The sequence below is a fragment of the Balaenoptera ricei genome, chromosome 21 (assembly GCF_028023285.1).
Source record: "Balaenoptera ricei isolate mBalRic1 chromosome 21, mBalRic1.hap2, whole genome shotgun sequence".
Lineage (NCBI taxonomy): Eukaryota > Metazoa > Chordata > Mammalia > Artiodactyla > Balaenopteridae > Balaenoptera > Balaenoptera ricei.
The window spans coordinates 36,097,528-36,167,923 of NC_082659.1; the positions used below are offsets into that span (position 1 = coordinate 36,097,528).

Sequence of the window (70,396 nt, forward strand, 5' to 3'; positions counted from 1 at the left end):
GATTATAATGATTGTTACTTCTAGGGGAGAGGGGAGTGTAATGGTTATGTTGTCATTTTGTATTATGTCCTTTGGTCATGAACTTGTTTTGAATTTCATATGAAAATGGGCCCACCATTCCCACTTTGTGAGGTCATTCAGCACCCTCATTTTGCACCTTTAACATCTCTCTCAGTATCACTTGGAAGTGTTTGAAATGGCATCAGCTTGTCCTCACATTCCTATCAGCTGTAAATCCGGCGCCCCAACATGAACCTAACCATTGAGCAGAACACCTCTCCACTACCTGTGTAACACTGGGTAGGCCCCTTCACCTCTTGCTTTTCTTCAGTCCTCAGTTGTGAAAATGTGAGGGTTCTATGAATTTATACTTGGGGCAGGACAAGGGCGAGGAGAGTGTGTCTTTGCTTTTATTCTTCCAAACTGGAATGTCTTCCCTCTCTTCCCCATGGGTCCAAATCTCACTTGTCCTTCAGGCCCACTGCCAAGGAGCCTTCCCTGATTCCCCAGTCCACACAAATCTCTGCCTCTTAGGGTCAGTGCCATACAACCTAGCTGTCTCTTACGTTAATCTTGCCTCTCAAGCCAATCTCAGAATGTGGGTCTCTCTTGCCCTCCTGGGGCCCCTGGGGCTGTGCCAGCCCACCGGCACGCCCCACGTGGGATGTCTGCTAGACTAGGGCATGGGTGGGGAGGCCCAGGTGTGAGGGGCCAGGCAGAGTACCTCTGCCCTCCCCCTGCTCTCCTCCACAAAACTGCCCCTCCTCCTGAAGCCTGACCCCCAAGTCACAGGTTCCTTATTATGACCTCACTGGGTAGTGATGACCTCACCGGCCTTCTCCCAGTTGCCATGGCAGCGTAACTGCCAACGTGCTGCCCTCAGAGAAACTTCCCTGACAGTTCTCCACCAGAAGTTCTCCAACCTCTTTGGCTGTCTGAGGGAGAATGTGTGACCGGATCCTCTATCTTTACTCGAACCTGTGCTCTGTTCCGTGGGTGGGCAGTGCGGCAGGTACACCGAGACCGGGCATCTCTACAGGAGCCATGGTGTACACACCACCTCACCTGGCTGCCTCATGTTCCTGTGGGGCTTGCCCACTACGTATACCTGAGCGCGTTCCCAGCTGTAAGTAATACCAGTGACCTGGGACACCTTCAGGGACCCACAGTGCTCACTGCTGAGGACAAGTGAAAGGTCCTCCCTGGACAAGTGTGCAGGATGGTCCTGATCTTTATAAATGTAGCTTCCCCTTTGGGCTACAGGATGCTTCCATTCAGACCCTTTCCTGACTGGCCTCTTAGCAAAAGACAAGTGCATTTTTCTTGGCAAATGGTAAATGGAGCAGTTTGAGGAAGAGGGCCACTCTTGAAACACACCTTCAAACCCAGGCACCTCTGTGCTGTCATGTAGACATCTACATCGGTGCCCTCAGACACATCCCATCCTGAGCTGCTGAGTACTAGGGGAGAGGGTGGTGCCATATTGATGGGAAGACCGGAAGAACCAAGAGGGGTGTTGAAGTGCTAATGAGACTGGAGGGCTGAGGAGATGGTGTCCCAGGAGGCTGGGTTGATGTGAGCCTAGACTTGGTACCCAGAACGCGGTTCTCAGTCTCCTGATCACTCTGCCTCAGTATTTGGCCTTGTTCTAATCTACATAAAAGTATCAGAGGGCTAGAGTTCAGTGTGGTTGAAACAGGCAGTATAAATGGGGCCCAAGAGGGGTTGCCAAGGTGGGAGGGGTCCTTAACCAATTTATATTAGATTAGTTTTTTCCAAAACTTGAAAGACATTTCCATTAAAGCCTCAGAAGTGACAGACTGCAAGAAATGTTCTCTCTGTTGTGGAAGGGAGAGATGGAGAGGCTCATGATTGCAATGACTTTCGGGTTCTCCTGTTTTCCCTGGGAACGGTGAAGAGACTTCCTCATGTGCTGCAGCCGTAGGCTCTAGGAATTGCTTTTGCAGCCAGTGTCCCTTCTCTAGGGACTCATAGAGGTGATGGGCCAAGTCTGTGTTCTGGATGTCAAGTAGATGAAAGGTCTTCAGCCAGAAACTGGGAGAGACATGAGAGAGGGAAATTCTGGCAGGAGGCTGTGTACAGCAGAAGTGACTGATCAGTTCTGATTTTCTTTGCAGCAGCAGTGGCTCCCGTTTCTCCCCCTACCCCTGGTCACTACCATGTCCTCTACCGAGGGTGTGGAGAAACGCAGTTGGGCTGGCATGGGGAGACATACTGCCTGGTTGGTGGCTACCGGGCCTACGGGGATATTCCTCTGGCCACGCCAGCAAAGGTGGAAGCAGAGAAGCCAGTCCCCAGACGTGCTCCCAAGAGAAAGCACTCTCCGGAAAAGTCGCACGAAGACCTGGGTTGCCCCAGACCCAAAATCCGGCGATTGGAGCACGGTGCCAGGAGGTAGACCCCACAGAATCCTGCTGGCTGAGCCTTTCTGAAGAGAGAGCAATGGTTTAAGTGCCTAAGGCAGCGAATGCCTCTTCCTGCTGTGACCCACCCCGTCCCCCTACTGCCCACTGCCACAGATTAGAACTTTGAAAAGATGGGCACATCTATTAAAATGGCATCATATAAAAATAGAAAATTGTATGTACATGTGCATGATTATGCCATCATATGATGATCCTGCTTGACTTCCCTAACCTAATACGTTCACAAGAATTCTTTACAATCTTTAAAATACTTGATTTGTACACATTGTATATTTATGTCTATATGGGTTTCCAACCTGCTCTCGCTGAAAGGGTTCAGACCCAAGTGTGTACATGGAGGGTCTGATTGGTGTAGTTCTGGCAGGGGTCTCATCATAAGCATCTAGGGAAACACCAGGGAAATAGCTCCCCTTGAAGGAAGGGCAAACAGATCTGGCTTATACACAAAGGGTCGCAATAAGAGGACCTGAAACAGGAAGGTCAAAGCCAGTAGGAGGTACTGGGGCAGGGGACATACAGCAAGCAAAAGACATACAGTTGGCATTGAATAGAGCCGGGAACACAGAGTGAGGGTCCTGGGGCTGCGGCCCTCAGAAGTCCAAGCAGAAAGGAGGCACTGGGCATTAGGACAGTCAGCCAGCAGGGCGCAGGGCCCAAGCCATTGAGCTGGATTCATGTCTAGGACTCATGCCAAGAGTGCCCTAGATGGCAACTAAGTCACCACGATGGGACTCGGGCAAAGGACAAGAGAGTTTAACACCTAGCCAAAGTATCCAGTGGTCCATGATGCCAGGATAAGTCTTGAAGCAAGCATGACTGAGGCTGGTTTTAAAACTATCGGGGTGGGGGGGCTTCCCTGGTGGTGCAGTGGTTGAGAATCCGCCTGCCAATGCAGGGGACACGGGTTTGAGCCCTGGTCTGGGGAGATCCCACATGCCGCGGAGCAACTGGGCCCGTGAGCCACAACTACTGAGCCTGAGCGTCTGGAGCCTCTGCTCCGCAACAAGAGAGGCCGCGATAGTGAGAGGCCCGCGCGCCGCGATGAAGAGTGGCCCCCACTTGCCGCAACTGGAGAAAGCCCTCGCGCAGAAACGAAGACCCAACACAGCCAAAAAGAAAAGTAGTAAATAAATAATAAATAAAAAATTTAAAAACAAAACCAAAAACGTAAAATCTGGAAAACAGTTGAACACCTATATACCCACTGCAGACTTTACAATTAGTATTTTTCTTTTTAATAAATTTATTTATTTATTTATTTATGTTTAGCTGTGTTGGGTCTTCATTTCTGTGTGAGGGCTTTCTCTAGTTGTGGGGAGCGGGGGCCACTCTTCATTGCGGTGCGCGGGCCGCTCACTATCGCGGCCTCTCTTGTTGCGGAGCACAGGCTCCAGACGCGCAGGCTCAGTAGTCGTGGCTCACGGGCCCAGTTGCTCCACGGCATGTGGGATCTTCCCAGAGCAGGGCTCGAACCCGTGTTCCGTGCATTAGCAGGCAGATTCTCAACCACTGCGCCACCAGGGAAGCCCTACAATTCGTATTTTGAAAAAAAAGTAAAACAAAGAACCTCAGTAAAAATGACTTAAGAGTCTTCAATTAATCCTTTTTCTGTCTTAGTAAAACTGGAGGGAGATAAACAACCTTAGTAATCGTTACGGATAATATCCGGACTATGGGTGTGTCATTGGCAATGATCGTATAACCATTCCTGGAGTATTACAATGGGCTGGTCATTGTCAAGGGCACTTTCAAATATTGTGCTGCTCTGCCCGAGCGCACTGCAGTGTAGATGTGATGAGTCCCACTTCACAGAACATAAACTGAGACTCAGAGAGGATATATGATGCTTTATAACACCAAATACAGAAAAATTTAAAGAAAAAAATGTCCCGTAGTCAAATCAGTACTGTTACTTTAATCACTTTTTCTGCACTTGTATTATTAAAATTTTAACAAAATCAAATACTCCATCTAGTATTTTGTGCCCTGCTTTTACACTACATCTTCCCACCATTAAATATTCTTGGAGAAAATCATTTTTAATGAACTGTTTTCCATCCTTTTTTTAAAAAAACGTCTTTATTGGAGTATAATTGCTTTACAATGGTGTGTTAGTTTCTGCTTTATAACAAAGTGAATCAGCTACACACACACATATATCCCCATATCTCCTCCCTCTTGCGTCTTCCTCCCACCCTCCCTATCCCAACCTTCTAGGTGGTCACAAAGCACCGAGCTGATCTCCCTGTGCTACGCGGCTGCTTCCCACTAGCTAGCTATTTTACATTTGGTAGTATATATAAGTCCATGCCACTCTCTCACTTCGTCCCAGCTTCCCCTTCCCCTTCCCCGTGTCCTCAAGTCCATTTTCTACGTCTGCGTCTTTATTTTCCATTCTTAAGTTGGGCCATCCGTTACTTAACCAACCCCCTATTGTGGGATTTTTAGGTAGCTTCTAATATTTTTTCTATTACACTACTGGCTGAGATGAATATTCTTGAACATAAGTCTTGTACATAAATTTGACTTTCACCTTAGGATAAGATGCTAAAAGCAAAACTACTGGCTCAAAGTGTATGAACATTTTAAGGCTGTTGATACACAAATTGCCAAATTACCCTCCAGAAGGTTCGCACCAATTTCCATCCCCATCAGCAGCAACAGACGAAAACGGCCTTTTCCTTACATCCTTAGCAGCAAATTTTGTGCATTCTTAAAACTTTCTACCAATTAGATGAGCAAAAAAGAAATAGATTTATAACTTGCGTTTCTTTGTTAGGTAGTGAAGTTGAACATCTTTCCATATTTATTGGGGATAAGCTTCTGTTCTATTGTGAATGCCCTGTCGCATCTTCTACCCGCTTATCTATCACTGTTTTGGGAGATGTTAGGATGCAGAACCTTCTTCGGTGCCTGGTGTGGTTCTGCTCCTGCTGACACAGAGTCCTCTCTCAGTGGAAGATGGCTGCTCCTTAGCACTGAGAAAAGTCAGCACCCCTACATCCCGCCATGGGCCTGGAAGTGATGTCTCAGTGGCTCTGGAGGAATTACATTCAGGTCCCTGGATTAAGCAACTCACCAGCAACCAGAACTGGTACTTCAGGACTAAATGACTCTGCAGTGTATCAGTTCCCATGAACTTGACCTTCTTCCCACCTTTGCACCCAGTGACTGAATCAGGCCAAGCTGCGGTGGAGACACAGCTTCGTCTCTCTTCTCCCGGGAGTGGGACTGAAAAGCCAGTACAGAGCAGATCATCCCTGCAGACACTCGCTGGGTGACCCCGGGGCACAGCAGGAGGAAAGAAGGGTGATCATCCTCACCCTTCTTGGACGGTGGAGCCACGTTCCAAAAACAGATGCAGTAAGCACGAACCACACAACCACCCAGATGAACTTGAACTCAGCAGTTGGAATGAATAACCCCTCCTTTCTGCAAGTCACTGCTCACCCTGTGCCTCTCTCCATTGCTGAGTGGTTCCTTCTGGCTTGAAATCACTACTGGTGACTGACCACTGCTGGTGCTTTACATTGTTGTTCCCCCCACGAGAATGCCAAGTTCAGGGCATCCAGTTCCTCCGCGTGAAACCCTTCGTAGTTGCTATGGGTGAACGGAAGAGTGAGAGATAAATGAACAAAACAATTTTTCCCTAGCACTTCCATGCTGTTTCTAAATGACAGATTTCCACAGCTCCCTCCCCCATACAACCACAGACTCTTTGAAGACATTTCTCTCTCTCCCCGCATGCCTGGCACAAAGGGGGATAAATGCTAATCGAGGGAATGAATGAACCAAACCTTATCTGGACCACAATAACACCTACTTGAGCTCATCTTTCCTTTTTTTTTTTTTTTTTTTTTGATGTTTTAGTTTAAATTTTATTTCCTGCCCCCAAACATCCATTAAGCGCCCAGGAGAAGGAAAAGGGGATGTGACTAGCAATAGAGAGAAATGTTCTTCACAACAATGGCCATGGCAAGCTTAGGCACTTTTGGTGAAATCTCTCTGGGAAGTACTGGCAGAGGAATAAAAGGCAAACTGACACAGAAGTATTGCTCGGTGTGCATTTCCAGGCTCTGCCTTCTTTCTCATCTCTTGGTGGCAGGCGGAGGAAGAGGAGAAAAGGTTCAACTTTTTGATAAACCGGCAGAATAAGCTTATCACATCCTCTCACTATCTCTGCATAGGTTCTAGTCTCTGCAGCATTATATAAGCTTTGCCCAAAGTAATGAACAGTTGAAAGTCAAATGGAATACTTCACCAAACAACTTAAAAATGCTTGCACACCGGAAAGGATTAAGTTGCAGAGAACACAAATGGACCCAGAGCAACCTCTGCCAAAAGAGAATATTGTGCTAAATGTACAGCCACAGCTCTTTTCCATATGAAGAAACAGTCAGAAGGATAAAAGAACTTGGTCAAAATCACACAAGTAAGTAGGACAGAATCTGCTCTGTCTGTCTCTCCCAAGGGTTGTGTTCTTTAACCACCAGGCTAGCTTTTCTCAAATCTGATTCATGCATAGAATAACTCTACCCCTCTGTTTGCCTTGAATATTCCCTGTTTATACGTATGCCTGCTGCAGGTTTTCACATTGCCCACTTTGACTCCCAAAAGCAACCGAGAATACACAATACTTTGGCCACTCTATCCATGGACCACTGTGGTGGGACTGCCCAGGAAGCTTATTGAAAGTGCAGCTTCCAGAGCCCTACTCCAGATCTAGATAAGTTTTCTGAGGGTTGGCTCAAGAATCCAGGTACAAGTCTTTTGAAGTGGTTTTGTGGAAACCCCCAGGTGAGTCTCTCGCTCTCTTAAGTTAATAAACCATTTATTCTGCCTCCCGCAGATGCCCAGCCAGGTCCTGTTAAGGTAGGAGTCCCCGCACCACATCAGAGGGATGCTCCCAGCCAAGTCATCTCTGGAGCCTTGGAGAATCTGGATGGTCTCGTGCTGGCCCACCTGCCATGACAAACCTCCTCCAGAGCATTCCCCTTCCCATTTTACCTTCTACCACTCCCAAAGGCAGTCTGCTCCAATGAGGCCTGACTTCGTCTGTCCTAACGTGCACCCGCTCATTCAAGCAGTTTAGGAATACAAGGTGCTGTGGTTCTCAACCAGGGTGGCCCAACCTCTAAAACAGTAGTCCAAGCAGTCTCTACCTCCTGGGCACATCCCCTCTGCAACAGCCCCAGTAAACGAATGTCCCATCCTTGCTTTTTCAAGGTCGGCAACAGGGAGTCCCCTCCTAAAGAAGGTTCTCTCGCATTGCCACACTCTCAAAGGCTGCCCCCAGTGTGCTTCCTTCCTGTGGGCCTGATCAGGCTAAGGGCAGAGTTGTCTTCTTTCCTTCTCTGAGTCGGACCAGATCGCCTTAGTAACACCTCTTCACGGTGGTGACCGTGTGTTTCACGGGGGCTGCTGCTGAGCCTTTATCTCATCCTTTCATGGTGGAGAGAGGGAGGATTATAATGATTGTTACTTCTAGGGGAGAGGGGAGTGTAATGGTTATGTTGTCATTTTGTATTATGTCCTTTGGTCATGAACTTGTTTTGAATTTCATATGAAAATGGGCCCACCATTCCCACTTTGTGAGGTCATTCAGCACCCTCATTTTGCACCTTTAACATCTCTCTCAGTATCACTTGGAAGTGTTTGAAATGGCATCAGCTTGTCCTCACATTCCTATCAGCTGTAAATCCGGCGCCCCAACATGAACCTAACCATTGAGCAGAACACCTCTCCACTACCTGTGTAACACTGGGTAGGCCCCTTCACCTCTTGCTTTTCTTCAGTCCTCAGTTGTGAAAATGTGAGGGTTCTATGAATTTATACTTGGGGCAGGACAAGGGCGAGGAGAGTGTGTCTTTGCTTTTATTCTTCCAAACTGGAATGTCTTCCCTCTCTTCCCCATGGGTCCAAATCTCACTTGTCCTTCAGGCCCACTGCCAAGGAGCCTTCCCTGATTCCCCAGTCCACACAAATCTCTGCCTCTTAGGGTCAGTGCCATACAACCTAGCTGTCTCTTACGTTAATCTTGCCTCTCAAGCCAATCTCAGAATGTGGGTCTCTCTTGCCCTCCTGGGGCCCCTGGGGCTGTGCCAGCCCACCGGCACGCCCCACGTGGGATGTCTGCTAGACTAGGGCATGGGTGGGGAGGCCCAGGTGTGAGGGGCCAGGCAGAGTACCTCTGCCCTCCCCCTGCTCTCCTCCACAAAACTGCCCCTCCTCCTGAAGCCTGACCCCCAAGTCACAGGTTCCTTATTATGACCTCACTGGGTAGTGATGACCTCACCGGCCTTCTCCCAGTTGCCATGGCAGCGTAACTGCCAACGTGCTGCCCTCAGAGAAACTTCCCTGACAGTTCTCCACCAGAAGTTCTCCAACCTCTTTGGCTGTCTGAGGGAGAATGTGTGACCGGATCCTCTATCTTTACTCGAACCTGTGCTCTGTTCCGTGGGTGGGCAGTGCGGCAGGTACACCGAGACCGGGCATCTCTACAGGAGCCATGGTGTACACACCACCTCACCTGGCTGCCTCATGTTCCTGTGGGGCTTGCCCACTACGTATACCTGAGCGCGTTCCCAGCTGTAGGTAATACCAGTGACCTGGGACACTTTCAGGGACCCACAGTGCTCACTGCTGAGGACAAGTGAAAGGTCCTCCCTGGACAAGTGTGCAGGATGGTCCTGATCTTTATAAATGTAGCTTCCCCTTTGGGCTACAGGATGCTTCCATTCAGACCCTTTCCTGACTGGCCTCTTAGCAAAAGACAAGTGCATTTTTCTTGGCAAATGGTAAATGGAGCAGTTTGAGGAAGAGGGCCACTCTTGAAACACACCTTCAAACCCAGGCACCTCTGTGCTGTCATGTAGACATCTACATCGGTGCCCACAGACACATCCCATCCTGAGCTGCTGAGTACTAGGGGAGAGGGTGGTGCCATATTGATGGGAAGACCGGAAGAACCAAGACGGGTGTTGAAGTGCTAATGAGACTGGAGGGCTGAGGAGATGGTGTCCCAGGAGGCTGGGTTGATGTGAGCCTAGACTTGGTACCCAGAACGCGCTTCTCAGTCTCCTGATCACTCTGCCTCAGTATTTGGCCTTGTTCTAATCTACATAAAAGTATCAGAGGGCTAGAGTTCAGTGTGGTTGAAACAGGCAGTAGAAATGGGGCCCAAGAGGGGTTGCCAAGGTGGGAGGGGTCCTTAACCAATTTATATTAGATTAGTTTTTTCCAAAACTTGAAAGACATTTCCATTAAAGCCTCAGAAGTGACAGACTGCAAGAAATGTTCTCTCTGTTGTGGAAGGGAGAGATGGAGAGGCTCATGATTGCAATGACTTTCGGGTTCTACTGTTTTTCCTGGGAACGGTGAAGAGACTTCCTCATGTGCTGCAGCCGTAGGCTCTAGGAATTGCTTTTGCAGCCAGTGTCCCGTCTCTAGGGACTCATAGAGGTGATGGGCCAAGGCTGTGTTCTGGATGTCAAGTAGATGAAAGGTCTTCAGCCAGAAACTGGGAGAGACATGAGAGAGGGAAATTCTGGCAGGAGGCTGTGTACAGCAGAAGTGACTGATCAGTTCTGATTTTCCTTGCAGCAGCAGTTCCTTTGGCCACGCCAGCAAAGGTGGAAGCAGAGAAGCCAGTCCCCAGACGTGCTCCCAAGAGAAAGCACTCTCCGGAAAAGTCGCACGAAGACCTGGGTTGCCCCAGACCCAAAATCCGGCGATTGGAGCACGGTGCCAGGAGGTAGACCCCACAGAATCCTGCTGGCTGAGCCATTCTGAAGAGAGAGCAATGGTTTAAGTGCCTAAGGCAGCGAATGCCTCTTCCTGCTGTGACCCACCCCGTCCCCCTACTGCCCACTGCCACAGATTAGAACTTTGAAAAGATGGGCACATCTATTAAAATGGCATCATATAAAAATAGAAAATTGTATGTACATGTGCATGATTATGCCATCATATGATGATCCTGCTTGACTTCCCTAACCTAATACGTTCACAAGAATTCTTTACAATCTTTAAAATACTTGATTTGTACACATTGTATATTTATGTCTATATGGGTTTCCAACCTGCTCTCGCTGAAAGGGTTCAGACCCAAGTGTGTACATGGAGGGTCTGATTGGTGTAGTTCTGGCAGGGGTCTCATCATAAGCATCTAGGGAAACACCAGGGAAATAGCTCCCCTTGAAGGAAGGGCAAACAGATCTGGCTTATACACAAAGGGTCGCAATAAGAGGACCTGAAACAGGAAGGTCAAAGCCAGTAGGAGGTACTGGGGCAGGGGACATACAGCAAGCAAAAGACATACAGTTGGCATTGAATAGAGCCGGGAACACAGAGTGAGGGTCCTGGGGCTGCGGCCCTCAGAAGTCCAAGCAGAAAGGAGGCACTGGGCATTAGGACAGTCAGCCAGCAGGGAGCAGGGCCCAAGCCATTGAGCTGGATTCATGTCTAGGACTCATGCCAAGAGTGCCCTAGATGGCAACTAAGTCACCACGATGGGACTCGGGCAAAGGACAAGAGAGTTTAACACCTAGCCAAAGTATCCAGTGGTCCATGATGCCAGGATAAGTCTTGAAGCAAGCATGACTGAGGCTGGTTTTAAAACTATCGGGGTGGGGGGGCTTCCCTGGTGGTGCAGTGGTTGAGAATCCGCCTGCCAATGCAGGGGACACGGGTTTGAGCCCTGGTCTGGGGAGATCCCACATGCCGCGGAGCAACTGGGCCCGTGAGCCACAACTACTGAGCCTGAGCGTCTGGAGCCTCTGCTCCGCAACAAGAGAGGCCGCGATAGTGAGAGGCCCGCGCGCCGCGATGAAGAGTGGCCCCCACTTGCCGCAACTGGAGAAAGCCCTCGCGCAGAAACGAAGACCCAACACAGCCAAAAAGAAAAGTAGTAAATAAATAATAAATAAAAAATTTAAAAACAAAACCAAAAACGTAAAATCTGGAAAACAGTTGAACACCTATATACCCACTGCAGACTTTACAATTAGTATTTTTCTTTTTAATAAATTTATTTATTTATTTATTTATGTTTAGCTGTGTTGGGTCTTCATTTCTGTGTGAGGGCTTTCTCTAGTTGTGGGGAGCGGGGGCCACTCTTCATTGCGGTGCGCGGGCCGCTCACTATCGCGGCCTCTCTTGTTGCGGAGCACAGGCTCCAGACGCGCAGGCTCAGTAGTCGTGGCTCACGGGCCCAGTTGCTCCACGGCATGTGGGATCTTCCCAGAGCAGGGCTCGAACCCGTGTTCCGTGCATTAGCAGGCAGATTCTCAACCACTGCGCCACCAGGGAAGCCCTACAATTCGTATTTTGAAAAAAAAGTAAAACAAAGAACCTCAGTAAAAATGACTTAAGAGTCTTCAATTAATCCTTTTTCTGTCTTAGTAAAACTGGAGGGAGATAAACAACCTTAGTAATCGTTACGGATAATATCCGGACTATGGGTGTGTCATTGGCAATGATCGTATAACCATTCCTGGAGTATTACAATGGGCTGGTCATTGTCAAGGGCACTTTCAAATATTGTGCTGCTCTGCCCGAGCGCACTGCAGTGTAGATGTGATGAGTCCCACTTCACAGAACATAAACTGAGACTCAGAGAGGATATATGATGCTTTATAACACCAAATACAGAAAAATTTAAAGAAAAAAATGTCCCGTAGTCAAATCAGTACTGTTACTTTAATCACTTTTTCCGCACTTGTATTATTAAAATTTTAACAAAATCAAATACTCCATCTAGTATTTTGTGCCCTGCTTTTACACTACATCTTCCCACCATTAAATATTCTTGGAGAAAATCATTTTTAATGAACTGTTTTCCATCCTTTTTTTAAAAAAACGTCTTTATTGGAGTATAATTGCTTTACAATGGTGTGTTAGTTTCTGCTTTATAACAAAGTGAATCAGCTACACACACACATATATCCCCATATCTCCTCCCTCTTGCGTCTTCCTCCCACCCTCCCTATCCCAACCCTCTAGGTGGTCACAAAGCACCGAGCTGATCTCCCTGTGCTACGCGGCTGCTTCCCACTAGCTAGCTATTTTACATTTGGTAGTATATATAAGTCCATGCCACTCTCTCACTTCGTCCCAGCTTCCCCTTCCCCTTCCCCGTGTCCTCAAGTCCATTTTCTACGTCTGCGTCTTTATTTTCCATTCTTAAGTTGGGCCATCCGTTACTTAACCAACCCCCTATTGTGGGATTTTTAGGTAGCTTCTAATATTTTTTCTATTACACTACTGGCTGAGATGAATATTCTTGAACATAAGTCTTGTACATAAATTTGACTTTCACCTTAGGATAAGATGCTAAAAGCAAAACTACTGGCTCAAAGTGTATGAACATTTTAAGGCTGTTGATACACAAATTGCCAAATTACCCTCCAGAAGGTTCGCACCAATTTCCATCCCCATCAGCAGCAACAGACGAAAACGGCCTTTTCCTTACATCCTTAGCAGCAAATTTTGTGCATTCTTAAAACTTTCTACCAATTAGATGAGCAAAAAAGAAATAGATTTATAACTTGCGTTTCTTTGTTAGGTAGTGAAGTTGAACATCTTTCCATATTTATTGGGGATAAGCTTCTGTTCTATTGTGAATGCCCTGTCGCATCTTCTACCCGCTTATCTATCACTGTTTTGGGAGATGTTAGGATGCAGAACCTTCTTCGGTGCCTGGTGTGGTTCTGCTCCTGCTGACACAGAGTCCTCTCTCAGTGGAAGATGGCTGCTCCTTAGCACTGAGAAAAGTCAGCACCCCTACATCCCGCCATGGGCCTGGAAGTGATGTCTCAGTGGCTCTGGAGGAATTACATTCAGGTCCCTGGATTAAGCAACTCACCAGCAACCAGAACTGGTACTTCAGGACTAAATGACTCTGCAGTGTATCAGTTCCCATGAACTTGACCTTCTTCCCACCTTTGCACCCAGTGACTGAATCAGGCCAAGCTGCGGTGGAGACACAGCTTCGTCTCTCTTCTCCCGGGAGTGGGACTGAAAAGCCAGTACAGAGCAGATCATCCCTGCAGACACTCGCTGGGTGACCCCGGGGCACAGCAGGAGGAAAGAAGGGTGACGATCCTCACCCTTCTTGGACGGTGGAGCCACGTTCCAAAAACAGATGCAGTAAGCACGAACCACACAACCACCCAGATGAACTTGAACTCAGCAGTTGGAATGAATAACCCCTCCTTTCTGCAAGTCACTGCTCACCCTGTGCCTCTCTCCATTGCTGAGTGGTTCCTTCTGGCTTGAAATCACTACTGGTGACTGACCACTGCTGGTGCTTTACATTGTTGTTCCCCCCACGAGAATGCCAAGTTCAGGGCATCCAGTTCCTCCGCGTGAAACCCTTCGTAGTTGCTATGGGTGAACGGAAGAGTGAGAGATAAATGAACAAAACAATTTTTCCCTAGCACTTCCATGCTGTTTCTAAATGACAGATTTCCACAGCTCCCTCCCCCATACAACCACAGACTCTTTGAAGACATTTCTCTCTCTCCCCGCATGCCTGGCACAAAGGGGGATAAATGCTAATCGAGGGAATGAATGAACCAAACCTTATCTGGACCACAATAACACCTACTTGAGCTCATCTTTCCTTTTTTTTTTTTTTTTTTTTTTTGATGTTTTAGTTTAAATTTTATTTCCTGCCCCCAAACATCCATTAAGCGCCCAGGAGAAGGAAAAGGGGATGTGACTAGCAATAGAGAGAAATGTTCTTCACAACAATGGCCATGGCAAGCTTAGGCACTTTTGGTGAAATCTCTCTGGGAAGTACTGGCAGAGGAATAAAAGGCAAACTGACACAGAAGTATTGCTCGGTGTGCATTTCCAGGCTCTGCCTTCTTTCTCATCTCTTGGTGGCAGGCGGAGGAAGAGGAGAAAAGGTTCAACTTTTTGATAAACCGGCAGAATAAGCTTATCACATCCTCTCACTATCTCTGCATAGGTTCTAGTCTCTGCAGCATTATATAAGCTTTGCCCAAAGTAATGAACAGTTGAAAGTCAAATGGAATACTTCACCAAACAACTTAAAAATGCTTGCACACCGGAAAGGATTAAGTTGCAGAGAACACAAATGGACCCAGAGCAACCTCTGCCAAAAGAGAATATTGTGCTAAATGTACAGCCACAGCTCTTTTCCATATGAAGAAACAGTCAGAAGGATAAAAGAACTTGGTCAAAATCACACAAGTAAGTAGGACAGAATCTGCTCTGTCTGTCTCTCCCAAGGGTTGTGTTCTTTAACCACCAGGCTAGCTTTTCTCAAATCTGATTCATGCATAGAATAACTCTACCCCTCTGTTTGCCTTGAATATTCCCTGTTTATACGTATGCCTGCTGCAGGTTTTCACATTGCCCACTTTGACTCCCAAAAGCAACCGAGAATACACAATACTTTGGCCACTCTATCCATGGACCACTGTGGTGGGACTGCCCAGGAAGCTTATTGAAAGTGCAGCTTCCAGAGCCCTACTCCAGATCTAGATAAGTTTTCTGAGGGTTGGCTCAAGAATCCAGGTACAAGTCTTTTGAAGTGGTTTTGTGGAAACCCCCAGGTGAGTCTCTCGCTCTCTTAAGTTAATAAACCATTTATTCTGCCTCCCGCAGATGCCCAGCCAGGTCCTGTTAAGGTAGGAGTCCCCGCACCACATCAGAGGGATGCTCCCAGCCAAGTCATCTCTGGAGCCTTGGAGAATCTGGATGGTCTCGTGCTGGCCCACCTGCCATGACAAACCTCCTCCAGAGCATTCCCCTTCCCATTTTACCTTCTACCACTCCCAAAGGCAGTCTGCTCCAATGAGGCCTGACTTCGTCTGTCCTAACGTGCACCCGCTCATTCAAGCAGTTTAGGAATACAAGGTGCTGTGGTTCTCAACCAGGGTGGCCCAACCTCTAAAACAGTAGTCCAAGCAGTCTCTACCTCCTGGGCACATCCCCTCTGCAACAGCCCCAGTAAACGAATGTCCCATCCTTGCTTTTTCAAGGTCGGCAACAGGGAGTCCCCTCCTAAAGAAGGTTCTCTCGCATTGCCACACTCTCAAAGGCTGCCCCCAGTGTGCTTCCTTCCTGTGGGCCTGATCAGGCTAAGGGCAGAGTTGTCTTCTTTCCTTCTCTGAGTCGGACCAGATCGCCTTAGTAACACCTCTTCACGGTGGTGACCGTGTGTTTCACGGGGGCTGCTGCTGAGCCTTTATCTCATCCTTTCATGGTGGAGAGAGGGAGGATTATAATGATTGTTACTTCTAGGGGAGAGGGGAGTGTAATGGTTATGTTGTCATTTTGTATTATGTCCTTTGGTCATGAACTTGTTTTGAATTTCATATGAAAATGGGCCCACCATTCCCACTTTGTGAGGTCATTCAGCACCCTCATTTTGCACCTTTAACATCTCTCTCAGTATCACTTGGAAGTGTTTGAAATGGCATCAGCTTGTCCTCACATTCCTATCAGCTGTAAATCCGGCGCCCCAACATGAACCTAACCATTGAGCAGAACACCTCTCCACTACCTGTGTAACACTGGGTAGGCCCCTTCACCTCTTGCTTTTCTTCAGTCCTCAGTTGTGAAAATGTGAGGGTTCTATGAATTTATACTTGGGGCAGGACAAGGGCGAGGAGAGTGTGTCTTTGCTTTTATTCTTCCAAACTGGAATGTCTTCCCTCTCTTCCCCATGGGTCCAAATCTCACTTGTCCTTCAGGCCCACTGCCAAGGAGCCTTCCCTGATTCCCCAGTCCACACAAATCTCTGCCTCTTAGGGTCAGTGCCATACAACCTAGCTGTCTCTTACGTTAATCTTGCCTCTCAAGCCAATCTCAGAATGTGGGTCTCTCTTGCCCTCCTGGGGCCCCTGGGGCTGTGCCAGCCCACCGGCACGCCCCACGTGGGATGTCTGCTAGACTAGGGCATGGGTGGGGAGGCCCAGGTGTGAGGGGCCAGGCAGAGTACCTCTGCCCTCCCCCTGCTCTCCTCCACAAAACTGCCCCTCCTCCTGAAGCCTGACCCCCAAGTCACAGGTTCCTTATTATGACCTCACTGGGTAGTGATGACCTCACCGGCCTTCTCCCAGTTGCCATGGCAGCGTAACTGCCAACGTGCTGCCCTCAGAGAAACTTCCCTGACAGTTCTCCACCAGAAGTTCTCCAACCTCTTTGGCTGTCTGAGGGAGAATGTGTGACCGGATCCTCTATCTTTACTCGAACCTGTGCTCTGTTCCGTGGGTGGGCAGTGCGGCAGGTACACCGAGACCGGGCATCTCTACAGGAGCCATGGTGTACACACCACCTCACCTGGCTGCCTCATGTTCCTGTGGGGCTTGCCCACTACGTATACCTGAGCGCGTTCCCAGCTGTAAGTAATACCAGTGACCTGGGACACCTTCAGGGACCCACAGTGCTCACTGCTGAGGACAAGTGAAAGGTCCTCCCTGGACAAGTGTGCAGGATGGTCCTGATCTTTATAAATGTAGCTTCCCCTTTGGGCTACAGGATGCTTCCATTCAGACCCTTTCCTGACTGGCCTCTTAGCAAAAGACAAGTGCATTTTTCTTGGCAAATGGTAAATGGAGCAGTTTGAGGAAGAGGGCCACTCTTGAAACACACCTTCAAACCCAGGCACCTCTGTGCTGTCATGTAGACATCTACATCGGTGCCCTCAGACACATCCCATCCTGAGCTGCTGAGTACTAGGGGAGAGGGTGGTGCCATATTGATGGGAAGACCGGAAGAACCAAGAGGGGTGTTGAAGTGCTAATGAGACTGGAGGGCTGAGGAGATGGTGTCCCAGGAGGCTGGGTTGATGTGAGCCTAGACTTGGTACCCAGAACGCGGTTCTCAGTCTCCTGATCACTCTGCCTCAGTATTTGGCCTTGTTCTAATCTACATAAAAGTATCAGAGGGCTAGAGTTCAGTGTGGTTGAAACAGGCAGTAGAAATGGGGCCCAAGAGGGGTTGCCAAGGTGGGAGGGGTCCTTAACCAATTTATATTAGATTAGTTTTTTCCAAAACTTGAAAGACATTTCCATTAAAGCCTCAGAAGTGACAGACTGCAAGAAATGTTCTCTCTGTTGTGGAAGGGAGAGATGGAGAGGCTCATGATTGCAATGACTTTCGGGTTCTCCTGTTTTCCCTGGGAACGGTGAAGAGACTTCCTCATGTGCTGCAGCCGTAGGCTCTAGGAATTGCTTTTGCAGCCAGTGTCCCTTCTCTAGGGACTCATAGAGGTGATGGGCCAAGTCTGTGTTCTGGATGTCAAGTAGATGAAAGGTCTTCAGCCAGAAACTGGGAGAGACATGAGAGAGGGAAATTCTGGCAGGAGGCTGTGTACAGCAGAAGTGACTGATCAGTTCTGATTTTCTTTGCAGCAGCAGTGGCTCCCGTTTCTCCCCCTACCCCTGGTCACTACCATGTCCTCTACCGAGGGTGTGGAGAAACGCAGTTGGGCTGGCATGGGGAGACATACTGCCTGGTTGGTGGCTACCGGGCCTACGGGGATATTCCTCTGGCCACGCCAGCAAAGGTGGAAGCAGAGAAGCCAGTCCCCAGACGTGCTCCCAAGAGAAAGCACTCTCCGGAAAAGTCGCACGAAGACCTGGGTTGCCCCAGACCCAAAATCCGGCGATTGGAGCACGGTGCCAGGAGGTAGACCCCACAGAATCCTGCTGGCTGAGCCATTCTGAAGAGAGAGCAATGGTTTAAGTGCCTAAGGCAGCGAATGCCTCTTCCTGCTGTGACCCACCCCGTCCCCCTACTGCCCACTGCCACAGATTAGAACTTTGAAAAGATGGGCACATCTATTAAAATGGCATCATATAAAAATAGAAAAATTTATGTACATGTGCATGATTATGCCATCATATGATGATCCTGCTTGACTTCCCTAACCTAATACGTTCACAAGAATTCTTTACAATCTTTAAAATACTTGATTTGTACACATTGTATATTTATGTCTATATGGGTTTCCAACCTGCTCTCGCTGAAAGGGTTCAGACCCAAGTGTGTACATGGAGGGTCTGATTGGTGTAGTTCTGGCAGGGGTCTCATCATAAGCATCTAGGGAAACACCAGGGAAATAGCTCCCCTTGAAGGAAGGGCAAACAGATCTGGCTTATACACAAAGGGTCGCAATAAGAGGACCTGAAACAGGAAGGTCAAAGCCAGTAGGAGGTACTGGGGCAGGGGACATACAGCAAGCAAAAGACATACAGTTGGCATTGAATAGAGCCGGGAACACAGAGTGAGGGTCCTGGGGCTGCGGCCCTCAGAAGTCCAAGCAGAAAGGAGGCACTGGGCATTAGGACAGTCAGCCAGCAGGGCGCAGGGCCCAAGCCATTGAGCTGGATTCATGTCTAGGACTCATGCCAAGAGTGCCCTAGATGGCAACTAAGTCACCACGATGGGACTCGGGCAAAGGACAAGAGAGTTTAACACCTAGCCAAAGTATCCAGTGGTCCATGATGCCAGGATAAGTCTTGAAGCAAGCATGACTGAGGCTGGTTTTAAAACTATCGGGGTGGGGGGGCTTCCCTGGTGGTGCAGTGGTTGAGAATCCGCCTGCCAATGCAGGGGACACGGGTTTGAGCCCTGGTCTGGGGAGATCCCACATGCCGCGGAGCAACTGGGCCCGTGAGCCACAACTACTGAGCCTGAGCGTCTGGAGCCTCTGCTCCGCAACAAGAGAGGCCGCGATAGTGAGAGGCCCGCGCGCCGCGATGAAGAGTGGCCCCCACTTGCCGCAACTGGAGAAAGCCCTCGCGCAGAAACGAAGACCCAACACAGCCAAAAAGAAAAGTAGTAAATAAATAATAAATAAAAAATTTAAAAACAAAACCAAAAACGTAAAATCTGGAAAACAGTTGAACACCTATATACCCACTGCAGACTTTACAATTAGTATTTTTCTTTTTAATAAATTTATTTATTTATTTATTTATGTTTAGCTGTGTTGGGTCTTCATTTCTGTGTGAGGGCTTTCTCTAGTTGTGGGGAGCGGGGGCCACTCTTCATTGCGGTGCGCGGGCCGCTCACTATCGCGGCCTCTCTTGTTGCGGAGCACAGGCTCCAGACGCGCAGGCTCAGTAGTCGTGGCTCACGGGCCCAGTTGCTCCACGGCATGTGGGATCTTCCCAGAGCAGGGCTCGAACCCGTGTTCCGTGCATTAGCAGGCAGATTCTCAACCACTGCGCCACCAGGGAAGCCCTACAATTCGTATTTTGAAAAAAAAGTAAAACAAAGAACCTCAGTAAAAATGACTTAAGAGTCTTCAATTAATCCTTTTTCTGTCTTAGTAAAACTGGAGGGAGATAAACAACCTTAGTAATCGTTACGGATAATATCCGGACTATGGGTGTGTCATTGGCAATGATCGTATAACCATTCCTGGAGTATTACAATGGGCTGGTCATTGTCAAGGGCACTTTCAAATATTGTGCTGCTCTGCCCGAGCGCACTGCAGTGTAGATGTGATGAGTCCCACTTCACAGAACATAAACTGAGACTCAGAGAGGATATATGATGCTTTATAACACCAAATACAGAAAAATTTAAAGAAAAAAATGTCCCGTAGTCAAATCAGTACTGTTACTTTAATCACTTTTTCCGCACTTGTATTATTAAAATTTTAACAAAATCAAATACTCCATCTAGTATTTTGTGCCCTGCTTTTACACTACATCTTCCCACCATTAAATATTCTTGGAGAAAATCATTTTTAATGAACTGTTTTCCATCCTTTTTTTAAAAAAACGTCTTTATTGGAGTATAATTGCTTTACAATGGTGTGTTAGTTTCTGCTTTATAACAAAGTGAATCAGCTACACACACACATATATCCCCATATCTCCTCCCTCTTGCGTCTTCCTCCCACCCTCCCTATCCCAACCCTCTAGGTGGTCACAAAGCACCGAGCTGATCTCCCTGTGCTACGCGGCTGCTTCCCACTAGCTAGCTATTTTACATTTGGTAGTATATATAAGTCCATGCCACTCTCTCACTTCGTCCCAGCTTCCCCTTCCCCTTCCCCGTGTCCTCAAGTCCATTTTCTACGTCTGCGTCTTTATTTTCCATTCTTAAGTTGGGCCATCCGTTACTTAACCAACCCCCTATTGTGGGATTTTTAGGTAGCTTCTAATATTTTTTCTATTACACTACTGGCTGAGATGAATATTCTTGAACATAAGTCTTGTACATAAATTTGACTTTCACCTTAGGATAAGATGCTAAAAGCAAAACTACTGGCTCAAAGTGTATGAACATTTTAAGGCTGTTGATACACAAATTGCCAAATTACCCTCCAGAAGGTTCGCACCAATTTCCATCCCCATCAGCAGCAACAGACGAAAACGGCCTTTTCCTTACATCCTTAGCAGCAAATTTTGTGCATTCTTAAAACTTTCTACCAATTAGATGAGCAAAAAAGAAATAGATTTATAACTTGCGTTTCTTTGTTAGGTAGTGAAGTTGAACATCTTTCCATATTTATTGGGGATAAGCTTCTGTTCTATTGTGAATGCCCTGTCGCATCTTCTACCCGCTTATCTATCACTGTTTTGGGAGATGTTAGGATGCAGAACCTTCTTCGGTGCCTGGTGTGGTTCTGCTCCTGCTGACACAGAGTCCTCTCTCAGTGGAAGATGGCTGCTCCTTAGCACTGAGAAAAGTCAGCACCCCTACATCCCGCCATGGGCCTGGAAGTGATGTCTCAGTGGCTCTGGAGGAATTACATTCAGGTCCCTGGATTAAGCAACTCACCAGCAACCAGAACTGGTACTTCAGGACTAAATGACTCTGCAGTGTATCAGTTCCCATGAACTTGACCTTCTTCCCACCTTTGCACCCAGTGACTGAATCAGGCCAAGCTGCGGTGGAGACACAGCTTCGTCTCTCTTCTCCCGGGAGTGGGACTGAAAAGCCAGTACAGAGCAGATCATCCCTGCAGACACTCGCTGGGTGACCCCGGGGCACAGCAGGAGGAAAGAAGGGTGACGATCCTCACCCTTCTTGGACGGTGGAGCCACGTTCCAAAAACAGATGCAGTAAGCACGAACCACACAACCACCCAGATGAACTTGAACTCAGCAGTTGGAATGAATAACCCCTCCTTTCTGCAAGTCACTGCTCACCCTGTGCCTCTCTCCATTGCTGAGTGGTTCCTTCTGGCTTGAAATCACTACTGGTGACTGACCACTGCTGGTGCTTTACATTGTTGTTCCCCCCACGAGAATGCCAAGTTCAGGGCATCCAGTTCCTCCGCGTGAAACCCTTCGTAGTTGCTATGGGTGAACGGAAGAGTGAGAGATAAATGAACAAAACAATTTTTCCCTAGCACTTCCATGCTGTTTCTAAATGACAGATTTCCACAGCTCCCTCCCCCATACAACCACAGACTCTTTGAAGACATTTCTCTCTCTCCCCGCATGCCTGGCACAAAGGGGGATAAATGCTAATCGAGGGAATGAATGAACCAAACCTTATCTGGACCACAATAACACCTACTTGAGCTCATCTTTCCTTTTTTTTTTTTTTTTTTTTTTTGATGTTTTAGTTTAAATTTTATTTCCTGCCCCCAAACATCCATTAAGCGCCCAGGAGAAGGAAAAGGGGATGTGACTAGCAATAGAGAGAAATGTTCTTCACAACAATGGCCATGGCAAGCTTAGGCACTTTTGGTGAAATCTCTCTGGGAAGTACTGGCAGAGGAATAAAAGGCAAACTGACACAGAAGTATTGCTCGGTGTGCATTTCCAGGCTCTGCCTTCTTTCTCATCTCTTGGTGGCAGGCGGAGGAAGAGGAGAAAAGGTTCAACTTTTTGATAAACCGGCAGAATAAGCTTATCACATCCTCTCACTATCTCTGCATAGGTTCTAGTCTCTGCAGCATTATATAAGCTTTGCCCAAAGTAATGAACAGTTGAAAGTCAAATGGAATACTTCACCAAACAACTTAAAAATGCTTGCACACCGGAAAGGATTAAGTTGCAGAGAACACAAATGGACCCAGAGCAACCTCTGCCAAAAGAGAATATTGTGCTAAATGTACAGCCACAGCTCTTTTCCATATGAAGAAACAGTCAGAAGGATAAAAGAACTTGGTCAAAATCACACAAGTAAGTAGGACAGAATCTGCTCTGTCTGTCTCTCCCAAGGGTTGTGTTCTTTAACCACCAGGCTAGCTTTTCTCAAATCTGATTCATGCATAGAATAACTCTACCCCTCTGTTTGCCTTGAATATTCCCTGTTTATACGTATGCCTGCTGCAGGTTTTCACATTGCCCACTTTGACTCCCAAAAGCAACCGAGAATACACAATACTTTGGCCACTCTATCCATGGACCACTGTGGTGGGACTGCCCAGGAAGCTTATTGAAAGTGCAGCTTCCAGAGCCCTACTCCAGATCTAGATAAGTTTTCTGAGGGTTGGCTCAAGAATCCAGGTACAAGTCTTTTGAAGTGGTTTTGTGGAAACCCCCAGGTGAGTCTCTCGCTCTCTTAAGTTAATAAACCATTTATTCTGCCTCCCGCAGATGCCCAGCCAGGTCCTGTTAAGGTAGGAGTCCCCGCACCACATCAGAGGGATGCTCCCAGCCAAGTCATCTCTGGAGCCTTGGAGAATCTGGATGGTCTCGTGCTGGCCCACCTGCCATGACAAACCTCCTCCAGAGCATTCCCCTTCCCATTTTACCTTCTACCACTCCCAAAGGCAGTCTGCTCCAATGAGGCCTGACTTCGTCTGTCCTAACGTGCACCCGCTCATTCAAGCAGTTTAGGAATACAAGGTGCTGTGGTTCTCAACCAGGGTGGCCCAACCTCTAAAACAGTAGTCCAAGCAGTCTCTACCTCCTGGGCACATCCCCTCTGCAACAGCCCCAGTAAACGAATGTCCCATCCTTGCTTTTTCAAGGTCGGCAACAGGGAGTCCCCTCCTAAAGAAGGTTCTCTCGCATTGCCACACTCTCAAAGGCTGCCCCCAGTGTGCTTCCTTCCTGTGGGCCTGATCAGGCTAAGGGCAGAGTTGTCTTCTTTCCTTCTCTGAGTCGGACCAGATCGCCTTAGTAACACCTCTTCACGGTGGTGACCGTGTGTTTCACGGGGGCTGCTGCTGAGCCTTTATCTCATCCTTTCATGGTGGAGAGAGGGAGGATTATAATGATTGTTACTTCTAGGGGAGAGGGGAGTGTAATGGTTATGTTGTCATTTTGTATTATGTCCTTTGGTCATGAACTTGTTTTGAATTTCATATGAAAATGGGCCCACCATTCCCACTTTGTGAGGTCATTCAGCACCCTCATTTTGCACCTTTAACATCTCTCTCAGTATCACTTGGAAGTGTTTGAAATGGCATCAGCTTGTCCTCACATTCCTATCAGCTGTAAATCCGGCGCCCCAACATGAACCTAACCATTGAGCAGAACACCTCTCCACTACCTGTGTAACACTGGGTAGGCCCCTTCACCTCTTGCTTTTCTTCAGTCCTCAGTTGTGAAAATGTGAGGGTTCTATGAATTTATACTTGGGGCAGGACAAGGGCGAGGAGAGTGTGTCTTTGCTTTTATTCTTCCAAACTGGAATGTCTTCCCTCTCTTCCCCATGGGTCCAAATCTCACTTGTCCTTCAGGCCCACTGCCAAGGAGCCTTCCCTGATTCCCCAGTCCACACAAATCTCTGCCTCTTAGGGTCAGTGCCATACAACCTAGCTGTCTCTTACGTTAATCTTGCCTCTCAAGCCAATCTCAGAATGTGGGTCTCTCTTGCCCTCCTGGGGCCCCTGGGGCTGTGCCAGCCCACCGGCACGCCCCACGTGGGATGTCTGCTAGACTAGGGCATGGGTGGGGAGGCCCAGGTGTGAGGGGCCAGGCAGAGTACCTCTGCCCTCCCCCTGCTCTCCTCCACAAAACTGCCCCTCCTCCTGAAGCCTGACCCCCAAGTCACAGGTTCCTTATTATGACCTCACTGGGTAGTGATGACCTCACCGGCCTTCTCCCAGTTGCCATGGCAGCGTAACTGCCAACGTGCTGCCCTCAGAGAAACTTCCCTGACAGTTCTCCACCAGAAGTTCTCCAACCTCTTTGGCTGTCTGAGGGAGAATGTGTGACCGGATCCTCTATCTTTACTCGAACCTGTGCTCTGTTCCGTGGGTGGGCAGTGCGGCAGGTACACCGAGACCGGGCATCTCTACAGGAGCCATGGTGTACACACCACCTCACCTGGCTGCCTCATGTTCCTGTGGGGCTTGCCCACTACGTATACCTGAGCGCGTTCCCAGCTGTAAGTAATACCAGTGACCTGGGACACCTTCAGGGACCCACAGTGCTCACTGCTGAGGACAAGTGAAAGGTCCTCCCTGGACAAGTGTGCAGGATGGTCCTGATCTTTATAAATGTAGCTTCCCCTTTGGGCTACAGGATGCTTCCATTCAGACCCTTTCCTGACTGGCCTCTTAGCAAAAGACAAGTGCATTTTTCTTGGCAAATGGTAAATGGAGCAGTTTGAGGAAGAGGGCCACTCTTGAAACACACCTTCAAACCCAGGCACCTCTGTGCTGTCATGTAGACATCTACATCGGTGCCCTCAGACACATCCCATCCTGAGCTGCTGAGTACTAGGGGAGAGGGTGGTGCCATATTGATGGGAAGACCGGAAGAACCAAGAGGGGTGTTGAAGTGCTAATGAGACTGGAGGGCTGAGGAGATGGTGTCCCAGGAGGCTGGGTTGATGTGAGCCTAGACTTGGTACCCAGAACGCGGTTCTCAGTCTCCTGATCACTCTGCCTCAGTATTTGGCCTTGTTCTAATCTACATAAAAGTATCAGAGGGCTAGAGTTCAGTGTGGTTGAAACAGGCAGTATAAATGGGGCCCAAGAGGGGTTGCCAAGGTGGGAGGGGTCCTTAACCAATTTATATTAGATTAGTTTTTTCCAAAACTTGAAAGACATTTCCATTAAAGCCTCAGAAGTGACAGACTGCAAGAAATGTTCTCTCTGTTGTGGAAGGGAGAGATGGAGAGGCTCATGATTGCAATGACTTTCGGGTTCTCCTGTTTTCCCTGGGAACGGTGAAGAGACTTCCTCATGTGCTGCAGCCGTAGGCTCTAGGAATTGCTTTTGCAGCCAGTGTCCCTTCTCTAGGGACTCATAGAGGTGATGGGCCAAGTCTGTGTTCTGGATGTCAAGTAGATGAAAGGTCTTCAGCCAGAAACTGGGAGAGACATGAGAGAGGGAAATTCTGGCAGGAGGCTGTGTACAGCAGAAGTGACTGATCAGTTCTGATTTTCTTTGCAGCAGCAGTGGCTCCCGTTTCTCCCCCTACCCCTGGTCACTACCATGTCCTCTACCGAGGGTGTGGAGAAACGCAGTTGGGCTGGCATGGGGAGACATACTGCCTGGTTGGTGGCTACCGGGCCTAGGGGGATATTCCTCTGGCCACGCCAGCAAAGGTGGAAGCAGAGAAGCCAGTCCCCAGACGTGCTCCCAAGAGAAAGCACTCTCCGGAAAAGTCGCACGAAGACCTGGGTTGCCCCAGACCCAAAATCCGGCGATTGGAGCACGGTGCCAGGAGGTAGACCCCACAGAATCCTGCTGGCTGAGCCTTTCTGAAGAGAGAGCAATGGTTTAAGTGCCTAAGGCAGCGAATGCCTCTTCCTGCTGTGACCCACCCCGTCCCCCTACTGCCCACTGCCACAGATTAGAACTTTGAAAAGATGGGCACATCTATTAAAATGGCATCATATAAAAATAGAAAATTGTATGTACATGTGCATGATTATGCCATCATATGATGATCCTGCTTGACTTCCCTAACCTAATACGTTCACAAGAATTCTTTACAATCTTTAAAATACTTGATTTGTACACATTGTATATTTATGTCTATATGGGTTTCCAACCTGCTCTCGCTGAAAGGGTTCAGACCCAAGTGTGTACATGGAGGGTCTGATTGGTGTAGTTCTGGCAGGGGTCTCATCATAAGCATCTAGGGAAACACCAGGGAAATAGCTCCCCTTGAAGGAAGGGCAAACAGATCTGGCTTATACACAAAGGGTCGCAATAAGAGGACCTGAAACAGGAAGGTCAAAGCCAGTAGGAGGTACTGGGGCAGGGGACATACAGCAAGCAAAAGACATACAGTTGGCATTGAATAGAGCCGGGAACACAGAGTGAGGGTCCTGGGGCTGCGGCCCTCAGAAGTCCAAGCAGAAAGGAGGCACTGGGCATTAGGACAGTCAGCCAGCAGGGCGCAGGGCCCAAGCCATTGAGCTGGATTCATGTCTAGGACTCATGCCAAGAGTGCCCTAGATGGCAACTAAGTCACCACGATGGGACTCGGGCAAAGGACAAGAGAGTTTAACACCTAGCCAAAGTATCCAGTGGTCCATGATGCCAGGATAAGTCTTGAAGCAAGCATGACTGAGGCTGGTTTTAAAACTATCGGGGTGGGGGGGCTTCCCTGGTGGTGCAGTGGTTGAGAATCCGCCTGCCAATGCAGGGGACACGGGTTTGAGCCCTGGTCTGGGGAGATCCCACATGCCGCGGAGCAACTGGGCCCGTGAGCCACAACTACTGAGCCTGAGCGTCTGGAGCCTCTGCTCCGCAACAAGAGAGGCCGCGATAGTGAGAGGCCCGCGCGCCGCGATGAAGAGTGGCCCCCACTTGCCGCAACTGGAGAAAGCCCTCGCGCAGAAACGAAGACCCAACACAGCCAAAAAGAAAAGTAGTAAATAAATAATAAATAAAAAATTTAAAAACAAAACCAAAAACGTAAAATCTGGAAAACAGTTGAACACCTATATACCCACTGCAGACTTTACAATTAGTATTTTTCTTTTTAATAAATTTATTTATTTATTTATTTATGTTTAGCTGTGTTGGGTCTTCATTTCTGTGTGAGGGCTTTCTCTAGTTGTGGGGAGCGGGGGCCACTCTTCATTGCGGTGCGCGGGCCGCTCACTATCGCGGCCTCTCTTGTTGCGGAGCACAGGCTCCAGACGCGCAGGCTCAGTAGTCGTGGCTCACGGGCCCAGTTGCTCCACGGCATGTGGGATCTTCCCAGAGCAGGGCTCGAACCCGTGTTCCGTGCATTAGCAGGCAGATTCTCAACCACTGCGCCACCAGGGAAGCCCTACAATTCGTATTTTGAAAAAAAAGTAAAACAAAGAACCTCAGTAAAAATGACTTAAGAGTCTTCAATTAATCCTTTTTCTGTCTTAGTAAAACTGGAGGGAGATAAACAACCTTAGTAATCGTTACGGATAATATCCGGACTATGGGTGTGTCATTGGCAATGATCGTATAACCATTCCTGGAGTATTACAATGGGCTGGTCATTGTCAAGGGCACTTTCAAATATTGTGCTGCTCTGCCCGAGCGCACTGCAGTGTAGATGTGATGAGTCCCACTTCACAGAACATAAACTGAGACTCAGAGAGGATATATGATGCTTTATAACACCAAATACAGAAAAATTTAAAGAAAAAAATGTCCCGTAGTCAAATCAGTACTGTTACTTTAATCACTTTTTCTGCACTTGTATTATTAAAATTTTAACAAAATCAAATACTCCATCTAGTATTTTGTGCCCTGCTTTTACACTACATCTTCCCACCATTAAATATTCTTGGAGAAAATCATTTTTAATGAACTGTTTTCCATCCTTTTTTTAAAAAAACGTCTTTATTGGAGTATAATTGCTTTACAATGGTGTGTTAGTTTCTGCTTTATAACAAAGTGAATCAGCTATACACACACATATATCCCCCTATCTCCTCCCTCTTGCGTCTTCCTCCCACCCTCCCTATCCCAACCCTCTAGGTGGTCACAAAGCACCGAGCTGATCTCCCTGTGCTACGTGGCTGCTTCCCACTAGCTAGCTATTTTACATTTGGTAGTATATATAAGTCCATGCCACTCTCTCACTTCGTCCCAGCTTCCCCTTCCCCTTCCCCGTGTCCTCAAGTCCATTTTCTACGTCTGCGTCTTTATTTTCCATTCTTAAGTTGGGCCATCCGTTATTTAACCAACCCCCTATTGTGGGATTTTTAGGTAGCTTCTAATATTTTTTCTATTACACTACTGGCTGAGATGAATATTCTTGAACATAAGTCTTGTACATAAATTTGACTTTCACCTTAGGATAAGATGCTAAAAGCAAAACTACTGGCTCAAAGTGTATGAACATTTTAAGGCTGTTGATACACAAATTGCCAAATTACCCTCCAGAAGGTTCGCACCAATTTCCATCCCCATCAGCAGCAACAGACGAAAACGGCCTTTTCCTTACATACTTAGCAGCAAATTTTGTGCATTCTTAAAACTTTCTACCAATTAGATGAGCAAAAAAGAAATAGATTTATAACTTGCGTTTCTTTGTTAGGTAGTGAAGTTGAACATCTTTCCATATTTATTGGGGATAAGCTTCTGTTCTATTGTGAATGCCCTGTCGCATCTTCTACCCGCTTATCTATCACTGTTTTGGGAGATGTTAGGATGCAGAACCTTCTTCGGTGCCTGGTGTGGTTCTGCTCCTGCTGACACAGAGTCCTCTCTCAGTGGAAGATGGCTGCTCCTTAGCACTGAGAAAAGTCAGCACCCCTACATCCCGCCATGGGCCTGGAAGTGATGTCTCAGTGGCTCTGGAGGAATTACATTCAGGTCCCTGGATTAAGCAACTCACCAGCAACCAGAACTGGTACTTCAGGACTAAATGACTCTGCAGTGTATCAGTTCCCATGAACTTGACCTTCTTCCCACCTTTTCACCCAGTGACTGAATCAGGCCAAGCTGCGGTGGAGACACAGCTTCGTCTCTCTTCTCCCGGGAGTGGGACTGAAAAGCCAGTACAGAGCAGATCATCCCTGCAGACACTCGCTGGGTGACCCCGGGGCACAGCAGGAGGAAAGAAGGGTGATCATCCTCACCCTTCTTGGACGGTGGAGCCACGTTCCAAAAACAGATGCAGTAAGCACGAACCACACAACCACCCAGATGAACTTGAACTCAGCAGTTGGAATGAATAACCCCTCCTTTCTGCAAGTCACTGCTCACCCTGTGCCTCTCTCCATTGCTGAGTGGTTCCTTCTGGCTTGAAATCACTACTGGTGACTGACCACTGCTGGTGCTTTACATTGTTGTTCCCCCCACGAGAATGCCAAGTTCAGGGCATCCAGTTCCTCCGCGTGAAACCCTTCGTAGTTGCTATGGGTGAACGGAAGAGTGAGAGATAAATGAACAAAACAATTTTTCCCTAGCACTTCCATGCTGTTTCTAAATGACAGATTTCCACAGCTCCCTCCCCCATACAACCACAGACTCTTTGAAGACATTTCTCTCTCTCCCCGCATGCCTGGCACAAAGGGGGATAAATGCTAATCGAGGGAATGAATGAACCAAACCTTATCTGGACCACAATAACACCTACTTGAGCTCATCTTTCCTTTTTTTTTTTTTTTTTTTGATGTTTTAGTTTAAATTTTATTTCCTGCCCCCAAACATCCATTAAGCGCCCAGGAGAAGGAAAAGGGGATGTGACTAGCAATAGAGAGAAATGTTCTTCACAACAATGGCCATGGCAAGCTTAGGCACTTTTGGTGAAATCTCTCTGGGAAGTACTGGCAGAGGAATAAAAGGCAAACTGACACAGAAGTATTGCTCGGTGTGCATTTCCAGGCTCTGCCTTCTTTCTCATCTCTTGGTGGCAGGCGGAGGAAGAGGAGAAAAGGTTCAACTTTTTGATAAACCGGCAGAATAAGCTTATCACATCCTCTCACTATCTCTGCATAGGTTCTAGTCTCTGCAGCATTATATAAGCTTTGCCCAAAGTAATGAACAGTTGAAAGTCAAATGGAATACTTCACCAAACAACTTAAAAATGCTTGCACACCGGAAAGGATTAAGTTGCAGAGAACACAAATGGACCCAGAGCAACCTCTGCCAAAAGAGAATATTGTGCTAAATGTACAGCCACAGCTCTTTTCCATATGAAGAAACAGTCAGAAGGATAAAAGAACTTGGTCAAAATCACACAAGTAAGTAGGACAGAATCTGCTCTGTCTGTCTCTCCCAAGGGTTGTGTTCTTTAACCACCAGGCTAGCTTTTCTCAAATCTGATTCATGCATAGAATAACTCTACCCCTCTGTTTGCCTTGAATATTCCCTGTTTATACGTATGCCTGCTGCAGGTTTTCACATTGCCCACTTTGACTCCCAAAAGCAACCGAGAATACACAATACTTTGGCCACTCTATCCATGGACCACTGTGGTGGGACTGCCCAGGAAGCTTATTGAAAGTGCAGCTTCCAGAGCCCTACTCCAGATCTAGATAAGTTTTCTGAGGGTTGGCTCAAGAATCCAGGTACAAGTCTTTTGAAGTGGTTTTGTGGAAACCCCCAGGTGAGTCTCTCGCTCTCTTAAGTTAATAAACCATTTATTCTGCCTCCCGCAGATGCCCAGCCAGGTCCTGTTAAGGTAGGAGTCCCCGCACCACATCAGAGGGATGCTCCCAGCCAAGTCATCTCTGGAGCCTTGGAGAATCTGGATGGTCTCGTGCTGGCCCACCTGCCATGACAAACCTCCTCCAGAGCATTCCCCTTCCCATTTTACCTTCTACCACTCCCAAAGGCAGTCTGCTCCAATGAGGCCTGACTTCGTCTGTCCTAACGTGCACCCGCTCATTCAAGCAGTTTAGGAATACAAGGTGCTGTGGTTCTCAACCAGGGTGGCCCAACCTCTAAAACAGTAGTCCAAGCAGTCTCTACCTCCTGGGCACATCCCCTCTGCAACAGCCCCAGTAAACGAATGTCCCATCCTTGCTTTTTCAAGGTCGGCAACAGGGAGTCCCCTCCTAAAGAAGGTTCTCTCGCATTGCCACACTCTCAAAGGCTGCCCCCAGTGTGCTTCCTTCCTGTGGGCCTGATCAGGCTAAGGGCAGAGTTGTCTTCTTTCCTTCTCTGAGTCGGACCAGATCGCCTTAGTAACACCTCTTCACGGTGGTGACCATGTGTTTCACGGGGGCTGCTGCTGAGCCTTTATCTCATCCTTTCATGGTGGAGAGAGGGAGGATTATAATGATTGTTACTTCTAGGGGAGAGGGGAGTGTAATGGTTATGTTGTCATTTTGTATTATGTCCTTTGGTCATGAACTTGTTTTGAATTTCATATGAAAATGGGCCCACCATTCCCACTTTGTGAGGTCATTCAGCACCCTCATTTTGCACCTTTAACATCTCTCTCAGTATCACTTGGAAATGTTTGAAATGGCATCAGCTTGTCCTCACATTCCTATCAGCTGTAAATCCGGCGCCCCAACATGAACCTAACCATTGAGCAGAACACCTCTCCACTACCTGTGTAACACTGGGTAGGCCCCTTCACCTCTTGCTTTTCTTCAGTCCTCAGTTGTGAAAATGTGAGGGTTCTATGAATTTATACTTGGGGCAGGACAAGGGCGAGGAGAGTGTGTCTTTGCTTTTATTCTTCCAAACTGGAATGTCTTCCCTCTCTTCCCCATGGGTCCAAATCTCACTTGTCCTTCAGGCCCACTGCCAAGGAGCCTTCCCTGATTCCCCAGTCCACACAAATCTCTGCCTCTTAGGGTCAGTGCCATACAACCTAGCTGTCTCTTACGTTAATCTTGCCTCTCAAGCCAATCTCAGAATGTGGGTCTCTCTTGCCCTCCTGGGGCCCCTGGGGCTGTGCCAGCCCACCGGCACGCCCCACGTGGGATGTCTGCTAGACTAGGGCATGGGTGGGGAGGCCCAGGTGTGAGGGGCCAGGCAGAGTACCTCTGCCCTCCCCCTGCTCTCCTCCACAAAACTGCCCCTCCTCCTGAAGCCTGACCCCCAAGTCACAGGTTCCTTATTATGACCTCACTGGGTAGTGATGACCTCACCGGCCTTCTCCCAGTTGCCATGGCAGCGTAACTGCCAACGTGCTGCCCTCAGAGAAACTTCCCTGACAGTTCTCCATCAGAAGTTCTCCAACCTCTTTGGTTGTCTGAGGGAGAATGTGTGACCGGATCCTCTATCTTTACTCGAACCTGTGCTCTGTTCCGTGGGTGGGCAGTGCGGCAGGTACACCGAGACCGGGCATCTCTACAGGAGCCATGGTGTACACACCACCTCACCTGGCTGCCTCATGTTCCTGTGGGGCTTGCCCACTACGTATACCTGAGCGCGTTCCCAGCTGTAAGTAATACCAGTGACCTGGGACACCTTCAGGGACCCACAGTGCTCACTGCTGAGGACAAGTGAAAGGTCCTCCCTGGACAAGTGTGCAGGATGGTCCTGATCTTTATAAATGTAGCTTCCCCTTTGGGCTACAGGATGCTTCCATTCAGACCCTTTCCTGACTGGCCTCTTAGCAAAAGACAAGTGCATTTTTGTTGGCAAATGGTAAATGGAGCAGTTTGAGGAAGAGGGCCACTCTTGAAACACACCTTCAAACCCAGGCACCTCTGTGCTGTCATGTAGACATCTACATCGGTGCCCTCAGACACATCCCATCCTGAGCTGCTGAGTACTAGGGGAGAGGGTGGTGCCATATTGATGGGAAGACCGGAAGAACCAAGAGGGGTGTTGAAGTGCTAATGAGACTGGAGGGCTGAGGAGATGGTGTCCCAGGAGGCTGGGTTGATGTGAGCCTAGACTTGGTACCCAGAACGCGGTTCTCAGTCTCCTGATCACTCTGCCTCAGTATTTGGCCTTGTTCTAATCTACATAAAAGTATCAGAGGGCTAGAGTTCAGTGTGGTTGAAACAGGCAGTAGAAATGGGGCCCAAGAGGGGTTGCCAAGGTGGGAGGGGTCCTTAACCAATTTATATTAGATTAGTTTTTTCCAAAACTTGAAAGACATTTCCATTAAAGCCTCAGAAGTGACAGACTGCAAGAAATGTTCTCTCTGTTGTGGAAGGGAGAGATGGAGAGGCTCATGATTGCAATGACTTTCGGGTTCTACTGTTTTCCCTGGAAACGGTGAAGAGACTTCCTCATGTGCTGCAGCCGTAGGCTCTAGGAATTGCTTTTGCAGCCAGTGTCCCTTCTCTAGGGACTCATAGAGGTGATGGGCCAAGGCTGAGTTTTGGATGTCAAGTAGTAAAGGTCTTCAGCCAGAAACTGGGAGAGACATGAGAGAGGGAAATTCTGGCAGGAGGCTGTGTACAGCAGAAGTGACTGATCAGTTCTGATTTTCTTTGCAGCAGCAGTGGCTCCCGTTTCTCCCCTTACCCCTGGTCACTACCATGTCCTCTACCGAGGGTGTGGAGAAACGCAGTTGGGCTGGCATGGGGAGACATACTGCCTGGTTGGTGGCTACCGGGCCTACGGGGATATTCCTCTGGCCACGCCAGCAAAGGTGGAAGCAGAGAAGCCAGTCCCCAGACGTGCTCCCAAGAGAAAGCACTCTCCGGAAAAGTCGCACGAAGACCTGGGTTGCCCCAGACCCAAAATCCGGCGATTGGAGCACGGTGCCAGGAGGTAGACCCCACAGAATCCTGCTGGCTGAGCCATTCTGAAGAGAGAGCAATGGTTTAAGTGCCTAAGGCAGCGAATGCCTCTTCCTGCTGTGACCCACCCCGTCCCCCTACTGCCCACTGCCACAGATTAGAACTTTGAAAAGATGGGCACATCTATTAAAATGGCATCATATAAAAATAGAAAAATTTATGTACATGTGCATGACTATGCCATCATATGATGATCCTGCTTGACTTCCCTAACCTAATACGTTCACAAGAATTCTTTACAATCTTTAAAATACTTGATTTGTACACATTGTATATTTATGTCTATATGGGTTTCCAACCTGCTCTCGCTGAAAGGGTTCAGACCCAAGTGTGTACATGGAGGGTCTGATTGGTGTAGTTCTGGCAGGGGTCTCATCATAAGCATCTAGGGAAACACCAGGGAAATAGCTCCCCTTGAAGGAAGGGCAAACAGATCTGGCTTATACACAAAGGGTCGCAATAAGAGGACCTGAAACAGGAAGGTCAAAGCCAGTAGGAGGTACTGGGGCAGGGGACATACAGCAAGCAAAAGACATACAGTTGGCATTGAATAGAGCCGGGAACACAGAGTGAGGGTCCTGGGGCTGCGGCCCTCAGAAGTCCAAGCAGAAAGGAGGCACTGGGCATTAGGACAGTCAGCCAGCAGGGCGCAGGGCCCAAGCCATTGAGCTGGATTCATGTCTAGGACTCATGCCAAGAGTGCCCTAGATGGCAACTAAGTCACCACGATGGGACTCGGGCAAAGGACAAGAGAGTTTAACACCTAGCCAAAGTATCCAGTGGTCCATGATGCCAGGATAAGTCTTGAAGCAAGCATGACTGAGGCTGGTTTTAAAACTACCGGGGTGGGGGGGCTTCCCTGGTGGTGCAGTGGTTGAGAATCCGCCTGCCAATGCAGGGGACACGGGTTTGAGCCCTGGTCTGGGGAGATCCCACATGCCGCGGAGCAACTGGGCCCGTGAGCCACAACTACTGAGCCTGAGCGTCTGGAGCCTCTGCTCCGCAACAAGAGAGGCCGCGATAGTGAGAGGCCCGCGCGCCGCGATGAAGAGTGGCCCCCACTTGCCGCAACTGGAGAAAGCCCTCGCGCAGAAACGAAGACCCAACACAGCCAAAAAGAAAAGTAGTAAATAAATAATAAATAAAAAATTTAAAAACAAAACCAAAAACGTAAAATCTGGAAAACAGTTGAACACCTATATACCCACTGCAGACTTTACAATTAGTATTTTTCTTTTTAATAAATTTATTTATTTATTTATTTATTTTTAGCTGTGTTGGGTCTTCATTTCTGTGTGAGGGCTTTCTCTAGTTGTGGGGAGCGGGGGCCACTCTTCATTGCGGTGCGCGGGCCGCTCACTATCGCGGCCTCTCTTGTTGCGGAGCACAGGCTCCAGACGCGCAGGCTCAGTAGTCGTGGCTCACGGGCCCAGTTGCTCCACGGCATGTGGGATCTTCCCAGAGCAGGGCTCGAACCCGTGTTCCGTGCATTAGCAGGCAGATTCTCAACCACTGCGCCACCAGGGAAGCCCTACAATTCGTATTTTGAAAAAAAAGTAAAACAAAGAACCTCAGTAAAAATGACTTAAGAGTCTTCAATTAATCCTTTTTCTGTCTTAGTAAAACTGGAGGGAGATAAACAACCTTAGTAATCGTTACGGATAATATCCGGACTATGGGTGTGTCATTGGCAATGATCGTATAACCATTCCTGGAGTATTACAATGGGCTGGTCATTGTCAAGGGCACTTTCAAATATTGTGCTGCTCTGCCCGAGCGCACTGCAGTGTAGATGTGATGAGTCCCACTTCACAGAACATAAACTGAGACTCAGAGAGGATATATGATGCTTTATAACACCAAATACAGAAAAATTTAAAGAAAAAAATGTCCCGTAGTCAAATCAGTACTGTTACTTTAATCACTTTTTCTGCACTTGTATTATTAAAATTTTAACAAAATCAAATACTCCATCTAGTATTTTGTGCCCTGCTTTTACACTACATCTTCCCACCATTAAATATTCTTGGAGAAAATCATTTTTAATGAACTGTTTTCCATCCTTTTTTTAAAAAAACGTCTTTATTGGAGTATAATTGCTTTACAATGGTGTGTTAGTTTCTGCTTTATAACAAAGTGAATCAGCTATACACACACATATATCCCCATATCTCCTCCCTCTTGCGTCTTCCACCCACCCTCCCTATCCCAACCCTCTAGGTGGTCACAAAGCACCGAGCTGATCTCCCTGTGCTACGCGGCTGCTTCCCACTAGCTAGCTATTTTACATTTGGTAGTATACATAAGTCCATGCCACTCTCTCACTTCGTCCCAGCTTCCCCTTCCCCTTCCCCGTGTCCTCAAGTCCATTTTCTACGTCTGCGTCTTTATTTTCCATTCTTAAGTTGGGCCATCCGTTATTTAACCAACCCCCTATTGTGGGATTTTTAGGTAGCTTCTAATATTTTTTCTATTACACTACTGGCTGAGATGAATATTCTTGAACATAAGTCTTGTACATCAATTTGACTTTCACCTTAGGATAAGATGCTAAAAGCAAAACTACTGGCTCAAAGTGTATGAACATTTTAAGGCTGTTGATACACAAATTGCCAAATTACCCTCCAGAAGGTTCGCACCAATTTCCATCCCCATCAGCAGCAACAGACGAAAACGGCCTTTTCCTTACATCCTTAGCAGCAAATTTTGTGCATTCTTAAAACTTTCTACCAATTAGATGAGCAAAAAAGAAATAGATTTATAACTTGCGTTTCTTTGTTAGGTAGTGAAGTTGAACATCTTTCCATATTTATTGGGGATAAGCTTCTGTTCTATTGTGAATGCCCTGTCGCATCTTCTACCCGCTTATCTATCACTGTTTTGGGAGATGTTAGGATGCAGAACCTTCTTCGGTGCCTGGTGTGGTTCTGCTCCTGCTGACACAGAGTCCTCTCTCAGTGGAAGATGGCTGCTCCTTAGCACTGAGAAAAGTCAGCACCCCTACAGCCCGCCATGGGCCTGGAAGTGATGTCTCAGTGGCTCTGGAGGAATTACATTCAGGTCCCTGGATTTAGCAACTCACCAGCAACCAGAACTGGTACTTCAGGACTAAATGACTCTGCAGTGTATCAGTTCCCATGAACTTGACCTTCTTCCCACCTTTGCACCCAGTGACTGAATCAGGCCAAGCTGCGGTGGAGACACAGCTTCGTCTCTCTTCTCCCGGGAGTGGGACTGAAAAGCCAGTACAGAGCAGATCATCCCTGCAGACACTCGCTGGGTGACCCCGGGGCACAGCAGGAGGAAAGAAGGGTGATCATCCTCACCCTTCTTGGACGGTGGAGCCACGTTCCAAAAACAGATGCAGTAAGCACGAACCACACAACAACCCAGATGAACTTGAACTCAGCAGTTGGAATGAATAACCCCTCCTTTCTGCAAGTCACTGCTCACCCTGTGCCTCTCTCCATTGCTGAGTGGTTCCTTCTGGCTTGAAATCACTACTGGTGACTGACCACTGCTGGTGCTTTACATTGTTGTTCCCCCCACGAGAATGCCAAGTTCAGGGCATCCAGTTCCTCCCCGTGAAACCCTTCGTAGTTGCTATGGGTGAACGGAAGAGTGAGAGATAAATGAACAAAACAATTTTTCCCTAGCACTTCCATGCTGTTTCTAAATGACAGATTTCCACAGCTCCCTCCCCCATACAACCACAGACTCTTTGAAGACATTTCTCTCTCTCCCCGCATGCCTGGCACAAAGGGGGATAAATGCTAATCGAAGGAATGAATGAACCAAACCTTATCTGGACCACAATAACACCTACTTGAGCTCATCTTTCCTTTTTTTTTTTTTTTTTGATGTTTTAGTTTAAATTTTATTTCCTGCCCCCAAACATCCATTAAGCGCCCAGGAGAAGGAAAAGGGGATGTGACTAGCAATAGAGAGAAATGTTCTTCACAACAATGGCCATGGCAAGCTTAGGCACTTTTGGTGAAATCTCTCTGGGAAGTACTGGCAGAGGAATAAAAGGCAAACTGACACAGAAGTATTGCTCGGTGTGCATTTCCAGGCTCTGCCTTCTTTCTCATCTCTTGGTGGCAGGCGGAGGAAGAGGAGAAAAGGTTCAACTTTTTGATAAACCGGCAGAATAAGCTTATCACATCCTCTCACTATCTCTGCATAGGTTCTAGTCTCTGCAGCATTATATAAGCTTTGCCCAAAGTAATGAACAGTTGAAAGTCAAATGGAATACTTCACCAAACAACTTAAAAATGCTTGCACACCGGAAAGGATTAAGTTGCAGAGAACACAAATGGACCCAGAGCAACCTCTGCCAAAAGAGAATATTGTGCTAAATGTACAGCCACAGCTCTTTTCCATATGAAGAAACAGTCAGAAGGATAAAAGAACTTGGTCAAAATCACACAAGTAAGTAGGACAGAATCTGCTCTGTCTGTCTCTCCCAAGGGTTGTGTTCTTTAACCACCAGGCTAGCTTTTCTCAAATCTGATTCATGCATAGAATAACTCTACCCCTCTGTTTGCCTTGAATATTCCCTGTTTATACGTATGCCTGCTGCAGGTTTTCACATTGCCCACTTTGACTCCCAAAAGCAACCGAGAATACACAATACTTTGGCCACTCTATCCATGGACCACTGTGGTGGGACTGCCCAGGAAGCTTATTGAAAGTGCAGCTTCCAGAGCCCTACTCCAGATCTAGATAAGTTTTCTGAGGGTTGGCTCAAGAATCCAGGTACAAGTCTTTTGAAGTGGTTTTGTGGAAACCCCCAGGTGAGTCTCTCGCTCTCTTAAGTTAATAAACCATTTATTCTGCCTCCCGCAGATGCCCAGCCAGGTCCTGTTAAGGTAGGAGTCCCCGCACCACATCAGAGGGATGCTCCCAGCCAAGTCATCTCTGGAGCCTTGGAGAATCTGGATGGTCTCGTGCTGGCCCACCTGCCATGACAAACCTCCTCCAGAGCATTCCCCTTCCCATTTTACCTTCTACCACTCCCAAAGGCAGTCTGCTCCAATGAGGCCTGACTTCGTCTGTCCTAACGTGCACCCGCTCATTCAAGCAGTTTAGGAATACAAGGTGCTGTGGTTCTCAACCAGGGTGGCCCAACCTCTAAAACAGTAGTCCAAGCAGTCTCTACCTCCTGGGCACATCCCCTCTGCAACAGCCCCAGTAAACGAATGTCCCATCCTTGCTTTTTCAAGGTCGGCAACAGGGAGTCCCCTCCTAAAGAAGGTTCTCTCGCATTGCCACACTCTCAAAGGCTGCCCCCAGTGTGCTTCCTTCCTGTGGGCCTGATCAGGCTAAGGGCAGAGTTGTCTTCTTTCCTTCTCTGAGTCGGACCTGATCGCCTTAGTAACACCTCTTCACGGTGGTGACCATGTGTTTCACGGGGGCTGCTGCTGAGCCTTTATCTCATCCTTTCATGGTGGAGAGAGGGAGGATTATAATGATTGTTACTTCTAGGGGAGAGGGGAATGTAATGGTTATGTTGTCATTTTGTATTATGTCCTTTGGTCATGAACTTGTTTTGAATTTCATATGAAAATGGGCCCACCATTCCCACTTTGTGAGGTCATTCAGCACCCTCATTTTGCACCTTTAACATCTCTCTCAGTATCACTTGGAAATGTTTGAAATGGCATGAGCTTGTCCTCACATTCCTATCAGCTGTAAATCCGGCGCCCCAACATGAACCTAACCATTGAGCAGAACACCTCTCCACTACCTGTGTAACACTGGGTAGGCCCCTTCACCTCTTGCTTTTCTTCAGTCCTCAGTTGTGAAAATGTGAGGGTTCTATGAATTTATACTTGGGGCAGGACAAGGGCGAGGAGAGTGTGTCTTTGCTTTTATTCTTCCAAACTGGAATGTCTTCCCTCTCTTCCCCATGGGTCCAAATCTCACTTGTCCTTCAGGCCCACTGCCAAGGAGCCTTCCCTGATTCCCCAGTCCACACAAATCTCTGCCTCTTAGGGTCAGTGCCATACAACCTAGCTGTCTCTTACGTTAATCTTGCCTCTCAAGCCAATCTCAGAATGTGGGTCTCTCTTGCCCTCCTGGGGCCCCTGGGGCTGTGCCAGCCCACCGGCACGCCCCACGTGGGATGTCTGCTAGACTAGGGCATGGGTGGGGAGGCCCAGGTGTGAGGGGCCAGGCAGAGTACCTCTGCCCTCCCCCTGCTCTCCTCCACAAAACTGCCCCTCCTCCTGAAGCCTGACCCCCAAGTCACAGGTTCCTTATTATGACCTCACTGGGTAGTGATGACCTCACCGGCCTTCTCCCAGTTGCCATGGCAGCGTAACTGCCAACGTGCTGCCCTCAGAGAAACTTCCCTGACAGTTCTCCACCAGAAGTTCTCCAACCTCTTTGGTTGTCTGAGGGAGAATGTGTGACCGGATCCTCTATCTTTACTCGAACCTGTGCTCTGTTCCGTGGGTGGGCAGTGCGGCAGGTACACCGAGACCGGGCATCTCTACAGGAGCCATGGTGTACACACCACCTCACCTGGCTGCCTCATGTTCCTGTGGGGCTTGCCCACTACGTATACCTGAGCGCGTTCCCAGCTGTAAGTAATACCAGTGACCTGGGACACCTTCAGGGACCCACAGTGCTCACTGCTGAGGACAAGTGAAAGGTCCTCCCTGGACAAGTGTGCAGGATGGTCCTGATCTTTATAAATGTAGCTTCCCCTTTGGGCTACAGGATGCTTCCATTCAGACCCTTTCCTGACTGGCCTCTTAGCAAAAGACAAGTGCATTTTTGTTGGCAAATGGTAAATGGAGCAGTTTGAGGAAGAGGGCCACTCTTGAAACACACCTTCAAACCCAGGCACCTCTGTGCTGTCATGTAGACATCTACATCGGTGCCCTCAGACACATCCCATCCTGAGCTGCTGAGTACTAGGGGAGAGGGTGGTGCCATATTGATGGGAAGACCGGAAGAACCAAGAGGGGTGTTGAAGTGCTAATGAGACTGGAGGGCTGAGGAGATGGTGTCCCAGGAGGCTGGGTTGATGTGAGCCTAGACTTGGTACCCAGAACGCGCTTCTCAGTCTCCTGATCACTCTGCCTCAGTATTTGGCCTTGTTCTAATCTACATAAAAGTATCAGAGGGCTAGAGTTCAGTGTGGTTGAAACAGGCAGTAGAAATGGGGCCCAAGAGGGGTTGCCAAGGTGGGAGGGGTCCTTAACCAATTTATATTAGATTAGTTTTTTCCAAAACTTGAAAGACATTTCCATTAAAGCCTCAGAAGTGACAGACTGCAAGAAATGTTCTCTCTGTTGTGGAAGGGAGAGATGGAGAGGCTCATGATTGCAATGACTTTCGGGTTCTACTGTTTTCCCTGGAAACGGTGAAGAGACTTCCTCATGTGCTGCAGCCGTAGGCTCTAGGAATTGCTTTTGCAGCCAGTGTCCCTTCTCTAGGGACTCATAGATGTGATGGGCCAAGGCTGTGTTTTGGATGTCAAGTAGTAAAGGTCTTCAGCCAGAAACTGGGAGAGACATGAGAGAGGGAAATTCTGGCAGGAGGCTGTGTACAGCAGAAGTGACTGATCAGTTCTGATTTTCTTTGCAGCAGCAGTTCCTTTGGCCACGCCAGCAAAGGTGGAAGCAGAGAAGCCAGTCCCCAGACGTGCCCCCAACAGAAAGCATTCTCCGGAAAAGTCGCACAAAGATCTGGGTTGCCCCAGACCCAAAATCCGGCGATTGGAGCTCGGTGCCAGGAGGTAGACCCCACAGAATCCTGCTGGCTGAGCCATTCTGAAGAGAGAGCAATGGTTTAACTGCCTAAGGCAGCGAATGCCTCTTCCTGCTGTGACCCGCCCCGTCCCCCTACTGCCCACTGCCACAGATTAGAACTTTGAAAAGATGGGCACATCTATTAAAGTGGCATCATATAAAAATAGAAAATTGTATATACATGTGCATGATTATGCCATCATATGATGATCCTGCTTGACTTCCCTAACCTAATACGTTCACAAGAATTCTTTACAATCTTTAAAATACTTGATTTGTACACATTGTATATTTATGTCTATATGGGTTTCCAACCTGCTCTCGCTGAAAGGGTTCAGACCCAAGTGTGTACATGGAGGGTCTGATTGGTGTAGTTCTGGCAGGGGTCTCATCATAAGCATCTAGGGAAACACCAGGGAAATAGCTCCCCTTGAAGGAAGGGCAAACAGATCTGGCTTATACACAAAGGGTCGCAATAAGAGGACCTGAAACAGGAAGGTCAAAGCCAGTAGGAGGTACTGGGGCAGGGGACATACAGCAAGCAAAAGACATACAGTTGGCATTGAATAGAGCCGGGAACACAGAGTGAGGGTCCTGGGGCTGCGGCCCTCAGAAGTCCAAGCAGAAAGGAGGCACTGGGCATTAGGACAGTCAGCCAGCAGGGAGCAGGGCCCAAGCCATTGAGCTGGATTCATGTCTAGGACTCATGCCAAGAGTGCCCTAGATGGCAACTAAGTCACCACGATGGGACTCGGGCAAAGGACAAGAGAGTTTAACACCTAGCCAAAGTATCCAGTGGTCCATGATGCCAGGATAAGTCTTGAAGCAAGCATGACTGAGGCTGGTTTTAAAACTGTCGGGGTGGGGGGGATTCCCTGGTGGTGCAGTGGTTGAGAATCCGCCTGCCAATGCAGGGGACACGGGTTTGAGCCCTGGTCTGGGGAGATCCCACATGCCGCGGAGCAACTGGGCCCGTGAGCCACAACTACTGAGCCTGAGCGTCTGGAGCCTCTGCTCCGCAACAAGAGAGGCCGCGATAGTGAGAGGCCCGCGCGCCGCGATGAAGAGTGGCCCCCACTTGCCGCAACTGGAGAAAGCCCTCGCGCAGAAACAAAGACCCAACACAGCCAAAAATAAAAATAATAAATAAATCATAAATAAAAAATTTAAAAACAAAACCAAAAACGTAAAATGTGGAAAAAAGTTGAACACCTATATACCCACTGCAGACTTTACAATTAGTATTTTTCTTTTTAATAAATTTATTTATTTATTTATTTATGTTTTGCTGTGTTGGGTCTTCTTTTCTGTGTGAGGGCTTTCTCTAGTTGTGGGGAGCGGGGGCCACTCTTCATCGCAGTGCGCGGGCCGCTCACTATCGCGGCCTCTCTTGTTGCGGAGCACAGGCTCCAGACGCGCAGGCTCAGTAGTTGTGGCTCACGGGCCCAGTTGCTCCACGGCATGTGGGATCTTCCCAGAGCAGGGCTCGAACCTGTGTCCCGTGCATTAGCAGGCAGATTCTCAACCACTGCGCCACCAGGGAAGCCCTACAATTAGTACTTTGAAAAACAAAACAAAACAAAACAAAGAACCTCAGTAAAAATGACTTAAGAGTCTTCAATTAATCCTTTTTTTGGCTTAGTAAAAGTGGAGGGAGATAAACAACCTTAGTAATCGTTACGGATAATATCCGGACTATGGGTGTGCCATTGGCTATGATAGTATAACCATTCCTGGAGTATTACAATGGGCTGGTCATTGTCAAGGGCACTTTCAAATATTGTGCTGCTCTGCCCGAGCGCACTGCAGTGTAGATGTGATGAGTCCCACTTCACAGAACATAAACTGAGACTCCGAGAGGATATATGATGCTTTATAACACCAAATACAGAAAAATTTAAAGAAAAAAATGTCCCGTAGTCAAATCAGTACTGTTATTTTAATCACTTTTTCTGCACTTGTATTATTATATTTTAACAAAATGAAATACTCCATCTAGTATTCTGTACCCTGCTTTTACACTACATCTTCCCACCATTAAATATTCTTGGAGAAAATCATTTTTAATGAATGAACTGTTTTCCATCCTTTTTTAAAAGAAACATCTTTATTGGAGTATAATTGCTTTACAATGGTGTGTTAGTTTCTGCTTTATAACAAAGTGAATCAGCTATACATACACATGTATCCCCATATCTCCTCCCTCTTGCGTCTCCCTCCCATCCTCCCTATCCCACCCCTCTAGGTGGTCACAAAGCACCGAGCTGATCTCCCTGTGCTACGCGGCTGCTTCCCACTAGCTAGCTATTTTATATTTGGTAGTATATATAAGTCCATGCCACTCTCTCACTTCGTCCCAGCTTCCCCTTCCCCTTCCCCGTGTCCTCAAGTCCATTTTCTACGTCTGCGTCTTTATTTTCCATTCTTAAGTTGGGCCATCCGTTACTTAACCAACCCCCTATTGTGGGATTTTTAGGTAGCTTCTAATATTTTTTCTATTACACTACTGGCTGAGATGAATATTCTTGAACATAAGTCTTGTACATAAATTTGACTTTCACCTTAGGATAAGATGCTAAAAGCAAAACTACTGGCTCAAAGTGTATGAACATTTTAAGGCTGTTGATACACAAATTGCCAAATTACCCTCCAGAAGGTTCGCACCAATTTCCATCCCCATCAGCAGCAACAGACGAAAACGGCCTTTTCCTTACATCCTTAGCAGCAAATTTTGTGCATTCTTAAAACTTTCTACCAATTAGATGAGCAAAAAAGAAATAGATTTATAACTGGCGTTTCTTTGTTAGGTAGTGAAGTTGAACATCTTTCCATATTTATTGGGGATAAGCTTCTGTTCTATTGTGAATGCCCTGTCGCATCTTCTACCCGCTTATCTATCACTGTTTTGGGAGATGTTAGGATGCAGAACCTTCTTCGGTGCCTGGTGTGGTTCTGCTCCTGCTGACACAGAGTCCTCTCTCAGTGGAAGATGGCTGCTCCTTAGCACTGAGAAAAGTCAGCACCCCTACATCCCGCCATGGGCCTGGAAGTGATGTCTCAGTGGCTCTGGAGGAATTACATTCAGGTCCCTGGATTTAGCAACTCACCAGCAACCAGAACTGGTACTTCAGGACTAAATGACTCTGCAGTGCATCAGTTCTCATGAACTTGACCTTCTTCCCACCTTTGCACCCAGTGACTGAATCAGGCCAAGCTGCGGTGGAGACACAGCTTCGTCTCTCTTCTCCCGGGAGTGGGACTGAAAAGCCAGTACAGAGCAGATCATCCCTGCAGACACTCGCTGGGTGACCCCGGGGCACAGCAGGAGGAAAGAAGGGTGACGATCCTCACCCTTCTTGGAGGGTGGAGCCACGTTCCAAAAACAGATGCAGTAAGCACGAACCACACAACAACCCAGATGAACTTGAACTCAGCAGTTGGAATGAATAACCCCTCCTTTCTGCAAGTCACTGCTCACCCTGTGCCTCTCTCCATTGCTGAGTGGTTCCTTCTGGCTTGAAATCACTACTGGTGACTTACCACTGCTGGTGCTTTACATTGTTGTTTCCCCCACGAGAATGTCAAGTTCAGAGCATCCAGTTCCTCCTCGTGACACCCTTCGTAGTTGCTATGGGTGAACGGAAGAGTGAGAGATAAATGAACAAAACAATTTTTCCCTAGCACTTCCATGCTGTTTCTAAATGACAGATTTCCACAGCTCCCTCCCCCATACAACCACAGACTCTTTGAAGACATTTCTCTCTCTCCCCGCATGCCTGGCACAAAGGGGGATAAATGCTAATCGAGGGAGTGAATGAACCAAACCTTATCTGGACCACAATAACGCCTACTTGAGCTCATCTTTCTTCTTTTTTTTTTTTGATGTTTTAGTTTAAATTTTATTGCCTGCCCCCAAACATCCATTAAGCGCCCAGGAGAAGGAAAAGAGGATGTGACTAGCAATAGAGAGAAATGTTCTTCACAACAATGGCCATGGCAAGCTTAGGCACTTTTGGTGAAATCTCTCTGGGAAGTAGTGGCAGAGGAATAAAAGGCAAACTGACACAGAAGTATTGCTTGGTGTGCATTTCCAGGCTCTGCCTTCTCCCTCATCTCTTGGTGGCAGGCGGAGGAAGAGGAGAAAAGGTTCAACTTTTTGATAAACCGGCAGAATAAGCTTATCACATCCTCTCACTATCTCTGCATAAGTTCTAGTCTCTGCAGCATTATATAAGCTTTGCCCAAAGTAATGAACAGTTGAAAGTCAAATGTAATATTTCACCAAACAACTTAAAAATGCTTGCACACCGGAAAGGATTAAGTTGCAGAGAACACAAATGGACCCAGAGCAACCTCTGCCAAAAGAGAATATTGTGCTAAATGTACAGCCATAGCTCTTTTCCATATGAAGAAACAGTCAGAAGGATAAAAGAACTTGGTCAAAATCACACAAGTAAGTAGGACAGAATCTGGTCTGTCTGTCTCTCCCAAGGGTTGTGTTCTTTAACCACCAGGCTAGCTTTCCTCAAATCTGATTCATGCATAGAATAACTCTACCCCTCTGTTTGCCTTGAATATTCCCGTTTATACGTATGCCTGCTGCAGTTTTGCACATTGCCCACTTTGACTCCCAAAAGCAACCGAGAATACACAATACTTTGGTCACTCTATCCATGGACCACTGTGGTGGGACTGCCCAGGAAGCTTATTGAAAGTGCAGCTTCCAGAGCCCTACTCCAGATCTAGATAAGTTTTCTGAGGGTTGGCTCAAGAATCCAGGTACAAGTCTTTTGAAGTGGTTTTGTGGAACCCCCCAGGTGAGTCTCTCGCTCTCCTAAGTTAATAAACCATTTATTCTGCCTCCCGCAGATGCCCAGCCAGGTCCTGTTAAGGTAGGAGTCCCCGCACCACATCAGAGGGATGCTCCCAGCCAAGTCATCTCTGGAGCCTTGGAGAATCTGGATGGTCTCGTGCTGGCCCACCTGCCATGACAAACCTCCTCCAGAGCATTCCCCTTCCCATTTTACCTTCTACCACTCCCAAAGGCAGTCTGCTCCAATGAGGCCTGACTTCGTCTGTCCTAACGTGCACCCGCTCATTCAAGCACTTTAGGAATACAAGGTGCTGTGGTTCTCAACCAGGGTGGCCCAACCTCTAAAATAGTAGTCCAAGCAGTCTCTACCTCCTGGGCACATCCCCTCTGCAACAGCCCCAGTAAACGAATGTCCCATCCTTGCTTGTTCAAGGTCGGCAACAGGGAGTCCCCTCCTAAAGAAGGTTCTCTCGCATTGCCACACTCTCAAAGGCTACCCCCAGTGTGCTTCCTTCCTGTGGGCCTGATCAGGCTAAGGGCAGAGTTGTCTCTTTCCTTCTCTGAGTCGGACCAAATCGTCTTAGTAACACCTCTTCACAGTGGTGACCGTGTGTTTCACGGGGGCTGCTGCTGAGCCTTTACCTCATTCTTTCATGGTGGAGAGAGGGAGGATTACAATGATTTTTACTTCTAGGGGAGAGGGCAGTGTAATGATTATGTTGTCATTTTGTATTATGTCCTTTGGTCATGAACTTGTTTTGAATTTCATATGAAAATGGGCCCACCATTCCCACTTTGTGAGGTCATTCAGCACCCTCATTTTGCACCTTTAACATCTCTCTCAGTATCACTTGGAAATGTTTGAAATGGCATGAGCTTGTCCTCACATTCCTATCAGCTGTAAATCCGGAGGCCCAACATGAACCTAACCATTGAGCAGAACACCTCTCCACTACCTGTGTAACACTGGGTAGGCCCCTTCACCTCTTGCTTTTCTTCAGTCCTCAGTTGTGAAAATGTGAGGGTTCTATGAATTTATACTTGGGGCAGGACAAGGGCGAGGAGAGTGTGTCTTTGCTTTTATTCTTCCAAACTGGAATGTCTTCCCTCTCTTCCCCATGGGTCCAAATCTCACTTGTCCTTCAGGCCCACTGCCAAGGAGCCTTCCCTGATTCCCCAGTCCACACAAATCTCTGCCTCTTAGGGTCAGTGCCATACAACCTAGCTGTCTCTTACGTTAATCTTGCCTCTCAAGCCAATCTCAGAATGTGGGTCTCTCTTGCCCTCCTGGGGCCCCTGGGGCTGTGCCAGCCCACCGGCACGCCCCACGTGGGATGTCTGCTAGACTAGGGCATGGGTGGGGAGGCCCAGGTGTGAGGGGCCAGGCAGAGTACCTCTGCCCTCCCCCTGCTCTCCTCCACAAAACTGCCCCTCCTCCTGAAGCCTGACCCCCAAGTCACAGGTTCCTTATTATGACCTCACTGGGTAGTGATGACCTCACCGGCCTTCTCCCAGTTGCCATGGCAGCGTAACTGCCAACGTGCTGCCCTCAGAGAAACTTCCCTGACAGTTCTCCACCAGAAGTTCTCCAACCTCTTTGGCTGTCTGAGGGAGAATGTGTGACCGGATCCTCTATCTTTACTCGAACCTGTGCTCTGTTCCGTGGGTGGGCAGTGCGGCAGGTACACCGAGACCGGGCATCTCTACAGGAGCCATGGTGTACACACCACCTCACCTGGCTGCCTCATGTTCCTGTGGGGCTTGCCCACTACGTATACCTGAGCGCGTTCCCAGCTGTAAGTAATACCAGTGACCTGGGACACCTTCAGGGACCCACAGTGCTCACTGCTGAGGACAAGTGAAAGGTCCTCCCTGGACAAGTGTGCAGGATGGTCCTGATCTTTATAAATGTAGCTTCCCCTTTGGGCTACAGGATGCTTCCATTCAGACCCTTTCCTGATTGGCCTCTTAGCAAAAGACAAGTGCATTTTTGTTGGCAAATGGTAAATGGAGCAGTTTGAGGAAGAGGGCCACTCTTGAAACACACCTTCAAACCCAGGCACCTCTGTGCTGTCATGTAGACATCTACATCGGTGCCCTCAGACACATCCCATCCTGAGCTGCTGAGTACTAGGGGAGAGGGTGGTGCCATATTGATGGGAAGACCGGAAGAACCAAGACGGGTGTTGAAGTGCTAATGAGACTGGAGGGCTGAGGAGATGGTGTCCCAGGAGGCTGGGTTGATGTGAGCCTAGACTTGGTACCCAGAACGCGCTTCTCAGTCTCCTGATCACTCTGCCTCAGTATTTGGCCTTGTTCTAATCTACATAAAAGTATCAGAGGGCTAGAGTTCAGTGTGGTTGAAACGGGCAGTAGAAATGGGGCCCAAGAGGGGTTGCCAAGGTGGGAGGGGTCCTTAACCAATTTATATTAGATTAGTTTTTTCCAAAATTTGAAAGACATTTCCATTAAAGCCTCAGAAGTGACAGACTGCAAGAAATGTTTTGTCTGTTGTGGAAGGGAGAGATGGAGAGGCTCATGATTGCAATGACTTTCGGGTTCTACTGTTTTCCCTGGAAACGGCGAAGAGACTTCCTCATGTGCTGCAGCCGTAGGCTCTAGGAATTGCTTTTGCAGCCAGTTTCCCTTCTCTAGGGACTCATAGAGGTGATGGGCCAAGGCTGTGTTCTGGATGTCAAGTAGATGAAAGGTCTTCAGCCAGAAACTGGGAGAGACATGAGAGAGGGAAATTCTGGCAGGAGGCTGTGTACAGCAGAAGTGACTGATCAGTTCTGATTTTCTTTGCAGCAGCAGTTCCTTTGGCCACGCCAGCAAAGGTGGAAGCAGAGAAGCCAGTCCCCAGACGTGCCCCCAACAGAAAGCACTCTCCGGAAAAGTCGCACAAAGATCTGGGTTGCCCCAGACCCAAAATCCGGCGATTGGAGCACGGTGCCAGGAGGTAGACCCCACAGAATCCTCCTGGCTGAGCCATTCTGAAGAGAGAGCAATGGTTTAACTGCCTAAGGCAGCGAATGCCTCTTCCTGCTGTGACCCGCCCCGTCCCCCTACTGCCCACTGCCACAGATTAGAACTTTGAAAAGATGGGCACATCTATTAAAGTGGCATCATATAAAAATAGAAAATTGTATATACATGTGCATGATTATGCCATCATATGATGATCCTGCTTGACTTCCCTAACCTAATACGTTCACAAGAATTCTTTACAATCTTTAAAATACTTGATTTGTACACATTGTATATTTATGTCTATATGGGTTTCCAACCTGCTCTCGCTGAAAGGGTTCAGACCCAAGTGTGTACATGGAGGGTCTGATTGGTGTAGTTCTGGCAGGGGTCTCATCATAAGCATCTAGGGAAACACCAGGGAAATAGCTCCCCTTGAAGGAAGGGCAAACAGATCTGGCTTATACACAAAGGGTCGCAATAAGAGGACCTGAAACAGGAAGGTCAAAGCCAGTAGCAGGTACTGGGGCAGGGGACATACAGCAAGCAAAAGACATACAGTTGGCATTGAATAGAGCCGGGAACACAGAGTGAGGGTCCTGGGGCTGCGGCCCTCAGAAGTCCAAGCAGAAAGGAGGCACTGGGCATTAGGACAGTCAGCCAGCAGGGAGCAGGGCCCAAGCCATTGAGCTGGATTCATGTCTAGGACTCATGCCAAGAGTGCCCTAGATGGCAACTAAGTCACCACGATGGGACTCGGGCAAAGGACAAGAGAGTTTAACACCTAGCCAAAGTATCCAGTGGTCCATGATGCCAGGATAAGTCTTGAAGCAAGCATGACTGAGGCTGGTTTTAAAACTGTCGGGGTGGGGGGGCTTCCCTGGTGGTGCAGTGGTTGAGAATCCGCCTGCCAATGCAGGGGACACGGGTTTGAGCCCTGGTCTGGGGAGATCCCACATGCCGCGGAGCAACTGGGCCCGTGAGCCACAACTACTGAGCCTGAGCGTCTGGAGCCTCTGCTCCGCAACAAGAGAGGCCGCGATAGTGAGAGGCCCGCGCGCCGCGATGAAGAGTGGCCCCCACTTGCCGCAACTGGAGAAAGCCCTCGCGCAGAAACAAAGACCCAACACAGCCAAAAATAAAAATAATAAATAAATCATAAATAAAAAATTTAAAAACAAAACCAAAAACGTAAAATGTGGAAAAAAGTTGAACACCTATATACCCACTGCAGACTTTACAATTAGTATTTTTCTTTTTAATAAATTTATTTATTTATTTATTTATGTTTTGCTGTGTTGGGTCTTCTTTTCTGTGTGAGGGCTTTCTCTAGTTGTGGGGAGCGGGGGCCACTCTTCATCGCGGTGCGCGGGCCGCTCACTATCGCGGCCTCTCTTGTTGCGGAGCACAGGCTCCAGACGCGCAGGCTCAGTAGTTGTGGCTCACGGGCCCAGTTGCTCCACGGCATGTGGGATCTTCCCAGAGCAGGGCTCGAACCCGTGTCCCGTGCATTAGCAGGCAGATTCTCAACCACTGCGCCACTAGGGAAGCCCTACAATTAGTATTTTGAAAAACAAAACAAAACAAAACAAAGAACCTCAGTAAAAATGACTTAAGAGTCTTCAATTAATCCTTTTTTTGGCTTAGTAAAAGTGGAGGGAGATAAACAACCTTAGTAATCGTTACGGATAATATCCGGACTATGGGTGTGCCATTGGCTATGATAGTATAACCATTCCTGGAGTATTACAATGGGCTGGTCATTGTCAAGGGCACTTTCAAATATTGTGCTGCTCTGCCCGAGCGCACTGCAGTGTAGATGTGATGAGTCCCACTTCACAGAACATAAACTGAGACTCCGAGAGGATATATGATGCTTTATAACACCAAATACAGAAAAATTTAAAGAAAAAAATGTCCCGTAGTCAAATCAGTACTGTTATTTTAATCACTTTTTCTGCACTTGTATTATTAAATTTTAACAAAATGAAATACTCCATCTAGTATTCTGTACCCTGCTTTTACACTACATCTTCCCACCATTAAATATTCTTGGAGAAAATCATTTTTAATGAATGAACTGTTTTCCATCCTTTTTTAAAAGAAACATCTTTATTGGAGTATAATTGCTTTACAATGGTGTGTTAGTTTCTGCTTTATAACAAAGTGAATCAGCTATACATACACATGTATCCCCATATCTCCTCCCTCTTGCGTCTCCCTCCCATCCTCCCTATCCCACCCCTCTAGGTGGTCACAAAGCACCGAGCTGATCTCCCTGTGCTACGCGGCTGCTTCCCACTAGCTAGCTATTTTATATTTGGTAGTATATATAAGTCCATGCCACTCTCTCACTTCGTCCCAGCTTCCCCTTCCCCTTCCCCGTGTCCTCAAGTCCATTTTCTACGTCTGCGTCTTTATTTTCCATTCTTAAGTTGGGCCATCCGTTACTTAACCAACCCCCTATTGTGGGATTTTTAGGTAGCTTCTAATATTTTTTCTATTACACTACTGGCTGAGATGAATATTCTTGAACATAAGTCTTGTACATAAATTTGACTTTCACCTTAGGATAAGATGCTAAAAGCAAAACTACTGGCTCAAAGTGTATGAACATTTTAAGGCTGTTGATACACAAATTGCCAAATTACCCTCCAGAAGGTTCGCACCAATTTCCATCCCCATCAGCAGCAACAGACGAAAACGGCCTTTTCCTTACATCCTTAGCAGCAAATTTTGTGCATTCTTAAAACTTTCTACCAATTAGATGAGCAAAAAAGAAATAGATTTATAACTTGCGTTTCTTTGTTAGGTAGTGAAGTTGAACATCTTTCCATATTTATTGGGGATAAGCTTCTGTTCTATTGTGAATGCCCTGTCGCATCTTCTACCCGCTTATCTATCACTGTTTTGGGAGATGTTAGGATGCAGAACCTTCTTCGGTGCCTGGCGTGGTTCTGCTCCTGCTGACACAGAGTCTTCTCTCAGTGGAAGATGGCTGCTCCTTAGCACTGAGAAAAGTCAGCACCCCTACATCCCGCCATGGGCCTGGAAGTGATGTCTCAGTGGCTCTGGAGGAATTACATTCAGGTCCCTGGATTTAGCAACTCACCAGCAACCAGAACTGGTACTTCAGGACTAAATGACTCTGCAGTGCATCAGTTCTCATGAACTTGACCTTCTTCCCACCTTTTCACCCAGTGACTGAATCAGGCCAAGCTGCGGTGGAGACACAGCTTCGTCTCTCTTCTCCCGGGAGTGGGACTGAAAAGCCAGTACAGAGCAGATCATCCCTGCAGACACTCGCTGGGTGACCCCGGGGCACAGCAGGAGGAAAGAAGGGTGACGATCCTCACCCTTCTTGGAGGGTGGAGCCACGTTCCAAAAACAGATGCAGTAAGCACGAACCACACAACAACCCAGATGAACTTGAACTCAGCAGTTGGAATGAATAACCCCTCCTTTCTGCAAGTCACTGCTCACCCTGTGCCTCTCTCCATTGCTGAGTGGTTCCTTCTGGCTTGAAATCACTACTGGTGACTGACCACTGCTGGTGCTTTACATTGTTGTCTCCCCCACGAGAATGTCAAGTTCAGAGCATCCAGTTCCTCCTCGTGACACCCTTCGTAGTTGCTATGGGTGAACGGAAGAGTGAGAGATAAATGAACAAAACAATTTTTCCCTAGCACTTCCATGCTGTTTCTAAATGACAGATTTCCACAGCTCCCTCCCCCATACAACCACAGACTCTTTGAAGACATTTCTCTCTCTCCCCGCATGCCTGGCACAAAGGGGGATAAATGCTAATCGAGGGAGTGAATGAACCAAACCTTATCTGGACCACAATAACGCCTACTTGAGCTCATCTTTCTTCTTTTTTTTTTTGATGTTTTAGTTTAAATTTTATTGCCTGCCCCCAAACATCCATTAAGCGCCCAGGAGAAGGAAAAGAGGATGTGACTAGCAATAGAGAGAAATGTTCTTCACAACAATGGCCATGGCAAGCTTAGGCACTTTTGGTGAAATCTCTCTGGGAAGTAGTGGCAGAGGAATAAAAGGCAAACTGACACAGAAGTATTGCTTGGTGTGCATTTCCAGGCTCTGCCTTCTCCCTCATCTCTTGGTGGCAGGCGGAGGAAGAGGAGAAAAGGTTCAACTTTTTGATAAACCGGCAGAATAAGCTTATCACATCCTCTCACTATCTCTGCATAGGTTCTAGTCTCTGCAGCATTATATAAGCTTTGCCCAAAGTAATGAACAGTTGAAAGTCAAATGGAATACTTCACCAAACAACTTAAAAATGCTTGCACACCGGAAAGGATTAAGTTGCAGAGAACACAAATGGACCCAGAGCAACCTCTGCCAAAAGAGAATATTGTGCTAAATGTACAGCCATAGCTCTTTTCCATATGAAGAAACAGTCAGAAGGATAAAAGAACTTGGTCAAAATCACACAAGTAAGTAGGACAGAATCTGGTCTGTCTGTCTCTCCCAAGGGTTGTGTTCTTTAACCACCAGGCTAGCTTTCCTCAAATCTGATTCATGCATAGAATAACTCTACCCCTCTGTTTGCCTTGAATATTCCCTGTTTATACGTATGCCTGCTGCAGGTTTTCACATTGCCCACTTTGACTCCCAAAAGCAACCGAGAATACACAATACTTTGGCCACTCTATCCATGGACCACTGTGGTGGGACTGCCCAGGAAGCTTATTGAAAGTGCAGCTTCCAGAGCCCTACTCCAGATCTAGATAAGTTTTCTGAGGGTTGGCTCAAGAATCCAGGTACAAGTCTTTTGAAGTGGTTTTGTGGAACCCCCCAGGTGAGTCTCTCGCTCTCCTAAGTTAATAAACCATTTATTCTGCCTCCCGCAGATGCCCAGCCAGGTCCTGTTAAGGTAGGAGTCCCCGCACCACATCAGAGGGATGCTCCCAGCCAAGTCATCTCTGGAGCCTTGGAGAATCTGGATGGTCTCGTGCTGGCCCACCTGCCATGACAAACCTCCTCCAGAGCATTCCCCTTCCCATTTTACCTTCTACCACTCCCAAAGGCAGTCTGCTCCAATGAGGCCTGACTTCGTCTGTCCTAACGTGCACCCGCTCATTCAAGCACTTTAGGAATACAAGGTGCTGTGGTTCTCAACCAGGGTGGCCCAACCTCTAAAATAGTAGTCCAAGCAGTCTCTACCTCCTGGGCACATCCCCTCTGCAACAGCCCCAGTAAACGAATGTCCCATCCTTGCTTGTTCAAGGTCGGCAACAGGGAGTCCCCTCCTAAAGAAGGTTCTCTCGCATTGCCACACTCTCAAAGGCTACCCCCAGTGTGCTTCCTTCCTGTGGGCCTGATCAGGCTAAGGGCAGAGTTGTCTCTTTCCTTCTCTGAGTCGGACCAAATCGTCTTAGTAACACCTCTTCACAGTGGTGACCGTGTGTTTCACGGGGGCTGCTGCTGAGCCTTTACCTCATTCTTTCATGGTGGAGAGAGGGAGGATTACAATGATTTTTACTTCTAGGGGAGAGGGCAGTGTAATGATTATGTTGTCATTTTGTATTATGTCCTTTGGTCATGAACTTGTTTTGAATTTCATATGAAAATGGGCCCACCATTCCCACTTTGTGAGGTCATTCAGCACCCTCATTTTGCACCTTTAACATCTCTCTCAGTATCACTTGGAAATGTTTGAAATGGCATGAGCTTGTCCTCACATTCCTATCAGCTGTAAATCCGGCGCCCCAACATGAACCTAACCATTGAGCAGAACACCTCTCCACTACCTGTGTAACACTGGGTAGGCCCCTTCACCTCTTGCTTTTCTTCAGTCCTCAGTTGTGAAAATGTGAGGGTTCTATGAATTTATACTTGGGGCAGGACAAGGGCGAGGAGAGTGTGTCTTTGCTTTTATTCTTCCAAACTGGAATGTCTTCCCTCTCTTCCCCATGGGTCCAAATCTCACTTGTCCTTCAGGCCCACTGCCAAGGAGCCTTCCCTGATTCCCCAGTCCACACAAATCTCTGCCTCTTAGGGTCAGTGCCATACAACCTAGCTGTCTCTTACGTTAATCTTGCCTCTCAAGCCAATCTCAGAATGTGGGTCTCTCTTGCCCTCCTGGGGCCCCTGGGGCTGTGCCAGCCCACCGGCACGCCCCACGTGGGATGTCTGCTAGACTAGGGCATGGGTGGGGAGGCCCAGGTGTGAGGGGCCAGGCAGAGTACCTCTGCCCTCCCCCTGCTCTCCTCCACAAAACTGCCCCTCCTCCTGAAGCCTGACCCCCAAGTCACAGGTTCCTTATTATGACCTCACTGGGTAGTGATGACCTCACCGGCCTTCTCCCAGTTGCCATGGCAGCGTAACTGCCAACGTGCTGCCCTCAGAGAAACTTCCCTGACAGTTCTCCACCAGAAGTTCTCCAACCTCTTTGGCTGTCTGAGGGAGAATGTGTGACCGGATCCTCTATCTTTACTCGAACCTGTGCTCTGTTCCGTGGGTGGGCAGTGCGGCAGGTACACCGAGACCGGGCATCTCTACAGGAGCCATGGTGTACACACCACCTCACCTGGCTGCCTCATGTTCCTGTGGGGCTTGCCCACTACGTATACCTGAGCGCGTTCCCAGCTGTAAGTAATACCAGTGACCTGGGACACCTTCAGGGACCCACAGTGCTCACTGCTGAGGACAAGTGAAAGGTCCTCCCTGGACAAGTGTGCAGGATGGTCCTGATCTTTATAAATGTAGCTTCCCCTTTGGGCTACAGGATGCTTCCATTCAGACCCTTTCCTGATTGGCCTCTTAGCAAAAGACAAGTGCATTTTTGTTGGCAAATGGTAAATGGAGCAGTTTGAGGAAGAGGGCCACTCTTGAAACACACCTTCAAACCCAGGCACCTCTGTGCTGTCATGTAGACATCTACATCGGTGCCCTCAGACACATCCCATCCTGAGCTGCTGAGTACTAGGGGAGAGGGTGGTGCCATATTGATGGGAAGACCGGAAGAACCAAGACGGGTGTTGAAGTGCTAATGAGACTGGAGGGCTGAGGAGACGGTGTCCCAGGAGGCTGGGTTGATGTGAGCCTAGACTTGGTACCCAGAACGCGCTTCTCAGTCTCCTGATCACTCTGCCTCAGTATTTGGCCTTGTTCTAATCTACATAAAAGTATCAGAGGGCTAGAGTTCAGTGTGGTTGAAACGGGCAGTAGAAATGGGGCCCAAGAGGGGTTGCCAAGGTGGGAGGGGTCCTTAACCAATTTATATTAGATTAGTTTTTTCCAAAACTTGAAAGACATTTCCATTAAAGCCTCAGAAGTGACAGACTGCAAGAAATGTTTTGTCTGTTGTGGAAGGGAGAGATGGAGAGGCTCATGATTGCAATGACTTTCGGGTTCTACTGTTTTCCCTGGAAACGTCGAAGAGACTTCCTCATGTGCTGCAGCCGTAGGCTCTAGGAATTGCTTTTGCAGCCAGTGTCCCTTCTCTAGGGACTCATAGAGGTGATGGGCCAAGGCTGTGTTCTGGATGTCAAGTAGATGAAAAGTCTTCAGCCAGAAACTGGGAGAGACATGAGAGAGGGAAATTCTGGCAGGAGGCTGTGTACAGCAGAAGTGACTGATCAGTTCTGATTTTCTTTGCAGCAGCAGTGGCTCCCGTTTCTCCCCCTACCCCTGGTCACTACCATGTCCTCTACCGAGGGTGTGGAGAAACGCAGTTGGGCTGGCATGGGGAGACATACTGCCTGGTTGGTGGCTGCCGGGCCTACGGGGATGTTCCTTTGGCCACGCCAGCAAAGGTGGAAGCAGAGAAGCCAGTCCCCAGACGTGCTCCCAAGAGAAAGCACTCTCCGGAAAAGTCGCACAAAGATCTGGGTTGCCCCAGACCCAAAATCCGGCGATTGGAGCATTCAAGCCATTTCGGACTAGAAGGTGCTTTGATTCTCAAGCAGGGTGGCCCAACCTCTGGGCACATCCCCTCTGTAACAGCCCCAGTAAACGAAAGTCCCATCCTTGGTTTTTCAAGGTCGGCAACAGGGAGTCCCCTCCTAAAGAAGGTTCTCTCGCATTGCCACACTCTCAAAGGCTGCCCCCAGTGTGCTTCCTTCCTGTGGGCCTGATCAGGCTAAGGGCAGAGTTGTCTCTTTCCTTCTCTGAGTCGGACCAAATCGCCTTAGTAACACCTCTTCACAGTGTTGACCATGTGTTTCACGGGGGCTGCTGCTGAGCCTTTATCTCATCCTTTCATGGTGGAGAGAGAGAGGATTATACTGATTTTTACTTCTAGGGGAGAGGGTGGTGCCATATTGATGGGAAGACCGGAAGAACCAAGAGGGCTGTTGAAGTGCTAATGAGACTGGAGGGCTGAGGAGATGGTGTCCCAGCAGGCCGGGGTGATGTGAGCCTAGACTTGGTACCCAGAACGCGCTTCTCAGTCTCCTGATCACTCTGCCTCAGTATTTGGCCTTGTTCTAATCTACATAAAAGTATCAGAGGGCTAGAGTTCAGTGTGGTTGAAACAGGCAGTAGAAATGGGGCCCAGGAGGGGTTGCCAAGGTGGGAGGGGTCCTTAACCAATTTTTATTAGATTAGTTTTTTCCAAAACTTGAAAGACATTTCCATTAAAGCCTCAGAAGTGACAGACTGCAAGAAATGTTTTGTCTGTTGTGGAAGGGAGAGATGGAGAGGCTCATGATTGCAATGACTTTCGGGTTCTACTGTTTTCCCTGGAAACGGTGAAGAGACTTCCTCATGTGCTGCAGCCGTAGGCTCTAGGAATTGCTTTTGCAGCCAGTGTCCCTTCTCTAGGGACTCATAGAGGTGATGGGCCAAGGCTGTGTTTTGGATGTCAAGTAGTAAAGGTCTTCAGCCAGAAACTGGGAGAGACATGAGAGAGGGAAATTCTGGCAGGAGGCTGTGTACAGCAGAAGTGACTGATCAGTTCTGATTTTCTTTGCAGCAGCAGTTCCTTTGGCCACGCCAGCAAAGGTGGAAGCAGAGAAGCCAGTCCCCAGACGTGCCCCCAACAGAAAGCACTCTCCGGAAAAGTCGCTCAAAGATCTGGGTTACCCCAGACCCAAAATCCGGCGATTGGAGCACGGTGCCAGGAGGTAGACCCCACAGAATCCTGCTGGCTGAGCCATTCTGAAGAGAGAGCAATGGTTTAACTGCCTAAGGCAGCGAATGCCTCTTCCTGCTGTGACCCGCCCCGTCCCCCTACTGCCCACTGCCACAGATTAGAACTTTGAAAAGATGGGCACATCTATTAAAGTGGCATCATATAAAAATAGAAAATTGTGTATACATGTGCATGATTATGCCATCATATGATGATCCTGCTTGACTTCCCTAACCTAATACGTTCACAAGAATTCTTTACAATCTTTAAAATACTTGATTTGTACACATTGTATATTTATGTCTATATGGGTTTCCAACCTGCTCTCGCTGAAAGGGTTCAGACCCAAGTGTGTACATGGAGGGTCTGATTGGTGTAGTTCTGGCAGGGGTCTCATCATAAGCATCTAGGGAAACACCAGGGAAATAGCTCCCCTTGAAGGAAGGGCAAACAGATCTGGCTTATACACAAAGGGTCGCAATAAGAGGACCTGAAACAGGAAGGTCAAAGCCAGTAGGAGGTACTGGGGCAGGGGACATACAGCAAGCAAAAGACATACAGTTGGCATTGAATAGAGCCGGGAACACAGAGTGAGGGTCCTGGGGCTGCGGCCCTCAGAAGTCCAAGCAGAAAGGAGGCACTGGGCATTAGGACAGTCAGCCAGCAGGGAGCAGGGCCCAAGCCATTGAGCTGGATTCATGTCTAGGACTCATGCCAAGAGTGCCCTAGATGGCAACTAAGTCACCACGATGGGACTCGGGCAAAGGACAAGAGAGTTTAACACCTAGCCAAAGTATCCAGTGGTCCATGATGCCAGGATAAGTCTTGAAGCAAGCATGACTGAGGCTGGTTTTAAAACTGTCGGGGTGGGGGGGATTCCCTGGTGGTGCAGTGGTTGAGAATCCGCCTGCCAATGCAGGGGACACGGGTTTGAGCCCTGGTCTGGGGAGATCCCACATGCCGCGGAGCAACTGGGCCCGTGAGCCACAACTACTGAGCCTGAGCGTCTGGAGCCTCTGCTCCGCAACAAGAGAGGCCGCGATAGTGAGAGGCCCGCGCACCGCGATGAAGAGTGGCCCCCACTTGCCGCAACTGGAGAAAGCCCTCGCGCAGAAACAAAGACCCAACACAGCCAAAAATAAAAATAATAAATAAATCATAAATAAAAAATTTAAAAACAAAACCAAAAACGTAAAATGTGGAAAAAAGTTGAACACCTATATACCCACTGCAGACTTTACAATTAGTATTTTTCTTTTTAATAAATTTATTTATTTATTTATTTATGTTTTGCTGTGTTGGGTCTTCTTTTCTGTGTGAGGGCTTTCTCTAGTTGTGGGGAGCGGGGGCCACTCTTCATCGCGGTGCGCGGGCCGCTCACTATCGCGGCCTCTCTTGTTGCGGAGCACAGGCTCCAGACGCGCAGGCTCAGTAGTTGTGGCTCACGGGCCCAGTTGCTCCACGGCATGTGGGATCTTCCCAGAGCAGGGCTCGAACCCGTGTCCCGTGCATTAGCAGGCAGATTCTCAACCACTGCGCCACCAGGGAAGCCCTACAATTAGTATTTTGAAAAACAAAACAAAACAAAACAAAGAACCTCAGTAAAAATGACTTAAGAGTCTTCAATTAATCCTTTTTTTGGCTTAGTAAAAGTGGAGGGAGATAAACAACCTTAGTAATCGTTACGGATAATATCCGGACTATGGGTGTGCCATTGGCTATGATAGTATAACCATTCCTGGAGTATTACAATGGGCTGGTCATTGTCAAGGGCACTTTCAAATATTGTGCTGCTCTGCCCGAGCGCACTGCAGTGTAGATGTGATGAGTCCCACTTCACAGAACATAAACTGAGACTCCGAGAGGATATATGATGCTTTATAACACCAAATACAGAAAAATTTAAAGAAAAAAATGTCCCGTAGTCAAATCAGTACTGTTATTTTAATCACTTTTTCTGCACTTGTATTATTAAATTTTAACAAAATGAAATACTCCATCTAGTATTCTGTACCCTGCTTTTACACTACATCTTCCCACCATTAAATATTCTTGGAGAAAATCATTTTTAATGAATGAACTGTTTTCCATCCTTTTTTAAAAGAAACATCTTTATTGGAGTATAATTGCTTTACAATGGTGTGTTAGTTTCTGCTTTATAACAAAGTGAATCAGCTATACATACACATGTATCCCCATATCTCCTCCCTCTTGCGTCTCCCTCCCATCCTCCCTATCCCACCCCTCTAGGTGGTCACAAAGCACCGAGCTGATCTCCCTGTGCTACGCGGCTGCTTCCCACTAGCTAGCTATTTTATATTTGGTAGTATATATAAGTCCATGCCACTCTCTCACTTCGTCCCAGCTTCCCCTTCCCCTTCCCCGTGTCCTCAAGTCCATTTTCTACGTCTGCGTCTTTATTTTCCATTCTTAAGTTGGGCCATCCGTTACTTAACCAACCCCCTATTGTGGGATTTTTAGGTAGCTTCTAATATTTTTTCTATTACACTACTGGCTGAGATGAATATTCTTGAACATAAGTCTTGTACATAAATTTGACTTTCACCTTAGGATAAGATGCTAAAAGCAAAACTACTGGCTCAAAGTGTATGAACATTTTAAGGCTGTTGATACACAAATTGCCAAATTACCCTCCAGAAGGTTCGCACCAATTTCCATCCCCATCAGCAGCAACAGACGAAAACGGCCTTTTCCTTACATCCTTAGCAGCAAATTTTGTGCATTCTTAAAACTTTCTACCAATTAGATGAGCAAAAAAGAAATAGATTTATAACTGGCGTTTCTTTGTTAGGTAGTGAAGTTGAACATCTTTCCATATTTATTGGGGATAAGCTTCTGTTCTATTGTGAATGCCCTGTCGCATCTTCTACCCGCTTATCTATCACTGTTTTGGGAGATGTTAGGATGCAGAACCTTCTTCGGTGCCTGGCGTGGTTCTGCTCCTGCTGACACAGAGTCTTCTCTCAGTGGAAGATGGCTGCTCCTTAGCACTGAGAAAAGTCAGCACCCCTACAGCCCGCCATGGGCCTGGAAGTGATGTCTCAGTGGCTCTGGAGGAATTACATTCAGGTCCCTGGATTTAGCAACTCACCAGCAACCAGAACTGGTACTTCAGGACTAAATGACTCTGCAGTGCATCAGTTCTCATGAACTTGACCTTCTTCCCACCTTTTCACCCAGTGACTGAATCAGGCCAAGCTGCGGTGGAGACACAGCTTCGTCTCTCTTCTCCCGGGAGTGGGACTGAAAAGCCAGTACAGAGCAGATCATCCCTGCAGACACTCGCTGGGTGACCCCGGGGCACAGCAGGAGGAAAGAAGGGTGACGATCCTCACCCTTCTTGGAGGGTGGAGCCACGTTCCAAAAACAGATGCAGTAAGCACGAACCACACAACCACCCAGATGAACTTGAACTCAGCAGTTGGAATGAATAACCCCTCCTTTCTGCAAGTCACTGCTCACCCTGTGCCTCTCTCCATTGCTGAGTGGTTCCTTCTGGCTTGAAATCACTACTGGTGACTGACCACTGCTGGTGCTTTACATTGTTGTCTCCCCCACGAGAATGTCAAGTTCAGAGCATCCAGTTCCTCCTCGTGACACCCTTCGTAGTTGCTATGGGTGAACGGAAGAGTGAGAGATAAATGAACAAAACAATTTTTCCCTAGCACTTCCATGCTGTTTCTAAATGACAGATTTCCACAGCTCCCTCCCCCATACAACCACAGACTCTTTGAAGACATTTCTCTCTCTCCCCGCATGCCTGGCACAAAGGGGGATAAATGCTAATCGAGGGAGTGAATGAACCAAACCTTATCTGGACCACAATAACGCCTACTTGAGCTCATCTTTCTTCTTTTTTTTTTTTTTTTTGATGTTTTAGTTTAAATTTTATTTCCTGCCCCCAAACATCCATTAAGCGCCCAGGAGAAGGAAAAGGGGATGTGACTAGCAATAGAGAGAAATGTTCTTCACAACAATGGCCATGGCAAGCTTAGGCACTTTTGGTGAAATCTCTCTGGGAAGTAGTGGCAGAGGAATAAAAGGCAAACTGACACAGAAGTATTGCTTGGTGTGCATTTCCAGGCTCTGCCTTCTCCCTCATCTCTTGGTGGCAGGCGGAGGAAGAGGAGAAAAGGTTCAACTTTTTGATAAACCGGCAGAATAAGCTTATCACATCCTCTCACTATCTCTGCATAGGTTCTAGTCTCTGCAGCATTATATAAGCTTTGCCCAAAGTAATGAACAGTTGAAAGTCAAATGGAATACTTCACCAAACAACTTAAAAATGCTTGCACACCGGAAAGGATTAAGTTGCAGAGAACACAAATGGACCCAGAGCAACCTCTGCCAAAAGAGAATATTGTGCTAAATGTACAGCCATAGCTCTTTTCCATATGAAGAAACAGTCAGAAGGATAAAAGAACTTGGTCAAAATCACACAAGTAAGTAGGACAGAATCTGGTCTGTCTGTCTCTCCCAAGGGTTGTGTTCTTTAACCACCAGGCTAGCTTTCCTCAAATCTGATTCATGCATAGAATAACTCTACCCCTCTGTTTGCCTTGAATATTCCCTGTTTATACGTATGCCTGCTGCAGTTTTGCACATTGCCCACTTTGACTCCCAAAAGCAACCGAGAATACACAATACTTTGGTCACTCTATCCATGGACCACTGTGGTGGGACTGCCCAGGAAGCTTATTGAAAGTGCAGCTTCCAGAGTCCTACTCCAGATCTAGATAAGTTTTCTGAGGGTTGGCTCAAGAATCCAGGTACAAGTCTTTTGAAGTGGTTTTGTGGAACCCCCCAGGTGAGTCTCTCGCTCTCCTAAGTTAATAAACCATTTATTCTGCCTCCCGCAGATGCCCAGCCAGGTCCTGTTAAGGTAGGAGTCCCCGCACCACATCAGAGGGATGCTCCCAGCCAAGTCATCTCTGGAGCCTTGGAGAATCTGGATGGTCTCGTGTTGGCCCACCTGCCATGACAAACCTCCTCCAGAGCATTCCCCTTCCCATTTTACCTTCTACCACTCCCAAAGGCAGTCTGCTCCAATGAGGCCTGACTTCGTCTGTCCTAACGTGCACCCGCTCATTCAAGCAGTTTAGGAATACAAGATGCTGTGGTTCTCAACCAGGGTGGCCCAACCTCTAAGATAGTAGTCCAAGCAGTGTCTACCTCCTGGGCACATCCCCTCTGCAACAGCCCCAGTAAACGAATGTCCCATCCTTGCTTTTTCAAGGTCGGCAACAGGGAGTCCCCTCCTAAAGAAGGTTCTCTCGCATTGCCACACTCTCAAAGGCTACCCCCAGTGTGCTTCCTTCCTGTGGGCCTGATCAGGCTAAGGGCAGAGTTGTCTCTTTCCTTCTCTGAGTCGGACCAAATCGTCTTAGTAACACCTCTTCACAGTGGTGACCGTGTGTTTCACGGGGGCTGCTGCTGAGCCTTTACCTCATTCTTTCATGGTGGAGAGAGGGAGGATTACAATGATTTTTACTTCTAGGGGAGAGGGCAGTGTAATGATTATGTTGTCATTTTGTATTATGTCCTTTGGTCATGAACTTGTTTTGAATTTCATATGAAAATGGGCCCACCATTCCCACTTTGTGAGGTCATTCAGCACCCTCATTTTGCACCTTTAACATCTCTCTCAGTATCACTTGGAAATGTTTGAAATGGCATGAGCTTGTCCTCACATTCCTATCAGCTGTAAATCCGGAGGCCCAACATGAACCTAACCATTGAGCAGAACACCTCTCCACTACCTGTGTAACACTGGGTAGGCCCCTTCACCTCTTGCTTTTCTTCAGTCCTCAGTTGTGAAAATGTGAGGGTTCTATGAATTTATACTTGGGGCAGGACAAGGGCGAGGAGAGTGTGTCTTTGCTTTTATTCTTCCAAACTGGAATGTCTTCCCTCTCTTCCCCATGGGTCCAAATCTCACTTGTCCTTCAGGCCCACTGCCAAGGAGCCTTCCCTGATTCCCCAGTCCACACAAATCTCTGCCTCTTAGGGTCAGTGCCATACAACCTAGCTGTCTCTTACGTTAATCTTGCCTCTCAAGCCAATCTCAGAATGTGGGTCTCTCTTGCCCTCCTGGGGCCCCTGGGGCTGTGCCAGCCCACCGGCACGCCCCACGTGGGATGTCTGCTAGACTAGGGCATGGGTGGGGAGGCCCAGGTGTGAGGGGCCAGGCAGAGTACCTCTGCCCTCCCCCTGCTCTCCTCCACAAAACTGCCCCTCCTCCTGAAGCCTGACCCCCAAGTCACAGGTTCCTTATTATGACCTCACTGGGTAGTGATGACCTCACCGGCCTTCTCCCAGTTGCCATGGCAGCGTAACTGCCAACGTGCTGCCCTCAGAGAAACTTCCCTGACAGTTCTCCACCAGAAGTTCTCCAACCTCTTTGGCTGTCTGAGGGAGAATGTGTGACCGGATCCTCTATCTTTACTCGAACCTGTGCTCTGTTCCGTGGGTGGGCAGTGCGGCAGGTACACCGAGACCGGGCATCTCTACAGGAGCCATGGTGTACACACCACCTCACCTGGCTGCCTCATGTTCCTGTGGGGCTTGCCCACTACGTATACCTGAGCGCGTTCCCAGCTGTAAGTAATACCAGTGACCTGGGACACCTTCAGGGACCCACAGTGCTCACTGCTGAGGACAAGTGAAAGGTCCTCCCTGGACAAGTGTGCAGGATGGTCCTGATCTTTATAAATGTAGCTTCCCCTTTGGGCTACAGGATGCTTCCATTCAGACCCTTTCCTGATTGGCCTCTTAGCAAAAGACAAGTGCATTTTTGTTGGCAAATGGTAAATGGAGCAGTTTGAGGAAGAGGGCCACTCTTGAAACACACCTTCAAACGCAGGCACCTCTGTGCTGTCATGTAGACATCTACATCGGTGCCCTCAGACACATCCCATCCTGAGCTGCTGAGTACTAGGGGAGAGGGTGGTGCCATATTGATGGGAAGACCGGAAGAACCAAGAGGGGTGTTGAAGTGCTAATGAGACTGGAGGGCTGAGGAGATGGTGTCCCAGGAGGCTGGGTTGATGTGAGCCTAGACTTGGTACCCAGAACGCGGTTCTCAGTCTCCTGATCACTCTGCCTCAGTATTTGGCCTTGTTCTAATCTACATAAAAGTATCAGAGGGCTAGAGTTCAGTGTGGTTGAAACAGGCAGTGTAAATGGGGCCCAAGAGGGGTTGCCAAGGTGGGAGGGGTCCTTAACCAATTTATATTAAATTAGTTTTTTCCAAAACTTGAAAGACATTTCCATTAAAGCCTCAGAAGTGACAGACTGCAAGAAATGTTTTGTCTGTTGTGGAAGGGAGAGATGGAGAGGCTCATGATTGCAATGACTTTCGGGTTCTACTGTTTTCCCTGGAAACGGTGAAGAGACTTCCTCATGTGCTGCAGCCGTAGGCTGTAGGAATTGCTTTTGCAGCCAGTGTCCCTTCTCTAGGGACTCATAGAGGTGATGGACCAAGGCTGTGTTCTGGATGTCAAGTAGATGAAAGATCTTCAGCCAGAAACTGGGACAGACATGAGAGAGGGAAATTCTGGCAGGAGGCTGTGTACAGCAGAAGTGACTGATCAGTTCTGATTTTCTTTGCAGCAGCAGTTCCTTTGGCCACGCCAGCAAAGGTGGAAGCAGAGAAGCCAGTCCCCAGACGTGCTCCCAAGAGAAAGCACTCTCCGGAAAAGTCGCACAAAGATCTGGGTTGCCCCAGACCCAAAATCCGGCGATTGGAGCATTCAAGCCATTTCGGACTAGAAGGTGCTTTGATTCTCAAGCAGGGTAGCCCAGCCTCTGGGCACATCCCCTCTGTAACAGCCCCAGTAAACGAATGTCCCATCCTTGCTTTTTCAACGTCGGCAAGAAGGAGTCCCCTCCTAAAGGAGGTTCTCTCGCATTGCCACACTCTCAAAGGCTGCCCCCAGTGTGCTTCCTTCCTGTGGGCCTGATCAGGCTAAGGGCAGAGTTGTCTCTTTCCTTCTCTGAGTCGGACCAAATCGCCTTAGTAACACCTCTTCACAGTGTTGACCATGTGTTTCACGGGGGCTGCTGCTGAGCCTTTATCTCGTCCTTTCATGGTGGAGAGAGAGAGGATTATACTGATTTTTACTTCTAGGGGAGAGGGTGGTGCCATATTGATGGAAAGACCGGAAGAACCAAGAGGGGTGTTGAAGTGCTAATGAGACTGGAGGGCTGAGGAGATGGTGTCCCAGGAGGCTGGGTTGATGTGAGCCTAGACTTGGTACCCAGAACGCGCTTCTCAGTCTCCTGATCACTCTGCCTCAGTATTTGGCCTTGTTCTAATCTACATAAAAGTATCAGAGGGCTAGAGTTCAGTGTGGTTGAAACAGGCAGTATAAATGGGGCCCAGGAGGGGTTGCCAAGGTGGGAGGGGTCCTTAACCAATTTTTATTAGATTAGTTTTTTCCAAAACTTGAAAGACATTTCCATTAAAGCCTCAGAAGTGACAGACTGCAAGAAATGTTTTGTCTGTTGTGGAAGGGAGAGATGGAGAGGCTCATGATTGCAGTGACTTTCGGGTTCTACTGTTTTCCCTGGAAACGGTGAAGAGACTTCCTCATGTGCTGCAGCCGTAGGCTCTAGGAATTGCTTTTGCAGCCAGTGTCCCTTCTCTAGGGACTCATAGAGGTGATGGGCCAAGGCTGTGTTTTGGATGTCAAGTAGATTAAAGGTCTTTAGCCAGAAACTGGGAGAGACATGAGAGAGGGAAATTCTGGCAGGAGGCTGTGTACAGCAGAAGTGACTGATCAGTTCTGATTTTCTTTGCAGCAGCAGTTCCTTTGGCCATGCCAGCAAAGGTGGAAGCAGAGAAGCCAGTCCCCAGACGTGCCCCCAAGAGAAAGCACTCTCCGGAAAAGTCGCACAAAGATCTGGGTTGCCCCAGACCCAAAATCCGGCGATTGGAGCACGGTGCCAGGAGGTAGACCTCACAGAATCCTGCTGGCTGAGCCATTCTGAAGAGAGAGCAATGGTTTAACTGCCTAAGGCAGCGAATGCCTCTTCCTGCTGTGACCCACCCCGTCCCCCTACTGCCCACTGCCACAGATTAGAACTTTGAAAAGATGGGCACATCTATTAAAATGGCATCATATAAAAATAGAAAATTGTATGTACATGTGCATGATTATGCCATCATATGATGATCCTGCTTGACTTCCCTAACCTAATACGTTCACAAGAATTCTTTACAATCTTTAAAATACTTGATTTGTACACATTGTATATTTATGTCTATATGGGTTTCCAACCTGCTCTCGCTGAAAGGGTTCAGACCCAAGTGTGTACATGGAGGGTCTGATTGGTGTAGTTCTGGCAGGGGTCTCATCATAAGCATCTAGGGAAACACCAGGGAAATAGCTCCCCTTGAAGGAAGGGCAAACAGATCTGGCTTATACACAAAGGGTCGCAATAAGAGGACCTGAAACAGGAAGGTCAAAGCCAGTAGGAGGTACTGGGGCAGGGGACATACAGCAAGCAAAGGACATACATTTGGCACTGAATAGAGCCGGGAACACAGAGTGAGGGTCCTGGGGCTGCGGCCCTCAGAAGTCCAAGCAGAAAGGAGGCACTGGGCATTAGGACAGTCAGCCAGCAGGGAGCAGGGCCCAAGACACTGAGCTGGATTCATGTCTAGGTCTCATGCCAAGAGTGCCCTAGATGGCAACTAAGTCACCACGATGGGACTCGGGCAAAGGACAAGAGAGTTTAACACCTAGCCAAAGTATCCAGTGGTCCATGATGCCAGGATAAGTCTTGAAGCAAGCATGACTGAGGCTGGTTTTAAAACTGTCGGGGTGGGGGGGATTCCCTGGTGGTGCAGTGGTTGAGAATCCGCCTGCCAATGCAGGGGACACGGGTTTGAGCCCTGGTCTGGGGAGATCCCACATGCCGCGGAGCAACTGGGCCCGTGAGCCACAACTACTGAGCCTGAGCGTCTGGAGCCTCTGCTCCGCAACAAGAGAGGCCGCGATAGTGAGAGGCCCGCGCGCCGCGATGAAGAGTGGCCCCCACTTGCCGCAACTGGAGAAGGCCCTCGTGCAGAAACGAAGACCCAACACAGCCAAAAATAAAAATAATAAATAAATCATAAATAAAAAATTTAAAAACAAAACCAAAAACGTAAAATGTGGAAAACAGTTGAACACCTATATACCCACTGCAGACTTTACAATTAGTATTTTTCTTTTTAATAAATTTATTTATTTATTTATTTATGTTTAGCTGTGTTGGGTCTTCTTTTCTGTGTGAGGGCTTTCTCTAGTTGTGGGGAGCGGGGGCCACTCTTCATCGCGGTGCGCGGGCCGCTCACTATCGCGGCCTCTCTTGTTGCGGAGCACAGGCTCCAGACGCGCAGGCTCAGTAGTTGTGGCTCACGGGCCCAGTTGCTCCACGGCATGTGGGATCTTCCCAGAGCAGGGCTCGAACCCGTGTCCCGTGCATTAGCAGGCAGATTCTCAACCACTGCGCCACCAGGGAAGCCCTACAATTCGTATTTTGAAAAAAAAAAAAAAAAAAACCAAAGAACCTCAGTAAAAATGACTTAAGAGTCTTCAATTAATCCTTTTTTTGGCTTAGTAAAAGTGGAGGGAGATAAACAACCTTAGTAATCGTTACGGATAATATCCGGACTATGGGTGTGCCATTGGCTATGATAGTATAACCATTCCTGGAGTATTACAATGGGCTGGTCATTGTCAAGGGCACTTTCAAATATTGTGCTGCTCTGCCCGAGCGCACTGCAGTGTAGATGTGATGAGTCCCACTTCACAGAACATAAACTGAGACTCCGAGAGGATATATGATGCTTTATAACACCAAATACAGAAAAATTTAAAGAAAAAAATGTCCCGTAGTCAAATCAGTACTGTTATTTTAATCACTTTTTCTGCACTTGTATTATTAAATTTTAACAAAATGAAATACTCCATCTAGTATTCTGTACCCTGCTTTTACACTACATCTTCCCACCATTAAATATTCTTGGAGAAAATCATTTTTAATGAATGAACTGTTTTCCATCCTTTTTTAAAAGAAACATCTTTATTGGAGTATAATTGCTTTACAATGGTGTGTTAGTTTCTGCTTTATAACAAAGTGAATCAGCTATACATACACATGTATCCCCATATCTCCTCCCTCTTGCGTCTCCCTCCCATCCTCCCTATCCCACCCCTCTAGGTGGTCACAAAGCACCGAGCTGATCTCCCTGTGCTACGCGGCTGCTTCCCACTAGCTAGCTATTTTATATTTGGTAGTATATATAAGTCCATGCCACTCTCTCACTTCGTCCCAGCTTCCCCTTCCCCTTCCCCGTGTCCTCAAGTCCATTTTCTACGTCTGCGTCTTTATTTTCCATTCTTAAGTTGGGCCATCCGTTACTTAACCAACCCCCTATTGTGGGATTTTTAGGTAGCTTCTAATATTTTTTCTATTACACTACTGGCTGAGATGAATATTCTTGAACATAAGTCTTGTACATAAATTTGACTTTCACCTTAGGATAAGATGCTAAAAGCAAAACTACTGGCTCAAAGTGTATGAACATTTTAAGGCTGTTGATACACAAATTGCCAAATTACCCTCCAGAAGGTTCGCACCAATTTCCATCCCCATCAGCAGCAACAGACGAAAACGGCCTTTTCCTTACATCCTTAGCAGCAAATTTTGTGCATTCTTAAAACTTTCTACCAATTAGATGAGCAAAAAAGAAATAGATTTATAACTGGCGTTTCTTTGT

The 70,396-nt window shown here is 47.9% G+C and overlaps 4 protein-coding genes and 1 pseudogene across 4 annotated transcripts; all 5 read left to right on the forward strand.

Moving 5' to 3' along the window:
* The first annotated feature begins 945 nt into the window (after positions 1 to 945).
* LOC132356490 (DPEP2 neighbor protein-like) lies at positions 946 to 2,419 on the forward strand. Its single transcript, XM_059909339.1, has 2 exons — positions 946 to 1,012; positions 2,139 to 2,419. Exons 1-2 carry the CDS (start codon positions 946 to 948, stop codon positions 2,417 to 2,419), a joined length of 348 nt encoding a protein of 115 aa, XP_059765322.1.
* A 14,224-nt stretch (positions 2,420 to 16,643) lies between these two features.
* LOC132356489 (DPEP2 neighbor protein-like) lies at positions 16,644 to 18,117 on the forward strand. The gene is made up of 2 exons (XM_059909338.1): positions 16,644 to 16,710; positions 17,837 to 18,117. The coding sequence occupies exons 1-2, from the start codon at positions 16,644 to 16,646 to the stop codon at positions 18,115 to 18,117; spliced, it is 348 nt and encodes a 115-aa protein (XP_059765321.1).
* A 6,439-nt stretch (positions 18,118 to 24,556) lies between these two features.
* LOC132356488 (DPEP2 neighbor protein-like) lies at positions 24,557 to 26,054 on the forward strand (annotated as a pseudogene).
* Positions 26,055 to 32,465: 6,411 nt separating this feature from the next.
* Positions 32,466 to 33,937, forward strand: LOC132356487 (DPEP2 neighbor protein-like). The gene is made up of 2 exons (XM_059909337.1): positions 32,466 to 32,532; positions 33,657 to 33,937. Exons 1-2 carry the CDS (start codon positions 32,466 to 32,468, stop codon positions 33,935 to 33,937), a joined length of 348 nt encoding a protein of 115 aa, XP_059765320.1.
* A 22,001-nt stretch (positions 33,938 to 55,938) lies between these two features.
* LOC132356570 (DPEP2 neighbor protein-like) lies at positions 55,939 to 67,583 on the forward strand. The gene is made up of 3 exons (XM_059909430.1): positions 55,939 to 56,005; positions 57,132 to 57,286; positions 67,458 to 67,583. The coding sequence occupies exons 1-3, from the start codon at positions 55,939 to 55,941 to the stop codon at positions 67,581 to 67,583; spliced, it is 348 nt and encodes a 115-aa protein (XP_059765413.1).
* The last annotated feature ends 2,813 nt before the right edge of the window (positions 67,584 to 70,396 follow it).

Bases quoted from the DNA above. Each gene is read 5' to 3' on its own strand.
- LOC132356490 (XM_059909339.1), top strand. From the start codon at position 946: ATGTGTGACCGGATCCTCTATCTTTACTCGAACCTGTGCTCTGTTCCG. The intron at 1,013-2,138 runs GTACACCGAGAC...TTTTCTTTGCAG, and splicing joins GTGGGTGGGCAGTGCGGCAG to CAGCAGTGGCTCCCGTTTCT.
- LOC132356489 (XM_059909338.1), top strand. From the start codon at position 16,644: ATGTGTGACCGGATCCTCTATCTTTACTCGAACCTGTGCTCTGTTCCG. The intron at 16,711-17,836 runs GTACACCGAGAC...TTTTCTTTGCAG, and splicing joins GTGGGTGGGCAGTGCGGCAG to CAGCAGTGGCTCCCGTTTCT.
- LOC132356487 (XM_059909337.1), top strand. From the start codon at position 32,466: ATGTGTGACCGGATCCTCTATCTTTACTCGAACCTGTGCTCTGTTCCG. The intron at 32,533-33,656 runs GTACACCGAGAC...TTTTCTTTGCAG, and splicing joins GTGGGTGGGCAGTGCGGCAG to CAGCAGTGGCTCCCGTTTCT.
- LOC132356570 (XM_059909430.1), top strand. From the start codon at position 55,939: ATGTGTGACCGGATCCTCTATCTTTACTCGAACCTGTGCTCTGTTCCG. The intron at 56,006-57,131 runs GTACACCGAGAC...TTTTCTTTGCAG, and splicing joins GTGGGTGGGCAGTGCGGCAG to CAGCAGTGGCTCCCGTTTCT. The intron at 57,287-67,457 runs GTGGAAGCAGAG...ATGCCAGCAAAG, and splicing joins CTTTGGCCACGCCAGCAAAG to GTGGAAGCAGAGAAGCCAGT.